Raw genomic sequence first — 72,089 nt, 5'->3', positions numbered from 1 at the left:
TGTAGAGAATTAGATTTTGAAGTTAAAGATGTATTGAATGAGTAGTAATGAGTTTAAGCATGTATATGTAAGTTAAGAATAAGAAAGGGGCTGATATATGAAGTGTTTGAGAGGAAATGAAGTAATTTTCGTGCTGAAAAATGATTTCTGGGTTAGGGGGAATCAGTACCCATTCAAAGGGGTACCGATACCCTCTCAAACGAGCAGAATTTCAGAATGTCATGAGGGTATCGATACTCCCAGTAGGGAATCGATACCCCTAAAAGAAAATTGAAAATATGGGTTTAATAAGTTCATTTAAGTTGATAGTATCCAACTACAAGGTGTAGGTATCTAATAATTGCCTTAAAATGTACATTTATGTAGATTCTGAGCATAAGACAATTCTGGAACATTTGGCAAGTAAGATCGATCAGGGGAAAGATTAGAGATCGAGATTGACTAGTGAGACCATGTTAATGCATATTCAATAGTATATGGTGTGTGATGGGAATAATACTTGCGATGAGTCTATTTCCTAAAGTGTTACATATGAATTCATGATTAAAGGCATGAGTTGAATATGAGTGTATGTATGTTTGATTATCTGAATTGATATGTTTTGTATGTGCCATGTGGTTTATGTAAAAACACAATTAAGTGTTATTAAGAGAATATAAAATAAGTTATGAAATTATAGGAATATATAAGATAAGTCGAGAGATGTAGGAAAATAGAAATAGATGTAGGGAAATAGAAATAGATGTTTATAAAGAGTTATAGGAGAACAAATAAAAGTAATATGATAATGAAATATAAGACTATGTGAATACATGGTTACGAGATAAAATATGTAATAATAGTAAAATATGATGAAAGTGAGTTCATGAGAAGTGATATGAACTAGGTAAACATGTGTAACAGTATATGCATAATGGAAACATGAGTTGGACAAGTACATAGTGGTATGATTTATTATGAGAATTAGTATAATGTAGCTATATGAAAAGATTATAATGAATATATGAAATTAAATTAAGTAAAGAGATTAAATTAGTACCTAAATAAAAATACTATTAAATGATATATGTTTAGAAATACGACATAATTTATAATCTAAGGGAATACAAAGAAATGGAGCATAAGGTAGATAATATGATATCAATTATTAGATATCTATATGATATATGTCATCAGGTAATATGGAAGGACTCTGAAAATTGATATAAGCTATGAGAAAGTGTTCTAGGTGTTTCTATGTGTTATATGAAGCATATATGATCATATGTGAACAAGATATGATATGTATGTTTATATGAATATCTGAGAAATGATCTAAGCTATATGATATGATATATGTGATTATATGCACTTTGGGATATATGTTATATGACATGGATCTATGTAACTACGTGAGAAAATATATAAGCTATGTGACATGTAAATGTGAATCATATGAAAATGTTCTATGAGTAATTGAAATATGTGTTATGTGAAATGATAAGTATAAAAGAAAATGCCCATGTTATGTGTCTTGAGAGCTAGGGGTATAGTTGGCATGCCAAGAGTCGAGGGTCTACGCGGTCCTTTGGGATATATATATATATTCTTTGAAACATGTGTGAAGTCTTGTGAGACACATACTTGATCCCTAGTATATGTATATGATTCTTAAGGAATGATATGTGGTCCTTATGGACATTATTATATGGCACTACAGTGCAATTCTACGCGGTACTCCGGTGCAATTCTACGTGGCACTTCGGTGCAATTATACAAGCTGTGGTGACAGCATTAGTGCACAACCTCTATAGAGTCACATATCTATGGTTCTCACATGTGTACATGGTCTAATAAAGGAAATAATATAAAAGAACCTTGCTTGATAGTATGTGATTGATTTGTAATCTTTATGGTGTGAAGTGTGATATGATGATGTGTATATAGCTTGGTTAAGAGGAATTGATGCAAGAACATATGAAAAAAAGATAAAGAATGAAAATAATATTAATAAAGATAATAATAAATACCTTACATATGATTTACATGTTTTGTTCTATGAAACCTGTTATAAGAATATGTGAATGATGTGTGTGTACAAGTGGATAGTGGGTGCATGATAGAATGTATGATTTTGTATGATATAATAAGTATAGATTGTGAATGCATTAGTAGTGGTTATATGTTTTTATGCCTCACTAAGTCATCGACTTAGCGTGTGAGTGTTTCACACGTAGGTTCCGGAAAGCTAGAAGAAAAGTGAAGAGGAGCAAGACCGGTCAGTTACTTCTTATCGAAGATCAGATCAGAAAAGACGTCTTTAATTAGATGTATTTTGTATATTGAAAATAGTTGGCATGTAATTAATGTTTTGAATTGTATATACTCTGATTGGTTTTGTAAAAACATTTAAGCTCTGAATAGTTCTGAAAATCTTTTGAATAAGTTACATGTATAAAAGTTTTAAATTACTCACTATTTTATACAAGTAAACGTTTTGAAAAGTCAATGTGACACCTCGGACTCGTATTCGGGTCGGGTACGGGTTAGGGGTGTTACATTTAATGGTATCAAAGCTAAGGTTTAGCCGATTCTAGGCTTAAACCGTAGTTAAATGAGTTTTAAAGATGTGTACATGCCAACATAGAGTGAAAATTTCTGATCTGATAGTGTAAGGAGTATGTTATCTTGCTAATAGAATAAGATTAGTTTAATATAGTAGAAATCTAATCGTGATAATTCCAAAATAAAGGGAAAGGTGATATTCCTGATTGTTATAGCTATTCATCTGCCCTGGCCAGGAAGGATGAAGAGCGGACACCTCAGGAAATGCCTAGTAAGATCAAAAGTTGATTTCAGAAAGCTGAAATCATATCTGAATAATGATAGAAAGTTTTCATTGTTTTGAATCGGAAACACGATATGTAATAGTTTTGTTATTACGTAGATAAGATAGAATATGGTGAAAAAGTGTCACCATAAGATTGTTAAAAAGATCAAAGGATGTGGTGAGTATTTGTATAAGAATTCAAGAATAGATGCATCAGTGACAAGTGTATAAGAGATATGGAGATAGAGTTTATAAGTTTAAGACAAAAGGATAGTACTATGTTTAAGCAAGAATATGGATATGATAAGGGTTTGCATTTTAGATGGAAAGAGTTAGCGTTGGCTAACCAGATTATGTGATGGAAAAGGTATATAAATATAAGATTTTGAGATATTGTCAGGATAAGATAACCAAAGATGAGGTGGATCTAGATACAGTTGTATATTTTAATCATAATATTGTGATATAGTGAAGAAGATGAGGATTCGTATGTTTGAATAAAGCTAAGGATTATTAAGAAGAGTTTGAGAATGAGAACATCAGTGATCAGTTTATAAGATAAAGGAATTAGAAGGTTGGGTTGGAATAACAGAAATTGCATGGTGTAGGAGAATAAATGTGGATTTGGATATGGTTTTGATCATATAGATATGATGTCGGCAAGGAAATAAGTATTTGTATGTTGAAAAATGAGCTTTGAGGAAGAAAATACAAGTACAAGAGATGGTAAAGAATGAGATTTTGTATAAGTAAAGCGGATTTTCAAAGTTATGAAGATGCGATGAAGATCAGTAATCAGGGATAGGTATAAACGATATGAAAAGAGTATGAGAGCCTGAAGAAAGATGTGATCTATGTTATAAGGAGATTTTGATTTTGGAAGGAATGAAAGAATAAAGGGATAGGAAAAGACAAAGATGGAGGTTAAACGATCAAGTAAGACAAGAGGTATATTGAGATATAAGTTATAAGTTTGATATTGAATAATACAATTTTCAATTATTAGAAAAACGAGAATGGGTGATTATTATTTGAACAAAGACGTAAGGGTTATATGAAAAGATTGTGTGTATAGTAATACATACAATGATTAAGAAATAAGCAAAAGCTTGATTTATGTGCAAAGCATATAGAGAATGATGGAAAAGATCAATTGATCCATAATAGTGAGGATTAATGATTTGGGGTTGCTGTCTATATAATGATTAATATTATATGGACTTATAAAGATGTGGACGTATATGAAGAATTGAGTATGGGAAAATAGTAAGTTGCTAGCGGTAGCAAGAAATATTAAGGGAAGCAACATGAAAATATTAAAAGACATGATATTATAAAGGCATGCAGTGAAAATTCGAGGACGAATTTTCTTTAAAGGAGGGGAGATTTGTAACATCCCAAGTTAGGGTTAGTGACTAATTAAAAATTTTGAAAGTTTTGTGCTCAATTTAGAAATAAATTAAAAGTCTCGGGAGTTAAGTAAGAATTTTAATATTGGATTAAATAGCAAGGATGGATGAACTAAATGGGCAAAATGGTCTTTTCTTGGGAAAGATTTTTATCTTCCCTTTTTGAGTATTATAAAACGTGGGAAAATATGAGAGAGTTCCAGACTTTTCTTCTTCGTTCTCTCTTTTTCCACCGTGAAGCCATAAGCAAAGGTAAGACTCTTGTTAGTTGATATTTAGCTGAATTTAGGATTTGATTATGATTATTGGATGATAATGAAGCTTTAGGAAAGCTTAAATCATCTTAAAAACAAAGGATGGTGGAATTAGGAGATATTAAAGATTAAGAGTTTTTGAATGAAATTATGGAATAGAGTTCTTTACTCAAATTGGAAGATAAATTTGACTTGTCAATGGTTGAATTAAGAGATATGAAGTGATGGAATTGAATTTAGAACAAGAAGAAAAATATGAGTGCATATATGTTTGATTATCTGAATTGATATGTTTTGTATGTGCCATGTGGTTTATGTAAAAACACGATTAAGTGTTATTAAGAGAATATAAAATAAGTTATGAAATTATAGGAATATAGAAGATAAGTCGAGAGATGTAGGGAAATAGAAATAGATGTTTATAAAGAGTTATAGGAGAACAAATATAAATAATATGATAATGAAATATAAGACTATGTGAATACATGGTTATGAGATAAAATATGTAATAATAGGAAAATAAGATGAAAGTGAGTTCATGAGAAGTGATATGAACTAGGTAAACATGGGTAACAGTATATGTATAATGGAAACATGAGTTGGACAAGTACATAGTGGTATGATTTATTATGAGAATTAGTATAATGGAGCTATATGAAAAGATTATAATGAATATATGTAATAATAGGAAAATAAGATGAAAGTGAGTTCATGAAAGTGATATGAACTAGTAAACATGGGTACAGTATATGTATATGGAAACATGAGTTGGACAAGTACATAGTGGTATGATTTATATGAGAATTAGTATAATGGAGCTATATGAAAAAGATTATAATGAATATAAAATTGAATTAAGTAAGAGATTAAATGAGTACCTAATAAAAATACTATTAAATGATATATGTTAGAAAACGACATATTTATAACTAAGGGAATACAAAAAATGGAGCATAAGGTAGATAATTGATATCCGTTATTATATATCTATGATATAGTCATCAGGTAATATGAAAGGACTCTGAAAATTGATATAAGCTATGAGAAAGTATTCTAAGTGTTGCTATGAGAAAGTGTTCTAGGTGTTTCTATGTGTTATATGAAGCATATATGATCATATGTGAACAAGATATGATATGTATGTTTATATGAATATCTAAGAAATGATCTAAGCTATATATGATATATGTGATTATATGCACTTTGGGTATATGTTATATGACATGGATCTATGTAACTACGTGAGAAAGTATATAAGCTATGTGACATGTAAATGTGAATCATATGAAAATGTTCTATGAGTAATTGAACTATATGTTATGTGAAATGATAAGTATAAAAGAAAATGCCCATGTTATGTGTGTTGAGAGCTAGGGGTGTAGTTGGCATGCCAAGAGTCGAGGGTCTACGCGGTTCTTCGGGATATATATATATCTTTGGAACATGTGTGAAGTCTTGTGAGACACATAATTTGATCCCTAGTATATATATGATTCTTAAGGAATGATATGTGGTCCTTATGGACATTATTATATGGCACTACGGTGCAATTCTACGCGGCACTCCGATGCAATTCTACGTGGCACTTCGGTGCAATTATACGAGCTGTGGTGACAGCATTAGTGCACAACCTCTATAGACTCACATATCTATGGTTTCCACATGTTACATGGGCTAATAAAGGAAATAATATAAGAACCTTGCATTATAGTATGTGATTGATTGTATCTTTATGGTATGAAGTGAGATGTGTGATATGATGATGTGTATATAGCTTGGTTAAGAGGAATTGATGCAGAACATATGACAAAAGATAAGAACGAAAATAAGATTAATAAAGATATAATAAATACCTTACATATGATTTACATATTTGTGCTATGAAACTTGTTATAAAAAATATATGATGATGTGTGTGTACAGTGATAGTGGGTGCATGATAGAATGTATGATTTTGTATGATATATAAGTATAGATTGTGAATGCATTAGTAGTGGTTATATGTTTTTATGCCTCACTAAGTCATCGACTTAGCGTGTGAGTGTTTCACACGTAGGTTCCGGAAAGCTAGAAGAAAAGTGAAGAGGAGCAAGACCGGTCAGTTACTTCTTACCGAAGATCAGATCAGAAAAGTTGTCTTGAATTAGATGTATTTTGTATATTGAAAATAGTTGGCATGTAATTAATGTTTTGAATTGTATATACTCTGATTGGTTTTGAAAAAACATTTAAGCTCTGAATAGTTCTGGAAATCTTTTGAATAAGTTACATGTATAAAAGTTTTAAATTACTCACTATTTTATACAAGTAAACGTTTTGAAAAGTCAATGTGACACCTCAGACTCGTATCCGGGTCGGGTACGGGTTAGGGGTGTTACAACTATGACTTTGGTGCCTATCAAGTATGGCCTAAACTTGTCAAATGAAAATACCACGACAAGTAATTCTTTCTCAGTGGTGGTATAGTTTAATTGTGCCTCATTCAAGGTACGACTAGCATAATATATAACATGAAAGATTTTACCTCTACGTTGCCAAAGCACAGCTCCCACAGCAAAATCACTTGCATCACACATTGTTCGAACGGTGCCGTCCAATCTAGGGGAACTACGATCTGTGCAGAGATAAGTCTTTGTTTCAGCTCTTCGAATGCGCCATGGAATTTTTGATCGAATACAAACGGTTGGTTCTGTTGTAGCAAGGTGTACAAGGGCTTGGATATTGTGGAGAAGTTCTTGATGAATTGTCTATAAAATCCAGCATGTCCAAGGAAACTCCGAATGCCCTTGACAGAAGTTGGTGGCGGTAACTTCTCGATCACCTCGATCTTGGCCTTGTCTACCTCAATGCCCTTTGTAGAAATCTTATGGCCTAGAACAATGCCTTCGGTCACCATGAAGTGCCATTTTTCCCAGTTCAGCACGAGATCAGCCTCTTGACATTGTTTCAGTACCTTTGTCAAATTGTCGAGGCATTTTTGAAAATCATCTCCAGAAACAGAAAAATCATCCATGAAAATTTCCAGTAAATCTTCAACCATGTCAGAAAATATAACTTGCATGCAGCGCTGAAAAGTTGTCGGGGCATTACAGAGTCCAAAAGACATTCTTCGAAAAGCATACGTGCCATAAGGACACGTAAATGTTGTCTTATCTTGGTCCTCCGGTGCGATGGAAATTTGATTATACCCCCGAGTATCCGTCCAAGAAATAATAAAATGCCTTGCCAGCAAGTCGATCCAGCATTTGATCGATGAACGGCAAAGGGAAATGATCCTTCTTGGTGGCCTTGTTGAGCTTGTGGTAGTCCATGCAGATTCGCCACCTGGTGACTGTGTGTGTATGTAACAACTCGTTGTTTTCGATTGTCACCACGGTCGTGCCTCCCTTCTTTGGCACACATTGGATGGGACTCACCCAAGAGCTATCCGAAATGGGGTAAATCACTCTAGCATCAAGCCATTTGAGAATCTCTTTCATCACAACTTGCTTCATGATTGGGTTCAATCTTCGTTGTGGCTTTGTGGATTTGCCATGGCATTCCTCAAGCAGGATTTTATGCATGCAAATAGTTGGACTTATTGCCTTCAGATCTACCATCGTCCATCCTAACGCTTTCTTATGCTGTGACAAAACACTTAGAAAACTAGATTCTTGGTTAGGAGTAAGGGCAGAGGAAATAATCACATTAAAAGTTTCATTACTACCCAGATAAGCATATTTAAGATGTTGTGGCAAATTCTTAAGTTCTAGGGTATGAGCATGCTGTAATGAGGGCTTGGGAGGAACAAATTCATCAAAATTGAAAGGTTCAAAATAGGTACCTAGGCTAGCTTTGAGGAAGCTAGCATGTTGTTCCTCGATAGAAAAATCATTAGGCTCTTCAGCCTTTAAGTTATCGAATAACCTCTCATCGGGACTTAGTTGAATAAAGTTATCATGGCAAAATTGATGTAATTCTCTTGCGATTATTGTGTCTACTTCTAAAATGCTCTGGCATTCTTCATAATCATCCATGTACTTGAGAGATCGGAAAACATTCACAGTAACACATTGGTCGGCCACTCTCATGGTCAGCTTGCCCCTTTCACAGTCGATGAGAATACGACCGGTAGCTAGGAAGGGTCTCCCCAATATGATGGGTGTTTGTGGCATCGACCTCACAGTCCAGAATCAGAAAATCAACAGGAAAAACGAACTTGTCAACCCACACGATGACATCTTCAATTCGCCCTTCAGGACGCACATGTGAACGATCAGCTAATTACAAGATGACGGATGTGGGTCTCGCATTTCCTATCCCAAGCTTTACGAAAATTGACTTAGGCATCAAGTTCACACTTGAGCCAAGGTCACATAGTGCCTTCCCAACAAATTTGTCTCCTATCGAACATGGGATGATAAAACTGCCCGGCTTCGGTAGCAGCTTGCTTAAGGATGAGCAAAATTCCTTTGTCGTGGAAATTGTCTCATACTACTCAGCCTTTCTTTTCTTGGTCACAATCTCCTTGAGGAACTTAGCATATGTAGGCATTTGTTCCATAGCCTTCAGAAAAGGGACATTGATTTGAAGTTGACTCAAAATGTCAACAAACTTTCTGAATTGAATATCCTCGTTATGATTTTTCAATCTTTGCGGAAAAGGAGGTGGGGTCTGGCTTCCTGTACTGACGAGGTGGGAACATAATTTACCTTGGTATTTTTGTTTGCTCCCTCAGTCACTTTACTTGATCAACTCTCATCCTTATCCTCTTCCTCTGATGCTTCTTCTAGAACTTCTTGATCAGCTTGTACAGTCTCAGGGGGTGAATTATCCTTCGATCTTCCCCCTAACTTGTATTCGACATTAATTCGTGTACCACTTCGTAGAGTTAACACATTACAGTGCTATTTGCCATGAGGTTTTGTGACTTCAGTGTCACTCGACAGATGTCATGGTCGTCGTTCTTGTAATGTCGCGATAATTTGACCAACCTGATTCTCCAATGCCCTCAGTGACGAACTGTGGCTCTGAAGCAGAGCCCCTTGGTTTTTTATGGAGGTTGCATGGTCTTGCAGCATTGTCTTCGTTGTTGCTATAAACTATTGCATTGTGACTTCCAAAGAACTGGTGTTAGATGAAAATGACCCTCCCTTGTTAGAATTATGTCATGGCATATTCGATTGAAAACCTTAGGAGTCATTGAAATTTTGCTGCCGAACTGGTTGATGAGCATTGATGGTTTCTTGGTTTCCCCATGAAAAGTTTGGATATTGACGCCATCTAGGATTATATGTGTTAGAATAGGGGTTGTTGTTGCCTCGGTTAAAGTTGCATATATAATTGATGAATTCTTGATTGGTCGGGCAGTTACTCTCATTGTGATTGTCGTGGCATAATAAATATGTTGAATGGGTTACCTTCACTTATCTCACCTCACTTGGCCTTTGCAGATTCTTCAACATGTTAGTGATAGCAGCAAGTTGAGAGGACACGTTATCCTTAGAGTCTAGCTCGAAAGCTCTATGTGATTTGTGCCCAAGTCTAATCCTTATGGATGGGAACTGATAATCGTTGGTGGCAATCCTATCCAGAATGGCAAATGCTTCTGCTGGTGATTTGTCAAGTAACGTCACGTTTGTCGAGGCATCTAGCATCATCCTCGTGGGTGTATTTACTCCATTATAGAACATCACCACTTGTGTCCAATCTTCAAAACCACGATTTGAACATTTGCGAAGCAATACTTTGTATCGATCCCAGCACTCATGCATTGATTCGTCATCAGCTTGAAAAAAAGAAGTTATGTCATTCCTCAGTTGGGTGTTCATGTTTGGAGGATTATACCGTAGAAAAATTGTTTTACACAGAACATTGTACGACTCCATTGAACCCATTGGAACGCCACTTAACCAAGCCCTTGCTTGATCACGCAGAGAATAAGGAAATAGCTTTAGTTTCAAAGCATTTTCGTGCACTCCTTGTTGGCGAAAGGAATCGCACACCTCCAAGAAGTTACGAATATGCTGCCAAGCATCTTCATTTTGCATGCCCCCAAATTGCCCTATGAAGTTCAGCATATTAAACATGACAGGTTTGAGCTTGAAGTGGGCTGCCTGAATTTCTGGTGCAACAATTCTAGGATTTAAGTCTTCTAAGATCGGGTTTAAGTGATCACGAATTGCACGAGGTCTGGTTGCATTCCCAGTATTTAGATTTGCCCCGACATTCTAATCTTCCCCATGACAAATACCTTGATTTCCGAGTTGGTACATATTTTCACGTTGAGCATGCCTTCTACTCCTAAAATGTCTTTCGATCTCAGGTTCAATCGGTTCTATTGGCTTGACAGGATTACTTCTGGTCATATACCGAGAAAAACCTGAAAAAGATAGGAAAAATAAAAAGGTCAAACTATATAAAAGAAATACACACAAGTAAAATAAAAATGCTTTGACAAAACAATTTAACTTCTAGTTGCCAATTCCCAGGCAACGGCGCCAAAAACTTGTCCGATATTTGTGAGTCTATATATGGGTGCAGAAATATATGCAAATATACACAATCGAACAAGTAATACAGTGATAAGTTGAGTATTGTCTCCACAAGGAATTAAGGAAATCAAATAAGTTTGTCAAGGCACTTTACTTTGTCACCTAAGTAAAGTTAGTGATGGTATGTATAAATGAGAATGTTGTGGCAAAATGGAATATTTGATGTGGAAATAGAATGGTGGTAGTGTGATAGCAAATGGATATGTCTTGACAAATTATATTGTGATGCGTACGAACAAATTGAAATGTCAAGGCAAAATAAAATGTAAATACGAGATATAAAATGTAGGACTTTAGCTTTCTCACACGACAAGCTACTTTGGGAATGAGTGATGGGGTCACTAAGAAAAATATAAGTCTACTTCTCCGAATGATTTTATCTCTATGCCTCTCCTGCCCGACAGAGAATACTAAGGTACCCTATGTTATCTCTAGTAAGAGACTCGACAGATTCAAGATGCCATGGCAAAATCGATTGGCGTAAACCCCTACAGAGATCTTATTGGTCCAAATAACAGGATATGTCTCAAAAATATCTTTTTGTGGCAGCATTAACATCTAACCTATCGTTCTTGCACAACTCCTTTTAGTCGAATGAAATCCTAGCCTTATCTATAAGGTAGATTAGGCCTAGTTACTACCTAGAGCCCTTTGTTTATGTAGTTCCTCCCTAGTTTCTCTCGAATACTAAGGATATTTTGCCAAGGTATTCTCTCGAACCCTAATAACCTCCTAAGGAAAGGCTACTCTCGTAGCTCCTACAACCTTAAGGAATTAAGTATCATAAACAAAACAGAATAAAGCATAATAAAGCAATCATTCATTGAAATAAAAACTTAAACATCCAAGTGAACTCCCACCAAATAGGATTAATTCATGGTGGAGTTCGAAATAAACAAGCACAAGTCAAGTTTCATTCATTCCTTACAACCTAATAACAAAATATGAAAGCAAAGAACTAAGGGAATGAGGAAAAGCCTTCGACGTGCACTGCCGGAGCTTCCCTCGGCCACCATGAACTGCCCCCAACAAATTAGCTCCTCTCGGATGACTTAGAACACCATTCCTTCAAGCTTGTCATGGAGAAATGCCACGGCAAACAGGATTGATGGAGAAAAGTAATACCTCATCTCTCTAACTTTTAAGCTCAAAATGGCATGGAAGAAAAGTGCATAACATTGTGGCTTCATCCTCTATTTATAAGGGGAGAAAACCCTAAAGATTTGTGTCAAAATTCCAAAGATACCCCAAATCATACTTAATTTACGTGAGGATCGGGCAGAGCTGGCAGTGGTGCTCCTGGGCAACTGGCAATGGTCCAGCCTGGATGGTTGACTGAGCACCCGAAAGACAACACTAATTCAGGTGGATTTCTCGGTCATGGTCAGAGATCCCGTGAAAATAGGGACAGTTGGCTCCAAAAATATGTTCTTTCATTTTGTTCGCTCTCGAAATGGCAATCCAACTCGGCATTTTCATTCTGCTCAGCAATCTTCTTATGCCACGGTATTTTCCTTTTCCTTGCTCTCAAATCCTGCACATCATTAAGCAAACACATTCCCCATAAGGCAGCACTGATGACAAATTAAAATATCGCGGCAAACCGAATTCCACCACATGTAACTATATGTTCCTAAATGCATCTATGTGGTCCTAAATGAGCTCATAGACAATCAATAACTTAAGTGAAAAGGTCCCAAAATGTGACCTTTTTACGGAGTTATCATTAAACCCATCGGGTTTCGGTGCTTTGTCCTCCTCGCAACTCCACACTGCTTCTTTAACTTCTTCAATAGAAAATGGCGCTTCTATCTCTTCAACATCAGCCAAAGATACTTGCTTGAATGGAATATTTATCTCCATATGCCACTCTTTCTTCTTGCATCTAAAATGGTTGCTAAAAAAATTAAAGGCTTTTGCTCTTAGTTTTAAGGGATCAACCTCATTATCCTCCCCTAAATTAACTCCTAAAATCATTCGTTTTTTATTTTGAATCTTCACTACTCTATGAAAGAAAGCAGAATTATCTTTTCCAAGTTTCAGCCATTTCAATCTTGATTTTTGACGCCATATATCCTCTTTTTCTCTCAATAAATCCCATAACTTCCTTGTGCAGCTTCTGCCTCCTCCTTTCTCGATCATCCAGTCCAATTAAGTCACCTTTTCTGTCTAGCTCATTTATCCTCTGCTCCATTTTTTTAACTTCATTATCAACATTCCAATAACAATCCTTATTCCATTTTTGTAATGCTCATTTCACTCTTCTTAATTTCACACTTAATTCTTCATCACATGAGTGATCAAGCTGTAATGTCTCCTTTATTACCTTAGTGCAACTTTCCTGTTGTAACCAACTGTTAATGAACTTAAAAGGCCTTGGACCCCAATCTATGATCTCCTTACCCAATAGTATATGTATATGGTCTAAAACTATTCTCGATAATCCCCATAATATTGTATCACCATTTCCCTGAAACCATTCATCCTAAAAAACATCATGTCTAGGCGGCTTCTTCTATTTTTCAGCCCGAACCAAGTGAATTTCCTCCCTTCTAATGGCATGTCGAAGAGATTACACTCTTTCTATGAACTTATTGAACACTGCAATCTCAGTTTGTCTATAAGAGCATCCACTTCTCTCACTATGATTTCGTATAACATTAAAGTCACCGGCCATGAACCATTTATTGTTATCTTTTCCCCTTTCTACCACTAACTCATTCCATAATGTGACTTGTTCAGTAACATCACAAGGTGCATAAACATTCAACACTGAACATTTCGAATCCTCTGAAGCATATTTCCCTATTATCAGAATAAATCTATCCTTAATTAAACTATATTCAATCTGAAATCGACTATTATCCCACACAGACAGTAGACCCCCAACTTTACCCACTACTTTCGAAAATCTAAAGTCAAAATCATCATCACACCAGAATCACGCTATATCAGTTTCATTAAAAACCTTTTTTTTCTTGAATTAACACAATCTCAATCTTATGCGTCCTAATAATCCTCCTCAGTTCAGAAATTTTAACATTTGAGCCCATACCTCTTATGTTCCAGGATAAGATCCTCATCTCGAACTACTTCCTCTGATTACAACTAAAATTCAATAGATAGAGATTGAGACTCACATTCCAGTTCTTCCACTGCTATAATTTCCCAAACCAAAACCTCTTATGAGCCTTTAAACTCTATACCCAATTCTTTGCCCATCTGTAATGTTTATTTCGTTTCCTTCTTTTGTCTCTGCCATCTTGATTGTAAGTCAGAATCAGATAGGGATCTACCTTCAAGTTCAGTCAATTCTTCCTCGCTTTGCACCTTCTGATTTTTCTTGCTTTGGCAGTTTCTACTCTTCCTTTGGGTATCTGTGTATTTATCTTGAATTCTTTAAAGAGAACTATATTTTTTGTTTTCCCCACCTTTACTCTTTGGTTCTGCCTAGAATTATGCGTGAAAATATCCTCCCTCAGTTGTGTTGACAAACAAAGTCTCTTATCCATATCCTCTCATTCTATCCCCGATTTGGGCTTTCCATCCACCAGTCTGCCACAGCCCCGTCCTGTTGGACCTCCACTCCATTGGATCTTTTGATAACACAATTGTTTGTGAAGCCCATATTAACCACATCCTCCACCGCCTTTGAGTCTAATCGACCTTCCCATATAGTCAAATCTTTTAAATTATCCTTCATTTTCTCATTAACACTAATAGTCTTAAATATTTTCCTGCTGTCATCATCTGCATCTCTCTCCTCGTGTTTCACAACTTCCTCAATTTGCTTCTGTACCTTTCTCGATCCATCATCATTATTCCTCAGACCCATAATTACTTCCTCCCCTATGTTTCTTTCGTCCTCGTCCTCACCCGACAAGTAGCCGCCTCTAGGTATGTTCCCCATACAACGTAATTGACTGTCATCTTCCTCAAGCCACCTCTCAGAATTCTTCTCCTCCAACGAGTCAACACTTCTTCCTGCCAATAATTCAGAATCTACTGCAACCGCATCTTCTTTTTCTTCTCGCTTTCGAAACGATGAGTCACTTCTGCTTGTGGAAAGTTCCACTACTACAAATTACCCTAACTGTCGATCTATTTTAGTAAATATGACTTTTAATTTTGAAAGGTTTAGTAAGACTTAGGTGAAAGCCAATCCAAAATCTTGTTAAAACAATTGGAAATCGTTAATATTAACAACAAAAAGAAGACAAATATTTTTAACCTATATTTGAAGCCTGATGATAACATTACATCCAATTCTCATACGTTCCCTTCATTAAAATCATCATGGCCGAAGCACCATCTCTTCCCTATAGGAATGAGACATTCAAAGTTTGCTTGCGTTTACAGCCCAAGGTTAATTCTGTCGACATCTGGGAAAACTTGGCTTCTCCTTCGGTGATTCTCACGTATTCATTTCCGCTTTTCGAGTTACAAGTGCTCTTGGCATTCGTGGTCACCCATCTCATTTACGCCATCCTCAAGCCCCTTGGAATAACCATGTTTTCCTCACAAATATTTGTATGTTAATTAATTACCTACACATTTGTTTATATCTTTCTCTTTATATATATATTGGGTTTCCCTTCATGGAAAAAAACGAGAGCCTACCTTGATTTGTGACTAATATCTTTCGTTTAACTTTTGTTGACTAGACTAGCATGATCATAGGGCCTACAGGGCTGGGGGAAATAGAAAGATTCCGAAACATATCTATTCAAAATGAATTAGTATTAGAAGTCATTGATAGTACATCAGGGCTTGGTTTCACCATATTTTTGTTTCTGATGGGAGTGAAAATGGACGTGAGGTTGGCACTCACGACAACAAGGAGAGCTCTAGTGATTGGCATTATATCCCTTTTTATGTCCTCTTGTTGTTAGTATAATTGTTCAAGAGGCCTACATAATGCCTAATCAAAGTGGAGGAATGTTAGGTATGGCTCATAAATATACCGGTAAAGAGGACAGAGACTCAAGGAAACTGTGGATATCTCAACGGGGTTATGTTGAGAAAATACTAGAAAGGTTTGCGATGAGCAACGCAAAACCAGTGAGCATTCCATTGGCGAATCACTTTATGCTTTCATCAGAACAGTGCCCTAAGATAGATAGGGAAGCTAAAGATATGACAAAGGTTCCGTATTCTAATGTTGTTGGCTGCTTGATGTATGCAATGGTATGTACTCGTCCTGATTTAGCTCATGATGTTAGTCAAGTTAGTAAGTATATGTCTAAACCTGGTAAACAACATTGGGAAACAGTCAAGTGGATCTTTAGGTACTTAAAGGGTACTGTGGGACATGAAATTATTTTTGGTAGTTAGCGGGATAATTCTTTGGTTGTAGGATATGTGGATTCAGACTATGAGGTTGATTTGGATAATAGAAGATCTATAACAAGGTATGTCTTTACTCTTGGTGGAGGGCCTATTTGTTGGAAGTCTACTGTTCAATCTGTTGTGGCATTATCTACAACTGAAGTTGAATACTTGGCAGCGGCTGAAGCTACAAAAGAAATTTTATGGCTTACTGGTTTAGTGAATGAGTTAGGTGTTCAGCAAGGTGGAGTTCAGTTGCTTTGTGACAATCAAACTATTATTCACTTGGCTAAGAATCATGTATATCGTACTAGAACTAAGCATATTGATGTAAGGTTTCACAAGATTAGAGAGTTGGTTGCATCTGGAGAGATTTTGTTTCAGAATGTACATATTGATGAGAATGTCGCTGATATGTTCACCAAGCCAGTTACGACAGGCAAGTTCTTGCATTGCTTGGACTTGTTGAGTGTTTCGAGTTGTTAAAGAAGTAAGGTAACCCAACCCACATTGAATGTTTCTTAAGGGGTAGGATATTCGCCAAGGTGGAGATTTGTTAGGTATGACTCATAAATATACGGTACAGGGTTATTTTTGTAAATATGTATCAGGGTTTATTTATAAAAGGAGACGTAACCAAAACCTATGATTTTTATTACTGAATGAAAAATCTAGCGTCGCCCAGGGCATCGAGGACGTAAGCAGATTGCTGAACCTCGTTAAAATTCTTGTGTTCTTTTCGTTTTCTTTACCCGATTATTCAACAAGGAATAACAATGGAACGTGCAGTTGAGACAATCACTGAATCCGTGACATATCTTTCAGTCGTCGCATGGCTGCTCGGTGAGCTCAAGATCCTAAATTCAGAGTTGGGACGACTGGCCTTATCAGCGGCGGTCGTGAGTGACTTGAGAACCATATTACTATATAAATGCTTTTTTTGGCACGATATTGGGCTGTGTCACCATCATCGGTTGTGGGCTTGCAGGAGCAACGATTATTTATTTATTTCTTCTTTTTTATGTGGTTCGTTCATGAATATTATGGGTAGTTAGAACAACACCCGAAGGTAGGCCGATCGAGGAAGTGTACGTCGTGATCATCTTGATGTTGGCTTTTGCATCTAGTATGTTCACCCATGAGCTCGATCATAGTCCTTTACTCGGGGCTTTTCTCATTGGTTTAGTTGTCCCCGACGGACAACCACTAGGATCTGCGCTGGTAGAAAAGTTTGATTGTTTAACCAATGTTATCTTTCTAGTAATCTATGTAACAAGATGTACAATGAGAGTTAATCCAAAAAAGATGTTGGATGATCCATCTACAGTTAAATTTACATGTGTTTTTGTTATTGTCACATTCCTTGCCAAATTCACATCATGTTTCGTAGCTTCATGTTGGAGAAAGATTCCATTGAGGGACTCCTTGGTAATTTCTCTCATTATGAGCAACAAAGGCATTGTGGAGCTCTCATATTTCTCCACTTTCAAAGACAGTGAGGTAATCAGAATCAAAATCGATCTCAGTTGAATCAATGTGTCTCTATACGATGTTTCTATTAACAAAACATTAATCTTCTTTTCATTGCTTCCCTCAAGTTTTTTCGGATGCAACTTTTAGCGTGTTGACACTTGCCGTTCTAGTAAATGCAACTATAATCCCAGTCCTGGTGAAGTACCTTTACTACCCTGTTTCAAGAAGATATGCAAGTTATCAGCAAAAAAACATAATGCACTTAAAACCTGATTCTGAGCTAGGAGTTGTTGCATGTGTTCATAGACCTGAACATGTCTCGGCCTTGGTCGATGTGCTTGATATCACATGCCCTACCAAAGAGAGTCCTAACATTGTTTACGTCCTGCACCTGATTGAACTAGTTGGTCGAGACTCTCCGGTCTTTATTGCTCACCAAAAACACGAAAATCGAGTTACCGGTTCCTACCACCACATTGTTGCTTTCAATTAATATGAGAGAAACAACTGTGAAACAGTCACAGTGAATGCATTCATAGCAATCTCTCCGAGTAAATTGATTCACGAGGATGTATGCACTCTAGCCCTTGACAAGCAAGCATTTTTCATACTTCTTCCATTTCATAGAAAATGATCTATTGACGGATCTATTGAAGATGAAAACAATTCGATAAGGAACATGAATTGCAACGTCCTAGACTGAGCCCCTTGCTCAGCAGGGATCCTCGTCGACTGGAGGAGGAAATTGTTGACTTCGTCGGCCTCAACCTACAATGTTGGAATTATCTTCTTAGGTGGTAAAGACGATCAGGAGGCTCTAACATTAGTCAAACGAATGGCTCGTGACCCTAGAGTTAACCTGACCGTGATCCATCTCATTCCTGATGAAAATTGTCGGAATGTCATAGACTGGGACAGTATGTTGGATGCTGAGACATTGAAAGATATCAAGCAAAATGACGATAGTCATGGTTGCTGCGTAAAGTATATAATACAAGTTTCAAAAGATGGACAACAATCATCGAGGATCATTCAATCGATTGCAGGTGACTATGATTTGATCATTGTAGGTAGACGCTACGGTGTAGATTCGGTCCAAACAATAGGTTTATCAGAATGGAGCGAGTTTCCTGAGCTAGGGGTCATCGGAGACCTTCTTGAATCCATAGATATTAGTAGCAGGGCATCTATTCTAGTTGTGCAACAACATAATTATGTAGATTAGATTATGTCAAATTCAAATACTGAAAATTTTATTTATTATAGGTGATACGAGATAAATTTTTATTGTTTTGTTTAAAAATTTTAGAATAGTGTAACCCAAACGATACCTATTACACATATGCAAAATAAAAAGTTCACCTTTATTCGGAAAAAGAATTTACAAGAAAAGTTGATACAATATAGACACTAAATTTAGTTTGAGTAGCCCAAAAAGTCCAAAATTTTAAAAGTTTAGTAAGATATTTAAGTCTGACAGCGTGTCGTTCTGATGTCAAAATAAAAATAGTCTTAATCTCAAAATAAAGTTAAATAAAGAATAATATAGGGAGAGTAAGGGTCGATCTACATGGATTAGAGACTGATGAATTTCTTGCTCTTGATTCCGATTTAGGCGTGATATAAAGGACAATAAAAGGGGGATTTGATGAGAAATTGAAGTAATTAAAGATAAAAATAATTAAATAAATAAAATAAAGTAAAAATCAAATTAAAGACGAAGATTCAATATGATTAAATCAATCTTGGGCTAAAGCTTCTGCCTCGATTCAAATAGATCATTGAATAGGATTTTACCTCCGGGCTCATGCCGGTTATAGTCTATAGGGTCCAACCCCTATAAATTGTTTTCTCCCAAATAAATCGAGAATCTAAAATCAATTTTTAGATCTCGACTCTTTTGTGAATGAAAATCGCTTACTAATTCAACGTTTTTAAGTTCTTGAAAAATCGACTCGGATTCTATCGTCTCAATTGATAATCTAACCCGATTTCAGTTTCCCTTAGCGGACCGCCGCTAAGTGTGTTCACAGGAAGTCGAATATGCCACAGGTCGATCCTTCCTCCCAACTATTAACCGAAATTGAAATTCAATTCCATAGTGCACTTTTTGAAATGAAATCGCTTTGATTTTAAAAGGATGATCGATTACCGATCTTTGATTTTCGAAAACTGAAAATGTAACCCTTGAGGGTATAATATGCTTTTCGATTCTCACAATTTAGAATCGAGTCATTGCTTTAGCTTTCGACTATGGAAAACTTAGTTAATCATGGTAGAAATTATACTTAGCATTTTGAAAATAAAATAAAAACTAGAAAGAAAGAAAGAAAAAACAATGAAAATGTATATAACTTTATATTTGAAGCCTGATGATAGCATTATATCCGATTCTCATACTTTCTCTTCATTAATACAATAATCTTAGCGATTGTCATGGCTGAAGCACCACCTCTTCCCTATGGGAATGAGATGTTCGAAGTTTGCTTGCCTTTACCTCCTAAGGTCAATTCTGTAGGCACCTGGGAAAACCTGACTTCTCCTTCGGTGATTCTCGCGTATTCATTACCGCTTCTCGAGTTACAGGTGCTCTTGATTTTCGTGGTCACTCATCTTGTTTATGCCATCCTCAAGCCTCTTGGCATCACCATGTTTGCCTCACAAATGTTTGTATGTTAATTAATTACCTACACCTTTGTTTCTCTCTTTCTCTTTGTAAATATCTTGAGTTTCCCTGCATGGCAAGAAAGAGAAAGCCTACCTTGATTTGTGACTAATATCTTTCGTTTACCTTTTTTTGACTAGGCTGGCATGATCATGGGGCCTGCAGTGCTGGGGCAAATAGAAGGTTTCCGGAACATATTTATTCAAAATGAATTAGTATTAGAAGCCCTGGATACTGCAGCAGGGCTTGGTTTCGCCATATTTTTGTTTTTGATGGGAGTGAAAATGGACGCGAGGTTGGCGTTCACGACAACACAGAAAGCCATAGTGATTGGCATTGTCTCTCTTTTATGTCATCTTGTGGTTAGTATAATTGTTCAAGAGGCCTACAGAATGCCTAATCAAAGTGAAGGAAGAATAGAATTGGAACATTTTGTGGGGACAATCACTGAATCCGTGACATATATTTCAGTCATCGCATGGCTTCTCGACGAGCTCAAGATCATAAATTGAGAGCTGGGACGACTGGCCTATCAGCGGCAGCCGTAAGTGACTTGAGCAAATTAGTTCTATATGAATTCTTTTCTTTGGCACGATGTTGGCTGTGTCACCGTCGTTGGTTGTGGAGCGGGCAGGAGCTACCATCTTTTTTAGTTCTTTTTCTTGTGGTTCGTCCATGGATGTTTTGGGTAATTAGAACAACACCCGAAGGCAAACCTATCGAGGAAGTGTACATTATGATCATCGTGATGTTAGCTTTAGCATCTGGTATGTTCTCCAATTGGCTCGAGCATAGTCCTTTACCCGGGGCTTTCCTCGTTGGTGTAGCTGTCCCTGATGGACTGCCACTAGGATCTACCATTGTAGAAAAGTTTACTGTTTAGCCAATGGTATCTTTCTAGTAATCTACGTAACCACATCTACAACGAGAGTTCATCCAGAGAAGATGTTGGCTGATCCGTCTGCAGTCAAATTTAAATGCGTTTTTGTTATTGCCACAATCCTTGCCAAATTCACATCATGTTTCGTAGCTTATTGTTGGAGCAGGATTCCATTGAGAGACTCCATGGCATTGGCTCTCATTATGAGCACCAAAGGCATCGTGGAGCTCTCATATTTATCTAGTTTCAAAGACAGTAAGGTAATCTGAATCAACATCGATCTCAGTTGAATCCATGTGTCTCTATTCGGTATTTTTCTTAACAAAACACTAATCTTCTTTTCATTGCTTCCCCCAGGTTTTGTCAGATGCAACTTTTAGTGTGTTGACACTTTCCATTCTAGTAAATGCAACTATAACCCCAATCCTGGTGAAGTATCTCTACGACCTTGTTTTAAGAAAATACGCATGCTATCAGCAAAGAAACATAATGCACTTTCTGAGCTACGAGTTGTTGCATGTGTTCATAGACCTGAACACATATTGGCCTTGGTCGATATGTTTGATATCACATGCCTTACGAAAGAGAGTCCTAATGTTGTTTAGGCCTTGCACCTGATTGAACTAGTTGGTCGAGATAGAGAATTGTTTGTTTTAGAAGAATCTATACTTTTGTATATAGAAATATAAGGCTCACTTTTTAATTTTTCTTGTGAATTTTTCTAAGTCGCTGTTAGAACTGTTTTATGATAATTATGGTGTCTAGATTTTCTGACCTTTCATCGTTCGAAAATCATTTTTTTTAAAATACATATAGGAATTAGTTGGGATTTATTCCAAACAAAATTAGATTGAAGTCCGGTTACAAAGATTCATTGATCACTTCCTAATTATTTTTATAAGAGTTTTTGTTAAATTTTAAATTTTTGAATAACTTTTCTTTTAGAAAGATTTCACCAAACTAAAATTCGAATTTCATTAATATTATCCAAACATATTTACACTCAAAACAACCAATATCCATACATTCAACACTCAAAAAACCACATTCAAGATATGCATAAAACACTTCAAAGTATAAAATGTGTTACCTTAAGTCTCAAAACACAAACAAACTTTCTAGCTTAGTCTTCTACAGGCTTCTCCTTTCTTTTAGTTTTGGAGGTCTCTCCACCCTTCTTTGCTATACAACATGCAAAATCATAAAGATGACTACCATAATATAAATAAAAGTAGGGAGGAAATAATTATATTGAATTCATGAAAACGGTCTTAATGATTAAAAAGAATGTTGTTGCCTTTAGTGATTTTAAGTTCGAGCAATTACGTATATACAATATGTATGTGTGTTAATAATTAAGAAAAATAGATGAATATAATATTATATCTATGTAAGTTTTACTTGTCGAAAAAAAGTTATTATAAAATTAAAAAGATGAGAGAGATTAACAATGAATTATAATGAATTATCGTCAGAAAAATGATAAAATTTAGATTTATTGTAAAATTTATTATGTGTCATTTTTTAAATAATTGAGATGAAATATTATTTAAATAAAAAATTAAGTATTAAAATAGAAAAATAACATAGTTAGATGGTTAAAAAATTAACAAAAGAATGCATGGAGGATGACTTTGCCAACAAGGCAAAGCGTGGGACCCAAGATGGTATGGTACATAAATATTTAGGACAAACTCAACCTCCTCACTTAAATCTAAAGAAAAGACGCAAGTCGTAGCGCGTGAAGCTGAAACCACAAGAACACTTCCCCACAAGTCCCCAAAGCTTACAAGTGCCATCACAACCTTCTGGGAGGGTCTCCTTTTATGTTTTTTTACCTGCAAATTTCCCCGGAAACCCTAATTTCTTCTAATCATTTCTCTCCCCTCATGAACTCAATCTCTTCAGCCTTCTGGTAGCTCATTTGAATTTAATCGGAACCTTTAGATTTCAATACCCAATTTGTTTTGGAGATGGCTGAGGATAAGAATGGAGATCGAAGTGAAGCCAGTGATTACTCATCGGAAGATGAAGGGACTAAAGATCACAGAAGGGGAGGGTACCATACGGTGCGTATCGGTGACACTTTCAAGAATGGTTGCTATGTGATTCAGAGCAAGCTTGGTTGGGGTCATTTCTCCACCGTTTGGCTCGCTTGGGATACTCAAAGATCGGTATTTTCCCTCTTCTCTTTATTACTTTTCAGCTCTCTTTGTCCCTTCTTTCTTATGGTAAAAGTTTTTATCCTTTTTTATGGAAAGTTGGTTAATCGTTAGTAAGGTGAATTGTTATTTTAGGGGAAAATGGGATACTTTTGAATTTTCTTATGGAATATCTTATTTGGGTGTGTATGAGAACATTGAAAGATGTCATTGTAAAAGATGCTGGAATGGGCATTGCTCTTGGTTAATTGAAGGGTCTTATTTCTGCAGCTAATGTTGTGAAGAGTCCAAGATTTGCCTCCTTGTAATTGAGATTCAGATGCCCTTCATTTTCCCATGAGAGATAATTTTATCTTTTTTTACATATAGTTCTCTAGTTCAGACATTTCCATTATGATTCTTGCTGCTGATTATATATGGTTTTGTTACTTGTTTAGGTTATAAGCTTCTTTGTTCCTTTAATTTCATCGTAATGTAAAACTGGATCAGCCATTGCCTTTTGATTTCCATTGTTCGACTCGTTAACTGGATGAGAATTTATTGTTTGTAGCGTTATGTAGCTTTGAAGATTCAAAAGAGTGCTCAGCATTACACTGAGGCAGCAATGGACGAGATAAAGATCCTCAAACAGATCGCTGAGGGAGATCCGGACAATAAAAAGTGTGTCGTGAAGCTCTTGGATCATTTTAAGCATTCAGTGTCTAATGGGAACCATATGTGTATGGTTTTTGAGTACTTGGGGGATAACCTTTTGACCCTTATTAAATACAGTGATTATCGGGGGGTTCCACTTCACATGGTTAAAGAGATTTGCCGTCATATTTTGATGGGTCTCGATTACTTACACCGTGAACTTTCAATCATTCACACTGATTTGAAGCCAGAGAATGTGTTGCTGTTGTCAATGATTGATCCATCGAAAGATCCTAGGAAATCTGGTGCATTTCTCATCCTTCCTTCTAGGAAGGATAAGGTTGTCGTGGAGACTGTCACTTCAAAAGAAATGAAGAGTTCGAATGGAGATTTGATAAGGAATCAGAAAAAGAAGATTCGTAAGAAGGCTAAGAAGGCAGCTCGAGATGGTGCAGGACAGGAACCTTTGGAGGAAACTGAGACAGATTACGAGACTGGTTGTACAGAAGGCACCGATGCTGACGTGAAATCAAATGAAGCTTGTGGTGAAGGACAACCAAAAAGTTCTGTGGCTAAAGACGATGCAAGGAGTGATGGAATCAACAATGGTAACCGAGGAAAGGAGAGCCATAAAAGGGGGAGCCGTGCAACAAGGAAAAGACTGTTGGCTGAAGCTGATCTTAAATGGAAACTGGTTGATTTTGGCAATGCTTGCTGGACATATAAACTATTTACAAATGATATTCAAACCAGGCAGTATAGATGTCCTGAGGTTATCCTTGGATCCAAGTATTCAACTTCAGCGGACTTATGGTCATTTGCTTGTATTTGTTTTGAACTGGCTACTGGTGATGTTCTTTTTGATCCTCACAGTGGTGAAAACTACGAACGAGATGAGTTATGAAGAAGCCATTTTACTTTCGTTCTTGCATTTATGTTTTAATTCGTTGGATACTTAGTCTTGTGTGCCTCTTAGTCCCAAGTCCCAACTACGGTGGACCTTGTGGTTACTCATGTATGATGGTCATGTACTATACGAGTTAATATCAGCATCTTCTGTGGAACATTTTGCACCATAGCGAATACAAGAACTCGCATTGCTTGATGCATGCTTGTTTTCGTTTTAAGATTGTTCTGATTTGCATTTGTTTACATATGAAGTATCCAATAATCCTTACACCTTTACCTCCTTGAAAAAGGACAGGAGAAATAAATTTTCATTAGCTTTAGATGTACACTAGATAAAGTTTGCTTCTATTTTATGTCTGGAGTAAGCTTTCTGTATGCTACAAGCGATGTGACTCCCAACTTGTTTCCTATTTTTGCAACAGTGAAAACCATAAGAATTTCTTAGAAATCGAGAGACCACCATAAATTGAGATGAGCCCCACCCTTCATTTTTTTTTCAATATTAATTATGTCCAGTTCTGTAGGCCATTGCAGATTTTCTTGTCACCTTTTCCCCTTGACGTACATCTTTCATTTCCAGGATCACTTGGCATTGATGATGGAGCTTTTTGGAGTGATGCCACGCAAGGTATGAACAACACATGCCTCACGAAGGAATGAATTTGTCATCCTCCCTTTGTTTCAAGGGAATGAAGTTAATATTTGAATGCTTTGCACTGTAAACTTTGTAGTTCAAGGTATTGTAGCTGTAAATCTCACTGTTTGAGTGTCCAACAATTTTCGCCAGATTGCATTAAGTGGACACTACTCTCGGGATTTTTTCAACAGACATGGAGACTTGAGGCATATTCGCCGATTACGTTTCTGGCCTCTCTATAAGGTCCTTATGGAAAAGTATGATTTTAGCGAGCATGATGCTACAGACATGGCTGACTTCCTCATTCCAATACTTGATTTTGCCCCTGAAAAGAGACCCACTGCTGCTCAATGCCTCAACCATCCATGGATCAGTGCTGGCCCTCGACTGCTAGAACCTTCAACAACAGTTCATGAACAGTGCATAGATGACAGTACATCTCAAAAGGAAAGGAAAGAGAAGGATGACAGAGAGTCCATGGAGGCTGGAGTGGGGAATATTGCAATCAATGGAAGAGCTTCAAAGCCATCGAAAAAAATGCCTGAAGTTGAAATAACCTTCTGAATTTGTTTTCCATTGATTTCTCATGAAATTCTTTCTTCCTCGTATTACTTTGCCAAACGGCTGCTTTTCCTCGTTCATAAGACATTTATACGATACCGTTTTGAAGTGATCCAGCTTGGGTTGGGGACGGTTTCTTTAGGGGTTGACTCCAGTTTTGTAAGAAGAAATTCGCTCATGCACCCCATTTTCAGGGTACATGTTGCAGGCAAAGGCTCTCATGGTGAATGGATGTAATTCTTTCCCCTTTCCATGTAGATTTAGACTATTCCTTAATAGAAATTGTGCTTAAAACTTGTACTATCAAATTGTTCTTTTGGAGATGCATTTGATTGGAAATGCTACTTGATATTGTTTTTGTTACAACTGTTACTTTTTTTATAACCATTTAAATCCGATCGGATTTAGATCTATAGATAGATTAATCTAGATCGGATACTACAAAAGTAGGGGTGATCCTTCTAATCCAGTTTATTCTATTCACAATCGTCATGATTTGAAATCTCTAATCTTATTTAAGGGATCTAGTGTCTCATTTCACTACACTAATTGATTGTTACTATTATTTTTTGATACTTGATATGTACCACCTTTGATATAGGTTTAATGCATCATTTGGTACTTCGATATGTACCACTATGAATGGATGGAACGTAGATGATAGCATGTCTGGGATCGAATCACTAATTTTAATCAAGAAATTTAGTGATTCACTTCATACCAACTCGTTGTTGGTATATTTAAACATTTTTTTAACATTTTTATTAATCAGCGCTGTGTTGTTTGTTTCAGCTGCCAACTTTAACCAAGACATAGCAGTTACACAGGGAGATAGCAAGGTTCTCGAAAACGACTAGCTTTTAACTCTCACCCAAATAGACGATTCACACCAATGTATACTACAGATGGAAAAGGAGACAAAAGGCCATAATCAGCTCTCTTGACTCTTTTAAGATGAGTTTTGGTGGAAAAGAATGTTGTAAACGTGGCCGAGTTGAAAGTTGGTACCAACGAAGATGAATTTAACAATAAACCATTAATAGGTAGGTATAGGTAGATAATCCATCTAACGAATCTAGTAGTTAAATGAAGTATTTATTGTTATTTTTATAGATTTTGGATTCAAACAACTGTATCAGTATAATGTATTCGTCATCGATGATTAAAAACAATATGAATAAATATTAACTTGTAATCAACATGTATATGAAGAGATGATAGAATTAAGTCTTTTTGAAATTATCATAAGTTTCAAGTTTCAATATTGGTTTGGATGATTGATAAAAGTTTAGAATTAATATTTCTTAATATTATTAGAACTAATAAAATGTAAATGCAGGTAAAAAAAATATAAAAATAAAAATAAAATTTGAGCGGCCCAAGCTCAACCCGATTGAAACATGGATATATATATCAGATGAAAATTCAAATCAAAAACCGATCCGACTAAGAAACAATTTTATCTCCAGGTTTTTTTTCCAAATTTTGTTGCTCGTTTTAGAACAGAAAAGACAAAAGTATATATTATCGGTTTTCTTTTAATTTCCAAAATTGATATTTCTATTTTCGTTTCTTTTTACAGCTCATTTATGTCTCCATTGCAAATTTGAGATGCCGGGACGATTTCTCCGTTGCCCTTGAAAGAGAAAACAGAGAGAGAAAGATCTGGAAAATTGAGAGGTAGATCCCAAAGGAAGAAGAAGTGTATCTGATCAGTAAACCGGAATGGCAATGCACGGGATGAGAGGGCTCGCAATTTTCATCAGCGACGTTCGGAATTGCCAGAACAAAGAGCTAGAACGCTTACGCGTCGATAAAGAGCTCGGCAACATCCGTAATCGATTCAAAAAAGAAAAGGTTAGGGTGTCAAAGCTTCTTTTTTCCCTCTCTATTTAAATTCCGTGTTTGGAAATGATCGGACTTACTTTTTAAGTTTTATGTGCTCCTTCGTTATTTTTTATTTCGTTCGAGAGAAAAACGTGAACTTAGTTAAGCTGTGAAGTCTATCCGTTTGTAAGCGCTATAAGTGTTTTGATTTTCTCAATGCCGGTAGATTATTTACAGCAACCTACTGCAAATAAATTGCGTATATGTTTTCTAGGAAAAGGATGTCTCATTGATTCATAACAGTAGTAGCAGGGTGAGGATTTGCGATCTTCATAAGCACTTCCATTTTTCTGCTGACTAAACCTATGTGTTAATCGTATTTTATGCAGATTTGCAGTAGGATTGGGTCATACATCTTAAGAATTCTAAATCCATATAGTGTATTAGACAGTATTTTGCTTGCCAATCCTGAGAAACTGTTTACAATTTGAACTCATGTTAAGGGCATTACATGATGAAGTAGAGAACTCTTAATAAGCATATTGCAATTATTAGAAGCCTAAGTTATATATGGTTACAAGCAACTAGGTTTCATTTAATAAGTTTCCTCACAGCTTAATGAGGTCTTAGTCTCTTCCTAAAGAGTCAGTTCTCACCAGCTTGGATGTGAAGGTCAGGCAGATGTATATTCATGCAGAACCACGTTTAATGAGCCAAACACTTGTCAAAATTTAAAAATTGCGTGTGCTAGTGAGGATTTATCCTTCTAAGATGTGTTTCCATAAGTTGATGAACCTATCTATCAATCCCATGGCATATTGAAACTGAAAATTTTCTTTTTATTTGGATTTTATAAATCTTGTTACTTCTGATAGAAGAGGTCCTTGCATTTGATTTGCTTTTGCTCGATATTAGAGCGTCTTTCTCTCCTCTCCATCTCCATCTCCATCTCCATCTCCATCAACCTCCTCTTGTGGCTACTTTTTATGAAGTGCATAGCTGGGCCTTTTCCATTTGCATTCCCTAATTTTGTTCTATGTTGAGGGGAAATACATTTGGTTCCCAACCTGATGAACACGTCCTTCCTCCTTTAATGTTGTTGTTAGTTGAAAAGATTAATTTGTGCTTTAGTAAGATTACTGTGAAATTTTACAGTATTACTATTTTGTGTTTTTCCCTTCCCAAGTTTTATACTATCAAACCATAGAAATTTTGCCTTGTTGAGAAATTTTCTTCCCTTAGTCATATCATCTTACTAGTTTGTCATGTTTGATTTGTATAGGTTCATACAAATCAAATTCAAGCCTCAAGAAGAAACATAAATTGAATTTGCTTTTTTTTTTTTTGATAGAAGTTGGAGGTCTCATTAAAAACTCCCTTCGTATTCGTTCACATACTAAAAGTATGTTAACGAACATTGGAAGGAAGAAAAGAGTACCTCAAATTTTATTGATAATATTACCCGATACAAAAGACACCACGGAGTAACCTCACATGGTGATGTACACCTTTACAACAAAGACCTTAACTTCAAATGACCTCATCCAAAGTCACAGTCTAATCACCTTACTCCTAATTACACCACCAGCAGTAGGAATAAAACATCGCAACAGAACATGATACAAATTAAAAGCAACACCTACAACCGTAAAGACTAAAACAAAACCACAATTGAAGAGACAAGATCAATGAGACTCGTCTTCTTCAGGAGCCCAAGAGTTTGGTTTGAATGAAGGCTCTATCTCATGCACCATGACCTTGAAGAAGTTGTCACCAACCTTCAATTCCACCAACGCATCAATTCTCGAATCAGCCTTTGTGAGGACTTGCATTTTTGCCCGATCAAAGGTTGATGGAGAATGACAACTTTCGTCGATAGCTAGTAATAAACCCCACTTCTCAGAAATGTTCTTGAAAGTATCCCAATTCCATGCGTGAAAAGGAACACCCTCGCAAACTAACCATACTCGGCGACACTCCATTACCAAACTTTCTGACCAAGTTTTGACTATGGAGAACCACTCTGCGAGAATCTTTGATTTATCGTTCTCCACACTTCTCAATGAAGCATTGTCTTCGAAAATCATTAAAATCGCATTACCAGCAGCTCTCATTAAGGTGAACCCAGTGAGGCCCTTCGCTTGCATTTGTCTAGCGAGATGACCAATTTTGACAAAGTCCTTGCACCACCCCACTAGACAATTGCTCAACACCTGAAGTTTTTCTTTATCTATAACACCTTCAACTTTATAAAGATTCTTCCTCGATTGAATTTACTTTTTCTTTTTTTTTCTTTCTCAATTGAGTATTTGCTCCTGTTTCCTACATTCTAGAATGTTATGTTCTACATTTTTTTACTGGAATCTGAATATTTATATATTAATTGTTTTTGGGTGAATCTTGGTGGGGTCTCCATCTCCAAGAAAGTAACCTTGTTTCTACATGAAGTTTCTTTTCTTTTTTCCCCTGCTTTCATAGTCAATTTATTATGGAGGAGTTTAGCCCATTTTTTCATGTGAAGTTTAAATGTTAGAGCCTAAATTTTCCAAACACTGATCATTCCCTCTAGAAACTTTTTCATGGAACGATTTAGTGCTTTGTTAATGATGGTTTTTTAGTGCCTTTCCAAGATGAGCAAGCAGTTTGTTATTGAAAGCTTATGTTCTTCTGACAGGGATTGACACCATATGCTAAGAAGAAATATGTTTGGAAAATGCTTTACATTTACATGCTGGGTTATGACGTCGATTTTGGTCATATGGAAGCTGTTTCCTTGATATCTGCACCAAAGTATCCAGAAAAGCAGGTCAGATCCATTTTTGTTATCTCTTTAATTTGATTAGTGTCATATCCACGAGACATTAAATGGTGAGAAACCTGGTGGACCTATGCCCTAGAAGTGACATCCTTATTTAAGAGCTCGAAAGAACAGTAAACGAGAATAGTTGTAAACCAAAGCCGAAAGTTTTTTTTTTTATCATTTCATCGTTTCCCTTTGAGAAAGAAAGGGGGAGAGGGGGCCAACAAAACTTGAATGTATAAACAATATAACTTGTTGCAAGATCTCAGCTACGTTTCAGTAGTTAGAATCTGCACTACCACGAAATCTCTATTCTTTATATTCATATCAGTTATTGTTACATGTAACGAGTTTTCTGCAACAGTAAAGCTGGCAAGTGATTGGTACTTTGTAAGCACTATAGATCATAATCATTTTGTAGAATACTGATCCTTATGAGTATTTGAATGGGGCTCACGATATCAATTTAACTTTGTATTTTTGAAGCCTGGATAATATATGAATATTCATGTAACCTTTTCAAATAATGTAGCTTATTGGGTTTATTGTAATAAGGATATATTATCATGCTCTAAATGGTTGATGTTATAATATGCATGTTAACATTTTCTCTTCTAATTATTTTTCCCTATGGTTTTCTTAACTTTTGCTCTATAATTGGCTTCAGGTGGGATACATTGTGACATCATGTTTGCTCAATGAAAATCATGATTTTCTGAGACTAGCCATCAACACTGTACGCAATGATATAATTGGTCGAAATGAGACTTCTCAGTGCCTGGCATTAACCTTGGTAGGGATAAGAAACTGTTTGAGGTTCTAGACATCATTAATGTAATTAGAATGGGATGGAAGTGTTTGTAATTTACAACATCGAACACCAAGCTTACATAATAGAGATGCATACGGAAAGTATGATTTGTCTAAGACACGTGATTGAGAACTTTCTTTTTCTCTTTTCTCAAGAGGAGTTTGTTTTCACTTACCCAAATATTATTCATCACTTTATGATTTATATCGTAGCTCATTATTTGTGGATCTGAAACAGGTTGTTATATTACTTTGATTTTGTTGTTAATCAAGTGCCACTAAGGAACTCAGTGTTCTATTGCTTTGGCCTTGGATGTTGCTTTATAGTCTGTAAAGTTTTTAGTTATTGATGTTCTGGTTACTCTTTTGTTACCTTTTGTTGGGATGATTTCCATATTGCTTTTGTTCAGGTTTTTGATATTGTTGTTGTTGTGATCTTACATCTACCTTTTTTTCTTGAATTAACTTTGTAGGTTGGGAATATTGGTGGGAGAGAATTTGCTGAGTCTTTGGCACCTGATGTTCAAAAGTTAATTGTAAGATCAACCAGAAACTTGTTACATTATACTTCTTCTTTTAGAAAATTATTTTACACTTGCTGAATCTATGTTTCAGCTGTCTAGCAGCTGCAGACCACTTGTACGGAAAAAAGCTGCATTATGTTTACTGCGATTGTTTAGGAAAAGTCCCGATGTTGTCAATGTTGATGGCTGGTATGCTAGAATGTTAACAAGTTTATCCCAATTGACTGTTTTATGATATTAAGATGTGCTTCTGCTGAATTAGTTTTCTTGCCCTATGTTTTAGGGCGGATCGGATGGCTCAGCTTTTAGATGAGCGTGATCTTGGTGTTTTGACAGCTTCTATGAGCCTTCTTGTTTCTTTGGTCTCAAATAATCATGAAGCTTATTGGACTTGCCTTCCAAAGTGTGTAAAAATATTGGAACGCCTTGCAAGGAACCAAGATGTTCCACAGGAATATACTTATTATGGTATCCCATCTCCCTGGTTGCAGGTTTGCCCTACTTCATTTTTATAACTCCTATGAATTTAATGCTTAGATCAGAAATAAGTCATGCGCCTGGTCTAATTTGTGTATATAAGTTTGTTTCAAGCGAATCTTGTTCTCTTGGATATGTTTGCACTTGATTATATGGTAATTGTGTCCTATTCTTTCCCTTGTTTTTCCTATCTCTATGTTAGAGTTGATGATTTTTTTTATCAGTAATTGTCATTGACTCATATTTGGTAGATTTTAATTTGGTGTTATCGTTCTGTTATAATAGGTTAAGACAATGAGGGCTCTTCAGTATTTTCCTACCATTGAAGATCCAAATTCGAGAAGGACATTATTTGAGGTTTAAACTTTCCTGTATAGTTTTTGTTTTCTGTTAAGGTTATTTTGATATTAATGGAACTTGAATGGCTGATTTCAGGTCCTACAACATATATTAATGGGAACAGATGTTGTGAAAAATGTTAACAAGAATAATGCATCACATGCTGTCCTATTTGAAGCCCTTGCTCTTGTGAGTTTACTTCTGAATTTTGGCTGTAGCATGTGAAATTTATTATAAAAGACATTTTTTTGGCATTAAGTGGTTTTAGAAAGATCGAGTCTGTCAAGCTCAAATAGACACTAGTATGAAAATCTTGCTGAAATTAATCAAAATAAGTATTATAGGTGGGTCTCATGTCTTCTATCCCATTTTATCAAAAAAAAAATGTCTTCTATCCCATGAAAAGAAATATTATGCGCCTTTTTACTTTCATGTGTTCTTTCCTGCCCTGGTGTAAATATGAAATAGAAGTATATGGATGATGACAACCTTACTCTGTACATGCACATGAGGAAAGAAAAGCATAGTGGTTTCAGGAGTAACTTATCTGCTTTCTTGCCTCTTTAACTTATTTCTAGCTAATAGTTTACCCCTCTTTTGATTCCTCTATGCGTGTAAATCATTTAAATTAAATAACTTAATATCCAACTCACTATTCTTCTTTACTAATCATGTTCAAGGACTTCTTTCTTGAGTTGTGTTGTACATTTGCTCTCCTTATTACAGGTCATGCATCTTGATGCTGAAAAGGAGATGTTGTCTCAGTGTGTTGCCCTTCTTGGGAAATTCATTGCTGTTCGTGAACCAAATATTAGATATCTTGGTTTGGTAAGTTATGGAAACATAGTTACTTAGTTCTCCTTGAATGATCTTGCTAGCAGACTATAAAATACGTTTGCATGTGCCAGATCGGGGTGGTTATATTTAACCTGTGATTTACTTATAGATTTTAAATGCTTGGTTGCAGGAAAATATGGCTAGGATGCTAATAGTTACTGATGTGCAAGAGATTATAAAAAGACATCAGGCACAAATTATCACATCATTGAAGGATCCTGATATCAGGTTGAGTTTCTTATTTTGCAATTTTTTGAGTATTTATTGCACTTAAATTGTTATTGCTATGATTCTCTTCTGTGAATTATTTGTATACAGGCTCAAATATATGTAACTTCAGTTGGCGTCATCTAAGACATGCCAAGTGTTCCTTGCTCGAAAATCACCTTATATAGTTTTCTTGTTATGAGTTTCAAATCTGACCAGTTAAAATGACAAGTTACCAACTTTATTCAAGACTTAAACCTTCATCTGTACCTAAAGCCTTAATTTCTAAACATGGAACTATATGTGCTTTGAGTTGTATGTTCATAAGATTCATTTTCTTTGACTAATGCCCGTGCGAATTTTCCAGTATCTGTAGGCGAGCTCTTGATTTGCTTTATGGTATGTGTGATGTAACAAACGCAAAGGACATTGTTGAAGAATTGTTGCAGGTGCTTAAGTCTTGAACATGGAAAAACTATTACTTTGAATGATTCCTCAAATAATTTATTTTCTATATAGCTACTCAAATGCTCAGGTATGAGATGAGAATGTTGCTGACTGTCATCTCTTTACCAGTATCTGAGCTCAGCTGATTTCACAATGCTTGAGGAATTGTCACTCAAAGCTGCCATTCTTGCTGAGAAGTTTGCTCCTGATCTGTCATGGTAAGCATGTTGGATGGAAGCAGGGTATTAACTCATATCCTTAATAATGAAGATTTTCTACCTCAGTGTTTTCTTCTCTTTTGCGTACAGTAGCTTCATCAAATGATTGGTTGTTATTCCGTATAAACTAGTTTGCCTAAACATTTCAGGTATGTAGATGTGATTCTTCAGTTGATTGAAAAGGCAGGAGACTTCATTAGTGATGACATATGGTTCCGTGTTGTGCAGTTTGTTACTAACAACGATGACCTACAGGTGATCAGAAAGTCCAACGCATTTAATTGTGCTACATTATAACAGAAAAAAGATATTCTTCTTTTGGTGGTTTTCAGCTGAAATGTTCATGTTTATGACCAGACTTATGCAGCTGCAAAAGCGAAAGAGTATCTTGACAAGCCCGCTGTACATGAAAAAATGGTCAAGGTTCGTATAATTTATAGTTCTTTGTTTCAGGATGAGCTTGCAGGCATGGAGACAGTATATGGTACATTTTATGGACAGAGATTTGTAAGTTTATTTTTGTATTTGTTTGTACCGAACAGGTCTGTGCTTATATTCTTGGAGAATACAGCCACCTTCTGGCTAGACGACCTGGGTGTACTCCAAAAGAAATCTTTAGCATCATACATGAGAAGCTTCCTACAGTAAGGTAAGAGCCTTTTATCACTAATTCTCCATGTTTCATAAATACTTATTCTTTATTATTTTAGTGTCTTACTATATTGTATATCACATTTCAGAACTACTACCATTCCTATTCTTCTATCAGCTTATGCTAAGATCTTAATACACACTCAGCCACCTGATCAAGTACTGCGAAATCAAATTTGGGCAGTATTCACCAAGTGAGATTTAGTTTAGCATAATTTTCTCTCTGGTTGCTCAACATTTCATCTATAATTTGTTTGAAATTTTAAAATTTTTGGTTTTATTGTCATCAAACTAGTGTGATTTGCTCAACACACTTTTGTAACTGTTAATTTAGATATGAGAGCTGCATTGACGCAGAGATACAACAACGAGCTGTTGAATATTTTGCATTGAGTCGGAAAGGTGCTGCTCTAATGGATATTTTGGCTGAAATGCCTAAATTTCCTGAGCGTCAGGTCTGTGTAATTTGCAATATTTGTATAGAAGCTGCCTGCTCTAGTTTTGAGTTGCTGGAGGTATATGCATATTCTTGATTCGGATGATGACTAAACTATGCTATTGTCCTCAAATCACAGTCTTCGTTGATCAAAAAGGCTGAAGATGCTGAGGGTGGCACTGCAGAGCAAAGTGCCATCAAGTTGCGTGCTCAACAGCAACCATCAAATGCTTTAGTTGTAACTAACCAACACCCTGCTAATAGGGCACCACCACCAGTTTCTGTTGGCCAGCTTAGCCTGGTTAAAGCACCCAGCATGGATGATACTGAGGTTTGTTCTTTTGTAATCCCAGTGGCTCTCGTTGTGTAGGTTTCTGATATACTAGTTGCTATTGCCACACTCATTGAAAATGTATATCTTTTTTCTCTTTATGGTTTTTTACAAATTCATTATATACATTAAACATATGATTGCATATGCTGTTTGCAAATAACTGAAATTTACATTTTACCATAAACTTATTTTGACATTATGTAATGATTACATTGAATTAGAATTTTTATGGATTGGATAAACCTTGTTAATCAAATATTTCAGTTAATGGAAGTCTTTTAATGGAAATATAACATTACTTATCAAATTGGATAAATTTTGTTGATATAAATATTTGAAATGGCAAAGTGGAAATACAATAATAAAAAAATTGTGTCAGTTTAAAAGGATTTCAATCTGTTCTTTACATTATAGGTTATAGATATACAGATTTGTGTAGCTATTATTGTTAAGTCTAATTTTCAGTAATATACACTTCATTATCTTGGCAGGATCATTCAATAGAGCGAGCTCCTTCTCAGGAAAATGTAAATATAAGCAAAGTAGATCCACAAGCGCCTTCGGCAGACCTCCTTAGTGATCTTCTGGGTCCACTGGCTATTGAGGGCCCTCCTGGTGCTGCTGTTCAATATGAGCATAATGCAACCCCTGGATTGGATAGTGGTCCAGATGCTTCAGCCATAGTACCTGTAGCAGAGGAGACAAATACAATTCAGGTGCCACTTTCCAAACAAAAGCTACAAGTTTGGTCATTGTAAAATTGCATGTGATTCTAAGTGGTTCTGTATTGTTATTAGTTTCACTAGTTGATGTCACTACTTGCATCTGCAGCCGATAGTAAATATTGCCGAAAGATTCCGTGCTTTGTGCTTCAAAGATAGCGGTATTCTATACGAAGACCCTTACATTCAGGTACTAACCTCTTACTTTTCACATTCTATATTGTTGTTATCCTTTATTTTCTATTATTTCCTGAGGTTAAACTCTAGGATACTAATTTGGTTTTTCAAGTTGGTTTTATGACTCCATTAGAAGCTTTGAAAAGGCTGATGCTGATGTTCTCGCTAAAAATTCTTTCAGATTGGCATCAAAGCAGAGTGGCGAGCTCATCATGGGCGTCTTGCTCTTTTCTTAGGAAACAAGAATACATCTCCTCTCATTTCAGTTCAGGCTTTGATATTGCCTCCTGCTCATTTGAAGATGGAGCTTTCATCAGTGCCTGACACCATACCTCCTCGAGCACAGGTGAAAAGACTCATTTTGCTTGTAACTAGTTACATGTTGATGCTTATTGATGAATTTTTGTCATCTGGTCCTTCAATTTCTTTTGTTTCATCATGTTTATTCTGCTTCCTTTTCATGGTTTCTGTAGGTGCAATTCCCACTTGAGGTTGTAAATCTTCAGCCAAGCAGGGATGTAGCTGTTCTTGACTTTTCCTACAAGTTCGGAACCAATAAGGTACTTGTAGATAACTGATAGATTATTAACTGCTAAATCACCAGGAGCTGGTTTGTTTACTATGCCATTGCCTTTTACAGGTTAACATCAAACTTCATCTTCCTGCTTTGCTGAATAAGTTTCTTCAGCCCATATCGGTTTCTACTGAGGAGTTTTTCCCCCAATGGAGATCACTTGCAGGACCACCATTGAAGCTTCAGGAAGTTGTATGTAGACCTTTTTTATCCCATACCTATTGTATAATAATGTAACATCTGTTGTATATAATGATTCTTGTTCTGTGCATTCTATTTGATATCGTCATTTATACTCCAGTTTATTCTCTTTGCTGCACTCGCTGTCTGATCTGTAGTCATTTTGCTCCAAATTTGGGCAGGTTAGAGGTTTAAGACCAATGGCTCTTACGGAAATGGAAAATCTACTCCACAGTTTTGGACTAATGATTTCTCAAGGGCTTGTAAGTCCTTTCACTTGAGTAATGTCTTCTGCCCATTTATATATGGCATTGTTCACTGTTCGATTTTCTGTTCCAGGATCCAAATCCTAATAATCTAGTTGCCAGCACAATCTTCTGCTCGGAGAAAACACATGGCATGCTCTGCTTGGTAGGAAATATGTTCTGTTCAAGCTATGTGCGTCTGTTTTATTGTACTAGATTTGTTTCGAAATTACCCGCTTGTTAATCTTAGCCAGTTGTTATAATTGAATTATATATAAAGAAACTGAGCCTTGGTCTTACAACTTGCAGCTATGCAAATTATTCATGAGCTTGTAGTGCATTAGAATCTGTGGAACGTTGGTGCCTGCTTACAAGCTGTTTCTTCTGTAATATTCAGGTCAGAATTGAAACAGATCCAGCGGACAGAACTCAGTTGCGTATGACACTTGCTTCAGGCGATCCTACATTAACATTCGAGTACGTAGCTACATATTATCCAAAGAAGTTAAGATTGGATTGGCAGAATTTTATTACATTTTTTACCTACAGGTTGAAAGAATTCATCAAAGAACAACTGGTTAGCATTACTACAGTTACTCCAGCACCTCCTGCAGCTCCTCCGACCCCCCAAATACTGTCAAGCGATCCCGCTGCACTACTAGCTGGTTTGCTATCTTGAAAACAAAGAGGACCAAACTCGAAGATTTGTTCAATATGCACTTTAACAAAACTTGATTTTAACAGCCGGCACACGCACACCCACCCACTGCCCTTAGGCTTATACAGTTAAATCCCAGTGCGCTGTGCGGGGCTGGTGGAAGCAAAGATCGGGTTAGCAAAGAAGGGCAGATCTAAATTTTTTGATTCTTCACAAGGATATTGCAACTTGGTGAGTTTTTTCCTCCCTCTTTTAGTGTCTTATGGGAGAGGTTTTTTTTTTTTTTTTTTTTTTTTTTTTTTTTTTTAAAATTCTGTTATCCGATTTCTTGCCGGCTTTCACAAATCCAAATATATAAATATCTCTTGAATAAGATGCGGTGGTCAAATTTGGTAAAATATTTTATCATCATAACCTATCATGTGATGGATTCATGGTATTTGGTTGCTATCAACATCTCCTTTTATGCATTGGTTTTGCTTTTTCGTGATTATTACATCTCGGGTTCTTAAAAATGTGTTAATATTGGTCTGTTTTTCCCGCTTAATACCACGGGTGAAATGGGACAACAAAAATAAATAACGTATAGGGGTGTGCAAATCCGGGTATCCGGAACATCCGGGTCGGTGATTTCTAGGCCCGTGTTCCGACCCGGATGTTGCGGGTACCTGGTACCCGATTTTTTTATTTTCAAATTATTAATTTAAAAAAATATACATAAATTTAAATGTTCGAAACTTAGAATTACGTATTCTAACATCCGAATATAAAATTTAAAAGTTCGAAATACAAAATCTAATAATTCATAATATAAATAATACATTATATTATATATATATATATATATATATATATATATATATATATAATAATAAAAAAACTAACAGGGTACTCGGGTAACCAGGTACTCGAAAAAACACAATTTTGTGACTTGAGCCTGACTCGGGAAATGTCGGGCCGGGTACCCGACCAGGTCGAGTAAATTTTTTTTAGAAAATTACCTAGCTTTTTAATGTTCGGGTCGGTGGGTTGGATATTTTTACACACCCCTAATCACTTCTTAATACGACAATAGGAGACCCTTCTTCAGTTTGACACTCAATTGTAAACCCACACGAATATATGATGGGTATATATTCGAGATTAATAGTTATCCCTTTTAATAATGTCATCTCTAAATTTTAATCTAGATTTTCTATGCACTAATAATTTGGTTTAGTTTTAATTTATCAAACACTGCTTAAATCATTCTCTGTGTATGTATTTTAGAAAACGCAAATTATGGCTTATAGAACGAAAAAGTTCATTTGTCAAACGTGGAACTAAGGCATCATTTTACACTAAATGATAAAGCCAATTAAAAAATGTGGGTCTGAGGGAAGTTTTGAGAAGATGGAAGTGGGCCATTTGGTGGCTGATTTAGTTGAACTCTCGGGCCACATTTGGTCTGATTTTATGTCTAAAGGTAACATATACATGTCACCAATTCACATTATAAAAGTTATTACTGATGAACTTCTGTCGGCATAAATTGTGTATGATTTCTTCCTAATTGATTGCCCTTGTCTGCTCTATTTATTTACCAGATTTCCAGGTGTTTAGTCCACTAAATCCATACCAAGAAAAAGCCAGGCAAAATGAAATTATTTTTATACCCTAATACGTGATTTATTAAGCAATTAAATATGATAAACAATTATTACACCTACGATTCTGTTAATGTAATTTACTTTTTATAAGGTCAAGATTGAGACCTGAAACAAAAATATTGTTTAAGAGATAAAATGTATTATCCCGTTAAACTAACTGATATTTTAATAAAAATATTTAATTTATTTTTTGTTTTGCTACTGAAATTTGAGTATTTTATATATGATTCGAAAATAGTATATAAAATAAATGTATTTTGCTGAATTGGTTTGTGAAAGTTGAATTCAACTTACTCGATAATGATTCAACGTATTTGATGGTAACTTGGTATATTCGACTGTGATATAATCACATCTCAATATTTTGGCATTCGATATAAATAATGTCCAGAGGTATTTATTTTTGAATTTTTCATTGTGTTCAACATGGTTTTCAGAACCGAACCAGTGAATCGGCCGTGCTACCGGTTCAACCGGTCGAACCGGTTAGACCGGTCGGAAGAATCGGACGACGTCATAATTAATTAATTATTTAAAAAATTAAATAAAAATATAAAAAAACATTTAATAAAAACAGTTTTTTATATCACAAGTTATATTCAAAGCAACTTATAACATATATAAGTTAAAAACCATAAAATCAAGTGAAACAAAATGATTCAAATCAACTACAACATAATATTTAAGGTAAAACATATTAAATAATAAATATAATTATATAACTATAATCAAAAAATAAATTTGGGGCTAAAGAAATCATAACAAACGATGTCGTTTGGTTTAATTTTTAAAAAAAAAAATCTCACATGTCTAAGAAAAGAAACATAGAAGAGCATCACAAAAATCTAAAGAGAAAATATGAAAACAAAACAATCTCACATGGCTAAGAAATATAGAAGAGCATCCCAAGTGACTTCTATAAATAATAGAGGTAATTTGGCATTCAAAATCTTGGAGTCTTTTGGTGAGCGCAGAGCGAACTATTCTTTTGCTTCAATCGAGCTCAAATTTCAGGCTTCAATCGAGCTTCTAAATTTTTTTTGAGATCGAGCCTTTTTGAGTTCAAGTTTTAATATTATATTTCAAGTTTTAATATTATATTTCAAGTTCTAGTTGAACTTGATAATTTTTAGCTTGTGAGTTTTTGAGTCGAGTTGAGCTCACTTTTAAAGTTTTTGAGTTCGACTCGGCTCGTTTAACAAACGATGTCGTTTGATTTAATTTTTTTTAGAAAAAAAACATAACAGGTTTTCAACTGGTTCATGATCCGGTCCGGTTTGAACGGTTCACAGCCAGTTTAACGGTTCTTTCCGATTAACTAGTAGCGGTTTAACCAATGTAGAATGAACCGGACCAGACAGCGATTCCCGGTTAGACCAGCCGGTCCAATCCGATTTTCAAAACATTGGTGTTCAAGTCTTATTAAGAAAGGAAAGTGTGGCAAACCATTGTTCAGCGGCGGATGTACGTGAAATCTAGGGTGGGCACTGATGACTTTGGAATTTGTATCTTTTTATGTTAGTCGTTTATTTTATTTAAGGTATTTATCTTAAAATAATTTTTTGCTTATTTATACAAATTTTTTTATTATTAATAAATATGTGCCCATTTAAAAAATATCTTTAAATTCACAGCTGATAATGTTAGAAAGAGGCGACAAGAAGTTAAGGCTCACACCGCTCTATGCTCAAACACGCCAGCCTTCGATAATCCCCCATTCCATTATTGTGTTCCATGTTAGTAAGTACATGGATATAAAACTTACCATTGCTTAAACAATGAAACAAGAATTTTTCTCATTTTTTAGTTGTAAATTACAAATTTGATAACTGAATTTTCATACGATTCCTATTTTACGTAACGTATTTTTAAAATTTTCAATTTGCTCATTGAATTTTATTCATTGAATTTTTTTGTCACTTTGTGGTTAAATAATTAACGGTGTTATGACATGGTAACTTATAATAAAATGACGTAATTTGAATCTATAAAATATTTAAATTTTGACCAAAATGACATCGTTTTAGTCTCAATAAAAAATTATATTTCTTTTTTTCCCCTTTATTTTTCCCCTTTTCTTTCTTTATTCTTCTTCTTCACCCTCTCATTTCCATTTTCTCTACTGTGGAAGTTGTGGAAGCATGCAAGGGAAATCAAAAACTATTTTTTGGTGTTTTCATCCTCTTTATTTTTTTTCCTCTTTCCCTCTTTATTCTTCTTCTTTATTTTTTGGTATTTTCATTTTTGGATTTCAGAGAGAGAACAAAAACGATTTATTGTGATTGTTTGGTTCTTGGAACAAGTTTATAAGATCTCCATTGGAATTGCTTGTGGATTTTGATGGTTGTCTGATTAATTTGCAGATTGGGTTAGGGTTTGATATATGATTTTGGGTGTAAAATTGGGGCTAGGGTTTTGTCGTAGGATTTGGGAGTTAAGGTTTTTTTTTTCTTGATTAATTTTTATTTTATTAAACAGAAATATTATGTGGCTGAATTTTAGTATTAAAATAAGTCACGTCAATTACAAAAAAAAATCCAATGTATAAAGTTCAGTGAGAAATTAAAAATTTTGAAAATACGATGAGTAAAATATGAATCGTATGAAAGTCCAGCCATCAAATTTGTAATTTACTCTTTTTGTAATAATTGGTCAAATTGCTTATGATATTGGTGTGATGGATGATAAGAGAGAGGGGCAGAATTGTTATAAGATCTGAAAGTGAATGATAATCAGCCAGAAACCCAATAGGTTTATGCCATCAAAGTATATAAAAATTTTTGTTCTAATTAGAGAACTGAAAATGGCAAGTCTTAGACAGGTTGTGCATCAGTCCTTTTACTAATAATTACCAGTGTTGATTCTTGCCTTCCAGACGGAGTCCTCGCTTTACACACTTCTTCAATGACCACTTGTACTTTTTTAACGTTTAGGTATTCACAGTTTTCTGAAAAAGTGAAAGTGTTCAATCTTTGGCTTTTTCACCATTGGACAAACTTTCATCAATAGTCAAATCACAAAATGCCACAAAAACAACTTCATATTCTAGTGGGAGTTATTTTAGGTCAAAACACGGTTTAGGTTCTCTAAATTCTGAAACTAAGCATACAAGTCCTTCCGAAAAATTAGTAATTTAGTTCTATCGATTCCGAAAGTGAATAATTAGGTATTTTTAAATAGTTTGAGGTAATTACAAAGTATTATATATTTATAATTTTCTTAGTCTCTTGATAACGCACACACACTAACACTACAAATATAATTGCTCAAACCCAGAACATCTCGATGAAACAAAATTCCCGCTTACCGTCGAGGTTGCTCAATGGGTTCTTCAATTACTCACTTTTGAATATGATACATACTAAATTAGACCATTTTTGAGATACTTTAAAGGACTTTTGCCCTATTTCTTTATCAATGCCTATTGATATTTGATTTGAGTTCAAGTATTGTAAATGAGAAGGGAAATCTTGCAAAAGCTTGTCCCTGAAAGGGAATTAAACCGAATTCGATTCTGAAACTTAATTGAGAATCTTGGTAGTATTAAGAATTCATGTATCACAATTGCAGCAGTTAATGTTATGAGATTTCATGGTAACCAAATCAATAGGAGGGAGTGAGAGTAATTGAAGTCCAAATAGGGACCAAAATCTGACTATAAAACCACCCCACTGCTCTCTCCCTGTTATCTATTTTCCCCGTATTCTGCCTCACATTATTCTCCATTAATTTTCTCAAGTTTTCATCTCAATTCACACATGAAACAAAACCCAGATTTCCCTTCACACTGTTAAGCAGAAACTGTGAGAAAGATTCGTTTTTTAAGCCCCTTTTTTCCTCTTTCTTTTGTGAAGTAGATGGCTCAAATGTCACCCAAGCTGTTAATCCCAGAGTCATTTCAAGTGTCTCGAGACGACATGATGGGGCAATTCAGTTTAATATGGGAACTCATCAAAACGCCATTGATAGTCCCATTACTCAACTTATGCGTCTACGTTTGTCTGGCAATGTCGCTCATGCTCTTCATGGAGCGCGTTTACATGGGCATCGTCATCATCCTCGTCAAGCTCTTCTGGAAAAAACCGCAGAAAAGGTACAAATACGAGCCCATCCAAGACGACGAGGAGCTCGGCAGCTCGAATTTCCCAGTCGTGTTGGTCCAAATCCCAATGTTCAATGAAAAAGAGGTTTACAAAATCTCGATCGGAGCGGCCTGTGGACTCTCATGGCCGGCGGATCGGCTCGTCATACAAGTGCTCGATGATTCGACTGACCCTGCAATCAAGGTACATACACTAGCACTACTCCCCATCGCCATTGTTTTTAGCAGGCAAAATGCATTGAACAAAGCTCGATTCTTGAACACAGATGCTGGTGGAGCAGGAGTGCCAAAGCTGGGCGAGCAAAGGGATAAACGTGACGTACCAAATCAGGGAGAACAGGACGGGGTACAAAGCGGGAGCATTGAAGGAAGGGTTGAAGAGGAGCTACGTAAAACACTGTGAATATGTGGCCATTATCGATGCTGATTTCAGGCCGGACCCTGATTTTCTCCGACGGAGCATCCCCTTTTTGGCCCATAACCCCGACATTGCTCTCGTTCAAGCTCGTTGGAGATTTGGTACACACCCTGAACTCTTCGCCTTCGTTTAATCACCTCCATTTTGTTATTACATTTGCTGAGTGGTGGGTCGAGCTCGAGGGAAAGAAAAAGGCACCGATCAGGGGTTGGGACCCACTGCACTCTTGCTCAGCATTTCATCAGAGTTCATAGAATCTACTTGCATTCATGTTGGATTTAGATTGAACTTAGAGTAGGATTTGATCAAATTCTTAACTCGAAATAAGTTTGAATCAAAATTGTGGAACAAATTTCTCCATCTCCATAAATATGGAGATGAAATTTATAATTAAACCGTACTAATCACTTCAAAATATTAACAGTCAACTACTTAAATTTTGATGTTGTGAACAAGATAAATCAAGTTTAGTGGATGACTTCTCATTTATTTCCATATCTTTACACATGTGATGTTCAAACTCGGGACTTCAAGTATAATAACAATTCCTTGACCATTAAATTCGCTTGGTTGTTCATGTTTGTTGTTAGTAATTTGCACGTTATTTCCGGGGTGGTTCTGTGATTTAATATAACGTTGATGTTTGCAGTGAACGCGGATGAATGCTTGTTAACGAGAATGCAAGAGATGTCATTGGATTACCATTTCACAGTGGAACAAGAAGTCGGATCAGCCACTCATGCCTTCTTCGGCTTCAACGGTAAACGACTCCTTCACACTATATTCGATAAAATCTCGAGTTCAATCTCGGACAACTTTTTTTTTTTTTTTCCGATACATTATCTGAATGCATTATTAATGCAGGAACTGCTGGTATATGGAGAATTGCCGCCATTAACGAGGCAGGTGGATGGAAGGATCGAACCACCGTCGAAGACATGGATCTCGCAGTTCGAGCTAGTCTTCGAGGATGGAAATTCGTCTACCTCGGAAATCTTCAGGTATAATTCAGTCTTCGTTTCGTATGCGAATTTACGAATAAAGATATGACTCTCCAAGAACCTTATAACATGTCCAACGTATGGTTCCATATGTTCGTGAAACTATGTTTAGGTAAAAAGTGAACTTCCAAGTACTTTCAAGGCCTTCCGTTTCCAGCAACATAGATGGTCTTGTGGTCCTGCAAATCTGTTCAGGAAAATGGTGTGGGAGATCATTCAAAACAAGGTTAAATTTTGCTCTAATTTTACCCCTTTTTTCACTTTTACATGCGTTAAATTGATCTAGTTGTAACGTTATCTATTGCAGAAAGTGAAATTCTGGAAGAAAGTATATGTCATTTACAGTTTCTTCTTCGTCCGGAAGATCATTGCTCATATGGTCACCTTTTCCTTCTATTGCGTTGTCCTTCCCCTTACGATTCTGGTTACCGAAGTTAAAGTTCCGATATGGGGTGCCGTCTATATTCCGTCGGTAATCACAATCCTAAACTCCGTAGGAACTCCGAGGTATGGCAGTCGTCTACAATGCTCGATTTTATACTCGTATCTAACATATAATCAAACATGACTGGACATGTGTAGGTCTATCCACCTACTGTTTTACTGGATTCTGTTCGAGAACGTGATGTCGCTGCATCGTACGAAAGCGACGTTGATTGGTCTGTTGGAGGCAGGCAGAGCCAATGAGTGGGTCGTCACCGAGAAACTCGGTGATGCAGTAAAGAAAGCTGCAGAGGCTTCTAAGAACAAGACTAATGCTAAAGCGTATAGAAGATTTAGATTCAAATTTACAGATAGGTAATGAACTAAGTTCGATACGAACACGATCCGTCGAGCATATTCGAATCCGATATTCACATATTATTTTGCTTATGAACAGATTGAACACATTGGAGTTGGGGTTTGCAGCATTCCTTTTCCTATGCGGGTGCTATGATTTCGTCCATGGGAAGAACAACTACTTCGTGTACCTATTCCTCCAAACGATTACCTTCTTCATTACAGGAATCGGTTATGTCGGCACCATCATTTGATGAAAACTCTGCTCCAATCAATCATTTTGTCAGCCTTTGTTGTTGTTGTAGCTTTACTTTTTTTCTTGTTTTATTTTCTCGGCTGCCAAACAAGCAAAATAGAGCTCTGTCAGCAACCTTTATGATCACTTACTGTAAGCTCATTCAAACTGCAAAAAAGGAAAACATATCATTCAATATAATACAATACAAAGAAAAGCTATCAAACAATATAATATCATGCACAATACAAAGAAAAACATTCTAATTTTCTGAGCGAACTCGCCATCTGTTATCTATATTATACATATCACATGCTGCGGGGCTTTTCTTCAATAATTGGCCTACTCAGACAAAGGATGGGTGGCCTGAATCCAGAGTGAATTTTGTTACAAATCATATTTGTAATATAAGGCAAGGATTACAAGTATCAAGAATTCCTAATAAATATTAGGGTAAAGTACACAAATGGTCCCCCGACTATAAGATACTGGTTTATTAAGTCCATCGACTATTAAAAGTTACAAAATAATCCTTCAACTATAGAGTATTGCTTTTTTTAGTCCACCGACGATTAAAAGTTACAAAATGGTCACTTGACTATTCATTATGTTCCAAAACCATTTTTTGTTGTTAAAAAATAGCGGTATTCTAAGTTGGACGTTAACATGATAACTGAGATATGATCGTTATTTGAGATTCTGTGTGATCAAAGTTTATTATATCATAGTCAACAGTTTATTGCTCAGCTCATAATACTGTCATTTTTAACGGAAAATGACGAGTTTGGAACACAAGGAATAGTCAAGTGAAAATTTTATAACTTTTAATAGTCGAGACGCTCAACAAAGGAACACTCTATAGTCGTAAGAATATTTTGTAACTTTTAATATTCGAGGAACTTAATAAAATGATATACTATAGTCGAAGGACCATTTGTATACTTTACCGTAAATATTATATCGTATGAGTGATTGTATGAAACAACATGAACATATACGAACGGAACAAAAAAACAATATTTTTTTGGATACTTATAAATGAGTGAGTTGGCCATGGCAAGTCTTGTGTTTCGGCTTGGATCAATTTGTTAACATTGACATGTGAGCCCATAATTTGGGTATGCCACATGGGGTCACTCTTCATTGTAATATTAGGCACCATCATTCTCTACCGGATAATGAGTCTTATCTCCCAATTCTCCATTTAAGGCCAAATCGAGGAATATGTTATAAATACTCTATATGATTTTTCATTTTTATAGGTAAATTATACGTTTGGTAACTGAACTTTACTTTCTCTCCTATTTCACTCATTATACTTTTAATTTACTCACTGAATTTTATAGATTGAACTTTTTAATCACTCTACCGTTAAAATAATTAATGGTGTTATTACATGACAACCTACATCAAAATGACGTCATTTTGAATTCCTGAAAAAAAATTAAATTTAGACTAAAACAACGTTGTTTTGATTAAAATACGACAATGTCACAACGTCGTTAATTATTTAACGGCGGAGTGATAAAAAAATTCAATCTATAAAGTTAGTGAGTAAATTGAAAAATTTGAAAGTACGGTGAGTGAAATAGGAGAGATAATAAATTTTAGTTACCAAATGTATAATTTACCCTTTTTTATTTTATTTTCTTCGTTCAATTAATTTGAAGAACTTTAATATGTTTTTTCATACATTCGAACGATAAAAAGATGTTTAAAGACATAAGTAAACTGTGATGAAGGTTAACGATGTGATCTGATCATCAGATTTGAAGATCGGAGTATGGATATTTCATTTTTAACAATAAATCTTAATGGGTTAATGACATGATTGATCACTTTCGCTATGTTTTATCAAATTTTTTTCACTGAATTTAAAAAATATAATATTTGGTCACTTTCGTTTTTTATTTCATTAAGACGTAGTCACTTTCGTTTTTATTTATTTAAGATGTGATCAATGAGAGGTTAACTGCCGTTACATTTTTAACGAATTACTGACGTGTAGCAATGAATGTATAAAACTAAAAAGAGTAAACTACACAAATGATCACTAATGTTTGAATAAATTTCTGTTTTCCCCACTAAAATTTCAAAATTAACAAATTAGTCACTAAATCATCAAATAATTCCTTATGATTCTTCTGTTATATATCTCTGTCATCTATTAACCTCGTTGGTCAATAGCACGTCGAAAATGGAAACCTAGTTTCGTGCCAGCAATAACGTCGCCTTTGAAGAAACAACTAAAATTTATTTTACTTTCTTATTTTTTTTAATGGCTAATAATTAGAAATAAGAAGGCTATTTAACTGAGCATATATGACTAAAGAATAAGCAGGAATAAGATGAACAACAATGGATGCTGAGGAGAAAACATATTTAAAAAGTGGATAAAATTGAAATTTTATCTATCGCAAAGTACTAGTATTTACAAAGTGAAGGAAAGTTCAGGAGAAAAGAATGAAGCAGTTAGTGAGATTCTCTTGGATGCCACATAGAGAGTGATCTGGCATAGGAAAAGTGAAGAAGAAAGCTTTAATGGGCGGTGTGGAGTAAGGGATGAAGAAACCGACCAATTTGTTATTTTAAAAGTTTCAGTAGAAAAAAAAAACGTATTTAAATATTATTGACCATTTGTGTAATTTACCTTTTTTATTTTATTTTATATATTTGATGTTAAAAACCTAACGACAACTGACCTTTAGTGACTACATCTTAGTTAAATAAAAATTAAAGTGAGCACATATTATAGTTTTTAAAACCAGTGAGTAAAAATAAACAAAAAATATAAATATGAAAGTGATCAATCACTTAATTTTTTTATAAGTTTTAAATTTATTTATCCAAGATACTGAACAAGCAGACAACCAAGCCTGAACCCTAAACCCAATCTTAATTTTATGATTTTTGAGAAGTTTTTCTTTTAATAAAATAAAATCAAATGACAATGTAGGGTTGAAGAAACCACCCCGACAATTTTGGTGTAAAAACCAAATCAAGAAGAAGCCGAAACACGGTGAAACATGTTGGCCAAAGTATTTTAGAGCCATATTTTTAATGCATATATAATTGTATGTTTTTTGATATTACCCTTAAACTCTAATTTATTTTCAATTTGACCCTCACATGTCATGTATTAATTGACTAGAAAGAGCATGCTATTTTTTAACATGAATTTAAATCGCATTAATATATATATATATATATATATATATATATATATATATATTAGAGTTTTAATTAATGAAGCAATTAAGTGTCTTTGAAAATTTTGAAAGCAGCCCATCCACAGAGAAATCTTGTTATACACCAAAGTATGTGATTATCTTTTTTATACACCAAGCTTGTGAGGTCACTTGCTTAATCAAATTCAAATTGCAGTAATTAAACAATTGGTTAGACATTGTAATTATCAAAGTTAATTGAGAAAATATGTTAATCAACCACTTCAACATATATTCCTCCCTTAACATTTAGTTCATTAATTAACCATGTGTTAGAGAAAAAAAGCAATGGATCTTTGGTAGAATATGCCAACAACTAATATTGATTAGAACCCTTAATTGTTGCACAATCAAGTTTAGGTATAGTTCCGAACCCGACTCTTTGTGGAAGAAAGTTGATGCTAAGTATGGATATGATTCCCGATGCATGTCTACTGCCTTGCCCCTTTGATCCCAAAAAATCTTCTTGGGTCTGGCAGAACATTGCTTTACCTTTAACTAAGATTGATGATTCGTTCACGAAAAATATCAAGTGTACTGTCGGCAATGGGATCTCTATTGACTTTTGGTCTAACTGGTGGTCTGAAGTTCCCTCACTTAAAGTATCATTTCCAATAATATTTTCAGTAGCCATTAAGAAGTTTGGGAAGATTTGTGAATTTGGCTCTTTGTCAAATGGGGTATGGGAATGGAATATCGAACTAAGGAGAACCCTTTTCGAATGGGAAATTAATATATGGGATGACTTTTTGAACGTACTTAATTCAGCAGTTGTTGTAAGCAATATTGTGGATCGTCTATGGTGGATGGATTGCCTAAATGGTGTTTTTTCCCCTCGTGACTTCGAACTCTAAAGGCGAGAAGGATCCTGTTTGGAAACTAGTTTGGGTGAATCTCCCCCCCCCACCCAATAGGGATGGGTATGGGTCGGGTTTGGTTCAGGTTTCGGCCAATCTGACTCGACTCGAAAATTTTACATCCTTTATCTGACCCGACCCGATCCTAAAAATATATACCCTCCACCCGACACGAACCCGACCCGATTTTTTGAGATAAAATCCGAACCCGATCCGACCCGACCCGAAATAATAATAAAAATATTATTTTATTCAATAAAAGTAGTGATTTAATTGAAAAAAATAATGTAAAGAGGGGTATTATTGTAATTATTCCTAAATATTTAAGGTAAAATTATATTTTTTTGGGATCGGATTAGATATTTTTCACCCTAAACCCAAATTCGACCCGACCCGAACACCACCTTAAAAAAATCCAACCGACCCGACCCAAACCCATAATTTTTATAATAAAAAAACCTGACCCGACGGATCAAAACCCATCGGGTTCGGGTTTCATGCCCATCTCTACCCCAAAGTTCGAGGCGTTTGTTTGGAAACTTGTTCATCACAAGATTTCATCTTTAGTCGAACTTGCCAAGTGCGGTGTTTTAAGTTTGGGGGAGGTTGTTTAGGGAGATTTTTTAATGGGACCTTAACAATTGTCTAGTTTGCATGCTCGTCTTATAATTAAAATCATACAAAACTTTTACTTTAAAAAAAAAGGTAAGCCATTGTTTCCTTGCTCCAACATTGAATGTGAAAGAGATGAAGTGGGAACCCCAAAGTCCTTTTGGACAAGAAAGTTGTTGAAAGCATGCAATCTTGTGCTTTGTAAAATAAATTAATCTTAAATTTAAGATGGGTAAAGTATGTCAAAATAAAGCATACAAATTCTGAGGCTTAAATTTAGAATTATACCAAACAAAACCTAACCCATTTTTGTAAGTATTATGGATTGACCAATTTTCAAATATTACCAAAGAGAAGAGAAAATTGGAACAATGAATGATTATTGTAATGGTAGTTGGAGACTTTGCCAGAACTTTCTTCTACAAACACATGATTCATGAAATTTAATAATTGTCATTGACATGACACATCAATGGTTTGACATGAAATTGTTGATCTTATTTCATGGAAAATAATAATCAAAGAAGAGACTAAAACTAAATTGACCAACAGATCCCAATGTGAATTGTGAAACCTTTTAATTTTTATTAAATTATCTTTTAATATCCATTTTATTACAAGTGAATTGACCAATAGATCCCAATGGCAATTGTCCCTATTCGATCCTTTAGGTCTATCCCTGATTATCAATATCTTGCCATGAATATGTTGGATAAATATATTCATTAGAGTTGTAAAAGAAAATCTGATCTGATTGATTTGATCCATTGATCCTATTCGAAAATTTAGATATTCAATCCGTCTTTTTATAGTTCAGATCGGATATCTAAAAAAAAATCAAATAATCGGATTGAATACGGATCGACTAAAATATAGTTTTAAATTATTCGAAAATCCGATAAAAAATGGGCTTTTAAAATTTAAATAGACGTAGCCCAGTAAATAACCAATTAAAATACTAACCCAACCGATCAGCCTTTTAAAATACCTTTACCAACCGCTGTGGAGATTATCCCCGCTGTAAAATACGTATTAGTATACTAAAAAAAGATAACTTATTATAAAAAAAAGATAACATAATATAAAAAAAAAGATAAAAAAAATTTCTATCTTACTACATGTTGAATCAGAGTATATACATATATTCATATAAAGCGACCAAAGTGTTAAAATGTGAAAGAGGGACAAGTAGGGTAGGGTAGCCACTAGGGATAGGGAATGAGTTGCGTGAATCCAATCCGATCTAAAAATATAAACTTTTCACTCGAAACTTAATTTGATTCGATCTGAATTTATTTATTTTTTTTAAAAAAATCTGACTTAAATATATCAAATTAGATAAAAAATGAAACTCATCAAATTTGAATATTGCCCATCCCTAGAAGCCATGGCGGGGAGGGGAGGAATTACCGACGTAAGTAAGCGGCTCAACTACTAAATCCCCACCTACCGCTCATCTCCCCTCACCAAACCCTATTTCTCATTTAATTTATAGTTGAATATATTATAATCTTTAGAGTAAATTACGTTGTGTTATTAAACTTTAGGTTATGTATAGTTCGTATAATTAAACTTTTAATTATTTTATTTATAACATTGAATCTTAGGTCAAGTGATATAATTGAACCTAAAATTAAAATTTAATGTTATAACTAAAGCAAATGAAAGTTTAATAGTCTGAACGTAGATCATCTAAAGTTCAATGACATATGGATTTTATCCCATTTTTTTTATAATTATTAATATTTAATTTATTGATCAATTAATTCAAATCAAGCATTGTATAAGTTTATTACATGTATAATTAAGTTCGTGTAACAAACTAGCAATGATGGACAATAAAGAAACAATAGAAACACAAAATGCTAGTAACCATACGTAATTTGATGAATCATCTATTTATGTAGAATTTTATTCAAAAATTAAATCCACTGATAAATTTCACAAGAAAATGACTTAAACTTTTGGAAATTTATTCGAACATAGAAAACCGTGGCTTTACCATGAAATATCAATCTTTTGTACGTAGGAAAGCGAGAATTTAGTTTATTGTTAGGGTAAATTATAAAACTCATCATTTATTTAACTTTTTTCTCATTCTTATTTGGATCACTAAAATTTTAATCATTTCAATTTACTCATTAAACTTTCAATTTACTCTCATTTAAGGCTGAGTTTTATGAGTTTTAAATTGATTTAAGTAAAATCTAAACTAATTGAGTGGTACAAGAAAATGAGGTGAGTTGATCAATATCTTGAGTGGCCAACGAAGACATCAAAGAACGGTAATTGCAGCACTACGTGATACAATGATGAAACTGTAAAACTTGAAGATAAAATCAACAAAATAAAGAAAAGAGGGGGAATGAACTGAATTACATGCGAATCCATGTCAATAAAAAAATTGTCTACACAAGCACACGTGATTGCCATGTACCATTCGATTTACGACTTAACACCTAAGTGATCAAAATATGGGCAAATAAAAAATTTTAGTGAGAAAATTAAAAATTTAAACTTTAGTGACTAATATAAGAGTGAAAAGAAAATTAAATGATGAAATTTATAATTGAATCTTATTATCTTTGATTGCCTTATACCCAAACAATTTTAATATATTGTTAATGATTTTTAATTGATATAATTTATATATAATTTTAGTTATAGCAGTAGAAGAAGTTATCTAAGATAAAATTTGAAAGTTAATACTAATAAAATTTAAAGTTATATTCTAATCATTATATAAGAAGCTCTATTGTTATTGTTGTTGTTATTAATAACCTGTCATTATAACTACCCAACTTAATTTAGACTTATTAACTCTTAGGTTGGTGAGGGGTAAGTATTATATAAACGAGTTATTTTTTTTTTAATACTAGGACAAAAGATATTTTAATATTACATGATGATATAACATGAAAAAATTTGAAATTAAAATTATTTATTTAGTTATACTCAAAATATATATTTTTTATGAATGATAATTAATTTAGATATAAAAAATGGTTATTTTAGGTTTGAAGTGACCTAACTAATTGAAGGGAAAGGGGACCATGTACTTCATTAATTAGTTTATTTAAGCATATGTTGTCATGCAATGCAAACCTAATTCACAAAGGAAAGGATAAGTAATTAATGTATATAAATTTATACGTAGTCTTCTTACATAAAATTTCAAGAGTTCCGGGATGGATCGAGAAGATGTTGGGACGGTCGTTCTCTTGAAAATTTTAATTTTTCATATAGTTTAAGTTTTTTTCTTTGCATTTTCTATTGATAATCTAAGTTTTCATCTTCTGAAATTTTTTAATTTAACATCCTTAAATTTCTAATATAACTTTCTTAAAATTCGTACTTCCTATTGTAAAATTACGTGTAAACCCTTATTTGAATATTAATTCGATTAACATCGTAATCGTTATCACATATAGTAAAATGTGTATTCAAACATACTTAACGACATGATATTTTTCAATTTATAATCATAAAAGAACGTGAATAATTTGGATATAGTATAAGAAGAAAAAGTAAATATTATATTTTTCTATTGCATTTTAAAAGTAACCATGGCAACTAGTTCCTTTTTGCGTCCAACTACCCACTCATTCAAACTTTATTCAATTTTTTTTATTAATCTTTGTATTATACATAAATTATAGATTTATTATATTTAATTTGATTTTTTAATAGTCTAAAATAATTATAAGTTAGTATTTACTTAAAATTTTCCTTAACTATTGATAATGCACACACCCTACATACACAAACAAAATATGATAAAAAAAGCATAAATAAGCACAATTAAAATTCTTTTATCACCAAATATTTATTACATAATCTATCTAACCCGAAGAAAGTCTAAAGAACGAGATCTTAATTTAAGATTAAAAAATGGAAATAAGTGCAATTAAAATTGTGATAAAAAAATTTAAAATTTTAAGTTAAGCACAACTTAAAATGTTACATTCTTCCTTAACATTTTCGGTTGAACCTAAGATGTTATTTTCTTCGTAACATTTTCAGTTGGCAATCGAAAATATTACATTTTTTGTAACATTTTAAGTTTAACTGAAAATATTAAGAAAAATATAACATTTTAAGTTATGTCCAATATATAATATTATATTTTTTTATCATTTTTTCGACTGTGATTACTTTTTAATATTTTTTGACCTTACATTGTGTGGGAAAACTAAGATAAAAAATTGATCACGTCTTATAATTTATGGGTAAAAGTTGCCATGCCTCTATCACCTACCCTCTAAAATGGTGGCCCTATTCATGGAGGCTCGCAATCGAAGTCACTGCCTACGCAAGGCATGATGATTTTCTTTCATGAATTAAAGAATGATTTTAATGATAAGAAAAGTGATTTAGGTTTAAACAACATTATTTATAAAGTGGGTAAACTTAATTAGATTTAATATCAAACACAAATCTTAATTCATAATCCTATTTAGTAAAGAAAATTTCCCACACTTCCCGAGAATCATTAAAACACTTAAAAGCACCATTGTTTTTTTTTGAATTATAAGAAGACTATTATAATGAAATACTAAGTGTGAAGGAAAGCAGGACCATAGAGATTACGGTGAAGAAGTGATTTAATCTCATGGGACGGTTCGGTATAGGTCTGAGCTTGTTCATTTGAAATAACGGTAGATTTCGCAAGAAAGTCTACTACAACATTAGTTTCACGAAGAATAAGAATGAATTCGATCGTCTATTGTTTTGATATGAGTTTTACAATAGAACAAACAAGAGCAATTGGGAAAGCACCATTGTTTATTAAAATGGAGGTAGAATCGAATACACTTTTGGAATTATAAATAATACTAAATAAATGAATTTAAAAATATTTTTTTATCTCAAACATAAAATTACTATTTCATCGTGTAAACAGTCTTATTCGAATACCGTGATCAAATCGAATCCTTAAATAAAATAAAACTTGCTAAAAAACAAGTTTTGGAAGGACATAATTAATTATATCATTAAAAAATATTTAGCCAACAACAATTTTATTTTTTGCTTGTTGGTGAATTAACCAAAAACAAATAAATATGAAATTAGTTTCGACAATTTTCTTTTTGTGCAAATTATTTGTTTTTTTTATAATTTTGATTTTCATGGGTTTTGCTAATCTCCCCTTGACGGGCACCAAGGCGTCATATCCATTGGGTAACTGCCTAATACCCTCAAGAAAGAGGTGAACTCTTGGACCTCAGCCAACGCGTTTTGGGCTCTGACATCGGCCATCGACGCTTCGAAATCAACGTAAAATATGTACTCGAAATGCTTCGCCGTTCCCACATTGGCGTCGTCCACCAACCGGATCGGCCTGTTCCGGTGCGGCCGCGACTCGATCTTCGTCAAGCTGATGTTCCTAAACGCGAACGCCGATAGCACTTTGAAAAGCACGCTCGTTCCTTTCTCGTGCGCGAAAACGATGCTTGTTTTGAACGGCCGGTCCGTGCGCGGGATGATTGGCTCCCGAGCTAGCGTCACGAAGCGCGTTACGTTGCTCGAATCATCTTGGATTCCATCGACCAGGATGTTGAGTCCGTAGAGTTCGGCGGCGCGTGCGCTTGCTATTGCGGCGGTGTCTCGAAGGTTATTCGCGGCTACATACTCGGCGGCTCCGGCGGTATCATCGACGGCTTCGCGTGTGACGTTGAGGCCGAGTTTGGTGATCGTGTTTTCACACTGAGAGAGAGCTTGCGCATGAGAAATGACGCGCGTCAAGTACTCTTTCCTAACACCCGGGAGAGCTAAGAGGCAGTGGTGGACCGGAAGTTGAACTTCACCTACGATGTGGAGGCGGTGCCTGAGGAGGAGATCGTAGTTCCGATGAATCGAACCACCGAGTGAGTTTTCCACCGGTAAGACGGCTCGATCGGCAATCCAAAGCTCAACCGCTTGAAACGCAACTTCAAACTGATCACACGGGATGGCTTCGCAGTTCGGATAAGCTTTTCCTGCTGCAGCTTCCGAGTAAGCACCGGGGACTCCTTGGTAAGCCACACGCAGCTCAGAGCCGTGCATCGGAGAAGGAGACAAATCGGTTATGGTTAACGGCTTCTGTAGAGGCAGTTTCGAAGGTGGTTGAGGCTTGTTGCTCTTGTCGAGAGGGACCAGGTTGAGATCCAAGGAGGTTTTATAGCCGTTTACAGCGGAAGCGGCGGAGGAAGATTCGGATTTGTCGTCGGAATCTTGGTGCTGGGAAAAGACTTTACTAGAGAGAATAGCACAAGAGCTTTGCCAATCAGCCCGGCTCGAACCGACGCCATTGGGGAATTGGACGGAGTCAGAGTGGTAGGCGCAACGTACGGCCAACCGAATCAGCTTATGAAACCGAGGCGTGGAAGATCGAATTAGAGAAGAAGAATTATTAAGATTTCGGCAGTGAGAAATGGTCTGCATTTTGTTCTTATGAAAAACAAATAGGAAAGAATAGAAAGCTTGGTGTTCTCTCGGAGAAAGGGAACCTCAAGCTGAGAAGAATGGAAGACGAAGATGGATTTTATATACACAACGGCCTGCCAAAGTTGGTTCGGTCAATCTCACACCTACCCATATACTCTATTTTTTTTATGATTTCCTTGTTATTATAGTTATGAAATGACCATTCAACTCAGTTGGTAGAGCACAAGGTTCTTAATCTTGAGGTCGTGGAATCGAGTCCCACGGAGGGCATTTCATAATTCGGAGATCTCTTACGGAAGCTGCTCTCAACCTAGTGTTGGGGTAGCCTACTATCTTACCTCTCCTTACCCCATGCATATAGGAAAAAGGGACAGCCTTGTTATTATAGTTATATTTGTGTTTATATTTAAGGGTAGTGTACGCATTTATTACTTAAATTATTAGTTTTGATTTGTTTTAGTAGTTAAATTTTTAATTTTTTAAAAATTATAACTAACGTTTAGTTTTTGTTTCATTTTAATACCCGTTGTTACAAACTCAATGGACAAGCTCGTTGGTTGCTGAGTCTGCAGTCATCGACCGTCGTATTTGTATTATGATGAAACTTTAATTTTTTAACCCGCACTTTTTGAACCCCCTAAATACGATTTCGACTTTCGTTTCATCGGAGAACTCTTCAATCTCTCCAAATTAACGATGAACTCTTTGATTTCTTCATCATCCAATTGTCTTTGTCAACCGTCCAATGGTTCTGAAACTAGACTATGTTGATCAACTCGTCATTCTCTCATGGTTCACCATTTGGTGTGGTCGTCCGCCCACCGAAGCTATGCCCTGTCAGCTCGTTCGTTAAGTTTTTAATGGCGAGTTACTAAAATGAAACAAAAACTAAAGGTTAGGTACGGTTTTGGAAAATTTTAAAATTTATGCACTAAAACGGATCAAATATGATAATTTAGGCACTAAATACATAATTTATCCTATATTTAATGATATCTATCTGATTAAATATTTTAAATTCATTTTTTAAAATTATATTTGATTAAATAAAAAGATAATATATAATTAAGATAACACAATCTCCACATAAAATAATTAAAATAATGTATAATTAAGATAATGTATAATAAAATGTATGTCTTATATTCAAATAAATAACGATAAACTGTTAGAAAAATATTAAAATATCTCAAAAAAAAATTACTTAGTCAAGTAAGTTCTAATCCATTTTAAAGTCAAAAATTTACAAAATCATCTTTTATCAATTTTCTTCTACAGAGGTTAAATCCAGGGATGAGTAACGAAATTGAGAAAACTGAAAAATCGATTTGAACTAGACTATTCGATTTAGTTCGATTTTTTTAATTTACTATTTGGTTTAAAAACATAAATATGCAATTTGATTCGGTTTTGGTTTTTCCATATGGAAACCAATTGAACCGAATTAAAGAAAATAAGTATCCAAAACACATTCGTATTGAATTTATTATAATAAAATTTTTAAATAAATAAAATATTAAAACTAATAATAATTTTGATAGGCTTAAATATACAAAAGGTGCCCAATCTATGTATGTTTTTCCATTTTAGTGCCTAATGTTTATTTCGTTCCAGTTTAGTGCCTAACGTTTCATTCCGTGACTCAAAATAGGTCCAACCGTGATAGACCATTAAGGTTGGCCGTTAACTCATTAAAAATGTCACATGACATATTTTTTAATATTAAAAAATGATTTATGAAAAGAATAAATTATTTCGTTCCAGTTTGGTGTCTAACATTTATTTCATTTCAGTTTGATGCCTAACGTTTCTTTCCATCTCTTCTCATTCTCCACCCAAGAACCCTAAATTGAATTCAAGAACCCATTGTTCTTCCTCTTCTTCTTTTGTTCCACTCCACACTTAAGGACCCACCTATTTGGGGCGGCTCTTACCTTGTTTTTCCGGTTCGTAATTGGTGTTTTTGTTTCTGGGTATTATCCCTTCTTTCCATTTATTCTTCATTTGTTTGTTAATTTCATTGGTCGGGTTCTAACGGTTGATAATAAGTGGAATGAATTAGTTATGTGAGAACTGGGATGAGTTTGAAATTGTAACACCCTTAACCCGTAACTGACCCGAATATGAGTCTGAGGTGTTACATTGACTTTTCAAACTTTGACACTTATGGAACACGGGGAAATTTTAAACTTTCATTAAAACAAAATACGTTAATTTACATAAAAGAGACCACAAAATACAAAATCGATCAGAGCATTCGTAATTAACAACTTATTACATGCCAACACTCTATACACAACCAAAATATCTATTTTGTCAATTACTTCTGATCTGATCTATTAGTAGTGATGCTATCCTTGACACTTCTATTCCTGCTCTTCATGTTTCTTGGTACCTACGTGTAAATCACTTACACGCTAAGTCATAGACTTAGTGAGACATAATAAAATATGGAAGAAAACTCAAACTATTTAAACATGCATGAACAGGTAATCTTGTAATGCCATACCAAACAATATAACATTAAATATAATGTAAGATATACATATACATATCACACATCGTTTCCATCACAATTCTTACTATCATATATATCTTGTAATTATATCCTCTTATACCTAACCTTTTTAATCAACATCTGATTCATTTAACCGAGCAATACATATATCATCCGATAAATCATACAATTAATATCACAAAACATATACAACACATGTTATTTATTTATTAGCCCATGTACACATGTGAGAACTGTAGATATGTGAGTCCATTGAGGTTGTGCACTATGTTGTCACCACAGCTCGTATGAGGTCCCACTAGGGGCATATGAATTTGTCCCGAAGAACCACTATGAAATGTCCCGAAGGACCACTATATCCCGAAGGACCGCGTAAACCCTTGACTCTTGGCATGTCAACTATATCTCTAGATCTCATAACACATAACACGAGCATTATCTTTATATCGTTTCACATAGTCATATCTCATATGCTCATAGCTTTTATCATATCATTTCCCATCTTCATATAATCATATGATTCACTTTCACTTATCACATATGCTTTCTCTTTCATATATCTCATGTCATATATATCACATGGCTCTTTATCTCATTCTCATATGATCACATAATCCTGTAGTTCCCTTCTCATATCACTTTGCATGGTTTTACATAAACATATATCATATCTTATTCATATATATATATATATATATATCCGCAAATACATGTAAGCACATGTTTTCTTATCTTTTAACTTACGTTACATATGCCTGTAATCTTATGACTTATTGTTAAGTAAATCAAATAACATTGTATTATTACATACTTTATTCCATAACCATATATTCACATAGATCACATCGCACATATACACTCATACAATTAAGCATACATATATTTCATATTAATCACACAAGCATTTGAGTACATTCTTATGCAAACATATATAACTTAGACACATTTAATCTAAACTATAATATATGCATGTTCATACTATTATACTATGACATTTACCTCGGAAATAGACTCATCGCAAGTCAATTTCCATATAATCATATGCAATAAGATGCACTCACCTTGGCCTCACTAAGTTCCAATCCCCTTTTATGATTTCCTTTCTTTCGATCAAAATCTTAACTTGATAGTCATCCTGGGACTTGTTCGTGCTCGATATCTACATAATCATGTACTGATACTTATCAGTATCCAATTGATATACTTTAATCTATCATTTCTTAGAATGAAAGAAAGATTTATTCAATTTCCCATTGAAGTGCATCGATACATTATACAGTGTATCGATGCATCCTTTAACATGTGCATCGAAGCACTACCCCATGCATCGATACACAATTTATATTCGATGTTTCCATTTTAAGGGGTGTATCGATGCACTCCCTATGCATCGATGCACTCACTACATTCGATGTTCATTTAATAGAGAGTGCATCGGTACACAATGAATGTGCATCGGTACACAATGAATGTGCATCGATGCACACAACCCATAAATTCCAGTTAGAGCACGAAATTCACTTTCTATTTAGCTAAACTCTTCATATTTCATCCCCTTTTATATTCTTAACTCACATACACATATTCAAACTCATTTCTATTCATTCATCACCTCTTTAACATCAAAATCTTATTCTCCATATGTAATTCAAGAATTACACTAAATTTTCAACATGTTCCAAATTCAATTCTATTGTTTCTAACTTCTTAATTAGACTATTGACAAGTCAAATTTGGTCTGGAAATCCCATAAATGTCTTTCTACCAAGATTTCATTTATTCACTTCCTTCCTTTAATCCTTTCTATACCTTTCCTCTTATTGTTTTATGACAAATTAAGATTCCATTAAGCTTAAGAGTCACTTGATAATCAAAACCAAACTTAAAATTCAACAAGAAATCAATTAACCAAAAACTCACCTTTGCTCTTGGCTTCCATGTGAAGAAGAGAAAAAAGAGAAGAAGAGAACTCTGGAGAAATCTCTCTCTTTCCACGTGGTTCCTTTATCTTATAAAGGAAAATAAAAAAAAATCTTACTTGTCAATTGACCATTTCACCCTTTAATTCATTCAATAATTACCAAACAACCTTCAACTATATTTTCAATAAGTCATTGAACTATTTAACTATTATACTTTTATCACCAAATTTCAAAAATTCCCATTTTAGTCACTGACCTGAATTTCAGGATGTTACAGAAATAGTTGTAAATGGCAAGATTGAAGATTAATAACTAATTTTTTTTGGTTTCATTTCCTTATTTCTCTGCAACAATATTAAAAAGTTGAAGAATAGTTTAACTGGCAAAAACCCAAACATCGAAGAAGAAGAAATTCATGAGAAATCGTGCATGGTTTTGAGTGTTGGGTCATCATTGTGTTGAGTTAAGATCAAAGGAGTGGAACAAAGGAAAAAGAGGAAGAACAATGGGTTCTTGAATTGAATTTAGGGTTCTTGGGTGGAAAAAGAGGAGAGGGAAAGAAATGTTAGGCACCAAACTGGAACGAAATAAACGTTAGGTACCAAATTGGAACAAAAATATTTCTTATTTTTAGAAATTATTTTTTAATATAAAAATATGTCATGTGACATTTTTAATGGGTTAATGGCCAAACTTAACGGTCCGTCACGGCTGAATCCATTTTGAGTCACGGAATGAAACGTTAGACACTAAACAAGAACGAAATAAACGTTAGGCACTAAACTGGAAAAACGGGCATAGGTTGGGCACCTTTTGTATATTTAAGCAAATTAAAATTTATATATTTTCCCTCTAAGTTTTAAATTAGTTTTTTAGAGGTTGAGTTTGAAAAAAAGTCAAAAACCGCCAAACCAAGCCGAAAACCGTGGTTTTTATGTCATTCGGTTTCGGTTCCCATTTTTAAAAACCTATAAATTACAATTAAATTCACATTTATGTATGTAACCCCCTAGACCCGGCCTATGCGTTTCGACTAAGTCTAGTGGATCATATTATGATTCTTAAAGACATTTTCTGAAATCGTTATTCAATCAATGTAAAATCACATTATAAATGTCATGAAATAAATTATACCATCAAAACCCAACTTGTAAATATAATACCAATAAGTAATAAATTAATTTAAAACATGTCTTCAAAATCAAAATCACAATAAACCGAACAGTAATAGTAAAAGTGTCATCATCCTAAAATACGATACTTTAAAATAAGGTCCATGTCACCAAAATAAAGTCAACTAGCAAGATAAAACATTACAATCAGATATACTTCAAGAGATATGTTGATCCTCCAACTGCTCGAACCGATGTATCTAACCAACAATATCTGAAAGGGGGAAAACATTTTCGAAAGGTGAGCTAGGCTCAGTGTGTCCCAATATTACCTTAAAATCACAATAGGTACATTAAACAAATCATAGTTTAGTAAATCTCATAAATTCATAAAAGAGTTTAACTTTTGAAAATCATAGTTTAAACTCTTTTCTTGTACACCACCAGTAATTTCCAAAACTATTTTCCATATAGCTTACTCTATGCACACAGCAAAAAGAAAGCCAATCTAAGGATAAACTTTAGAGCTTGTATCCTTAAGCCCGTAAGTCCAAATCCATATAGCTTACCCTAAGCACACAGCAAGGGATTCCAACCTAATGTATCTTGGGGCCCCAAGAGTCACATTAGGCCCATTCTGTTTATTAGCTTGATCAGAGCTATACTATTGTAATTCAATCCAGAAGTTCAATTGCACCGTGACACAAATTCCATAAATCATCACATTAAATTGGTGTATCAATAAAACAGTAACCAAAGAACTCAGTGTACCGCATATTAAAACCAATAAAATAGTTCAGTAATAATTAGGGAACATACCTCGATAATAGGTTCAAATAGTAGATCTACTGATTGCTGGTTTCACCACGCTCTGCTACAGTTTTCGAACCTATTTTATAATAACACTATATTACTTATGGGTAACATAAATAAATCTCTAAAATCATAAAATTTATGGGTCTTACGGGTGAATACTGGCACACGTGGTTTAATTGATCTAGAAGAGCTGGGTCGAGCTGTCGAACGATCCGGAGAGTCTCTTGTACCTTCAAACAATAATAATTTATCAGCCCCAATTCTTACTTAATTGTTCAAAGCTAAATTCTTAAGTATATAAGCATTTTCAGGGTTTGACTATCAATTTGGAGGATTTCGGGTTTGAATTTGGCCAAACAGATTGCGGAATCGGAATCAGGACGTCGAAAAACATAAAGTATGTCTTTTCAAAAATTTAAATTCTTGGTCAAAGTCAAAGTCAACCACTTTGACCGTCAATTTGGAGGCCTTCGGGTTCGAATTTGGTGAAACGAACTTCAAAAACGGATTCGGGACGTCGAAAACTATCAGACTAGGTATACTCGGAAAATATTTACGGTCATTTAAGGGTCAGTCAAAGCCATTTAAGGTTCTGGTCAAAGAAAGTCAACGGTCAACGGTCGAGTTCGGGTCGGGTCAACGGTTGGGTCGGGTCGGGTCGGGTCAGACCGGTTAAACTAGTTCAAAATCGGTCAAACCGATTTTCCAGCTGGTCACTCTCCCTGCGGCGGCGCGTGAGACGTCCTCCGGGGGCTCTAAAAATCATGGAAAATTTTCTACAAATTATTTTGAGCGATTTCGAGATACTTACAACGATCGGTTCCAATTTTTGAACGGCGGAGAACTTGATTTTAAATTGGCCAAAACTTTGACTGCTCCACCTCCTCACGTGCCACTGTCGACGGAGACCAAGGTTGACACCGGCGGACTCGAAACGGCACAAGGAACACGATGGTGCAGGAAGTGTCGTAAACGGAGCAACGATCGAGCTAAATAAAACGTCGAGACTTTGACTGGAAATTCCCGACGTTTGGCAGCGTTTCACTTCAATTAATTTGAAGGGTTTGTTCCTCGCTCGATGATGAACACAACGGTGGTTTCAAAACGACGATCGAAATTCGGACGGCGTCGAAATCGAGGTTGGAAACTGGTGTAGGGGAAAGGGAATTTCTGAATTGGTTTTCTGTGTTTTCACGCAGAAACCAATTCATTTCCTTTAAAAGAAAAACCTGCCGACACTCAAAGGTATAACTCAGGGCTTGGTCATTGAATTTTCTTCAACTTTTAAAATGGACTTCAAATTTTCAAAACTTTCAATTTAGTCCTAATAATTTACCAATTTTCATAATTAACCTCCAATTTCAATTTAATATTATTCTAAATTTTTCCGGGTTGTTACAATTCTCCCCCTCTACCAGAAATTTCATCCTCGAAATTTACCTTATGAAAATAGATGAGGAAATTGAGCCTCCATTGACTCCAATGTCTCCCAAGTAGCTTCTGAGGGTCCTCGATTACTCCACTGAACCTTAACCATTGGAATACGCCTATTCCGAAGAACTCGTTCATCTCTCTCTAAGATCTGAATGGGCTCCTCCTCCTCATATGACAAATCAGGTCTCAGCTCTACATCCTCAACCTGAATGATGTGATCTGGATCTGGATGATATCGCCTCAACATTGATACATGGAAGACAACATGAATACGACTGAGCTTAGAAGGCAACTCAAGCTGATATGCTACAAGTCCTACCCTCTTTAAGATACTAAATGGTCCAATAAATCTTGGACTCAATTTACCCTTACGCCCGAATCTCAATACTTTCTTCAGGGTAAAACTTTTAAAAAGACCTGATCACCAACCTCAAATTGTATATCTTTCCTTCTCTGGTCTGCATAAGACTTCTGCCTATCAAATGCCTCTTTGAGACGGTCACGGATCAATCTGACTGTGTCCTCCGTCTCACGCACTAACTCAGGTCCCAACGTCTTCCTATCACGCAACTCAGTCCAACAGATCGGAGTGCGACATTTACGCCCATAGAGTGCTTCGTAAGGTGCCATACGAATGCTGGTCTGATAACTGTTATTGTAAGCAAATTCAGCCAAAGGCAAAAAGTTCTCCCAGCTACCATAAAAATCGATTACGCAACCCCGCAACATATCCTCCAGTATCTGAATCACTCTCTCAGATTGATCATCAGTTTGTGGATGAAAGGATGTACTATAATCCAATCTTGTTCCCAAAGCCGTATGTAGCGCCTTCCAAAATCTCGAAGTAAATCTCGGATCTCGATCAGAAATAATAGACACTGGAACACCATGTAATCGGACAATCTCTGAAATATACAATCTCGCCAGCTTGTCCAAAGTATAATTTACCCGCATAGGAATGAAGTGAGCTGACTTTGTAAGTCTGTCAACAATCACCCAAACTGAATCTTTTTTCGAAGGAGTCATAGGTAAACCAGTAACAAAATCCATAGTAATATGCTCCCATTTCCATTCCGGAATCTTGATAGGTTGTAACAAACCTGATGGATGTTGATGTTATGCCTTAACTTGCTGACAAGTCAAACACCTAGCCACAAAACTCAAGATGTCATTCTTCATGCCGACCCAATGATACCTCTCTCTCAAATTCTGATACATCTTATCTCCACCGGGGTGCATAGCATATGGACTACTATGAGCCTCAATAAGGATAGTCTGCCTCAACTCAGCATCATCCGGCACACAATACCAACCTTTAAAGCATAAAACTTCATCATGATCAATTGCGTAATCTGAATTTGTCCCATGCTCTCTACTTGTTCAAAGATGGGAAACAATGAGCTATCAAGGGGCTGCTTAGCCTTGATCTCATCAACCAAGGTCGGCTTAACTTGCAATTCTGCTAACAGAGTGACATCGTCATATAAATTCATCCTGGCCATTAAAGATCTCAACTCTGTTACCGCCTTTCGACTCAAAGCATCCGCTACAATGTTAGCTTTACCAGGGTGATAATCAATCACGCAATCATAATCCTTTAAAAGCTCTAACCAGCATCGCTGTCTCAAATTAAGCTCCTTCTGGGTCAGAAGATACTTTAAGCTCTTATGATCCGTGAAAATATAACACTTCTCTCCATAAAGATAGTGTCTCCAAATCTTCAAAGCAAAAATTACTGCTGCCAACTCCAAATCGTGAGTAGGATAATTACACTCATGCGGTCGCAGCTGACGGGATGCATAAGCCACCACCTTACTTTCCTGCATTAGAACACAACCGAGTCCTGAGTGTGACGCATCACTATACACTGTAAAATCCTTCCCGAACTCTGGTTGAATCAATACTGGTGCTTGAGTCAATACCGCCTTTAATTTCTCAAAGCTCTCATGTTTGTGCCTCACCCCTGTCAAACAACACATTCTTCCTTAACAAATTTGTCAAAGGAGAAGCAATGATCGAAAAGCCCTCAACAAAACGTCGATAATAACCAGCCAAGCCCAAGAAACTGCGAATCTCAGAGATATTCTTGGGTCATTTCCAATTCACAATAGCTTCAATCTTTCTTGGATCGACCTGAATACCTCGCCCTGAAATAATATACCCCAGAAACGACACTTCTTGAAGCCAAAACTCATTGGTATAAAGACGATGCTCTCTCAAAGTTCGCAGAACGATCTTCAAATGCTCGTCATGCTCTGCCTCAGTACGAGAATAGATCAGAATATCATCAATGAAGACCACCACAAATTGATCCAAATATGGTCGGAACACCCGATTCATCAAATCCATGAAAGCTGAAGGAGAGTTCGTCAAACCAAAAGGCATCACTAAGAATTCATAATGACCATATCTAGTTCGAATGGCCGTCTTTGCAACATCAGATCCTTTAACTTTCAATTGATAATACCCTGAACAAAGATCAATCTTAGAGAATACAATAGCTCCTCGCAATTGATCAAATAAGTCATCAATCCTGGGTAGTGGATATTTATTCTTGACCGTCATCTTGTTCAATTTTCGATAGTCAATACATAATCTTAGCGACCCATACTTTTTTTTCACGAACAGAACTGGAGCTCCCCAGGGTGAGGTACTATGTCGGATAAATCCTCGATCGAATAATTCTTGCAATTGGACCTTCAACTCCTTAAGTTCTTTTGGAGCCATGCGATAAGGTGTCATAGAAATAGGTGCAGATCCTGGATAAGTCTCAATCTCGAACTCCACCTCTCTATCAGGAGGTAACCCAGGCAATTCCTCCGGAAAAACATCAGGAAACTCGCTAACTGTACGAATCTCCTCGATCGTGGATAATGCACCTTTGGTGTTCAAAATACAAGCAATAAAAGTCTCATATCCCTTCCAGATCATACGATCAATTTCCATCGCTGAAACTATATTGGAGAGATAGCCGCGACGTTCACCAATTAACACAACAGTCCGACCATCAGAAGTTTTAAGAGTAGCTCTCTTGTACTCGCAATCCATATTTACCTTGTGTTTATTCAACCAATCCATCCCAAGAATTAGATCAAACTCCTCTAAAGGAAGCTCCATAAGATCAACGAGAAAAATTTCTCCCTTAACCTCCAGAGAACAACGCCGAAATACTTTATTCACTAATATCGCTTGTCCTACTGGACTCGTAACCATAACATTATTATTTTCAGTGTTCTCAATCGGAATCTGAAGGTTTCGAGATACCGAGCTCGATACATAGGAGTGAGTAGAGCCATTGTCCAGTAATGCAAAGTATGGAATGGAATATATAGTAAATGTACCTGCAATAATCTCAGGCTCATCTCTATCATCCCGACGTCTAGTGGTATAAGCCAAAGCTGGTTGTCTAGCCTTAGAAATTGTTGGCCCTCTATTTTGCTGAGGTCGGGCTCTACTGTCTGTTCTGGATGCTGATCCTCGAGTATTTCTTTGACTACAATCTCTAATTGGGGTCTGTACTGTAGTCTGAGAACGCACAGGAGTCTGGGTAGCGGTCTGCTCAAACAAAGCTAGCTGAGGACAATCCCTCCGAAAATGACCACTAGATCCACACTGATAGCAAAGACCCATCTTCTTACGACACTCTCCTGTGTGTTGTTTACCACAAAACTCACAGAGAAACCCATGATAATACGACGAGGAACCGCCTCGACTGCCAACTAACGGTGAGGATGATGCAGGCCTAAAACGTGTATTACTTCTCTGAGGGACTGAAGTACGAGTCCTTTTTCTGGACTGTGCTGATGACTCCATCGGGCCTGAAAATTTCTTAGATCGTTCATGTTCAACATGCTCTCTACCAGAAGCTAAAACCTCCACCTCTTCAGTATCTTTGGCTCTGCCCACCAGCACATCAAATATCTTATCCTGATGGGTTACAACTTGCCTACGTAGCTCGTATCTGAGTCCAAGGGCAAATTTACGACATCGATCTCTCTCAGTAGGTACCATACTGAATCCATACTTCAGCAATTTCAAAAACTCGATCTCATACTCAGAAACAGTCATGTCTCCCTAAACCAGGTCTTGAAACTGCTGACGTCTCTGAGCTAAGTAGTGCTCTCCTAGAAAACGACTCCGAAAGCGATCCTTAAAGAAATTCCAGGTCAAACGATCGGTAGGAACACTACTGGTCACTGACTCCCACCAAGTGTAGGCATTGCCATCTAACATCGCCACAGCACCCTGATATCTCTTAGTTGAGTCTAAACCCAACTGATCCATGCGTCTCTCTGTATCCTGGAGACAATCCTCAGCTTTAGTAGGAGCTCCACCAATCTATCCCCCAAAAGTTCTAACTTCATTGGCAATCAAAGTCTTCGAAATAAGAACCTCTGATACAACACCAGTAGCTCTGACTGCTCCCTGTATCAACTGCAGAAATTGTCTACCAAAATTCTCATCCAAAGCAACTCCGGTAGACTCTGACTCAATATCAGTCGCTCCTATGATCGGTGTAGTCATGCCAATACCAGCGGCATGAGGCAGATTCGTTGGGGTCGTAGGAGCAGGATCACCTATCGGAGGTGGGGGATCTACTCGTATCTCATCGATCGGGTCTGCAAATCTAGCCACTCGACCTCGTCCACGACTAGTTCGACGACCACGTCTAGCACTCATTTTTTTTGGTGGATCTCGAGTTTACTACAGGAGATAAAACTTAGGGTTAGACAAGCACTTGGAGTCTCGAACACAGTTAAAATCTTAATAACTTGTGACATGGCCTTAGTAACTTATTTTGTAAAAAATTTCTAAAACCTTATTTTCAATGTGGACTCATACACAATCCGCGGTTTAAAAAAAAAGCTCTGATACCAATGTATGTAACCCCCTAGACCCGGCCTATGCGTTTCGACTAAGTCTAGTGGATCACATTATGATTCTTAAAGACATTTTCTGAAACCGTTATTCAATCAATGTAAAATCACATTATATGTCATGAAATAAATTATCCATCAAATCCAACTTGTAAATATAATACCAATAAGTAATAAATTAATTTAAAACAGGTCTTCAAAATCAAAATCACAATAAACCGAACAGTAATAGTAAAAGTGTTTTCACCCTAAAATATGATACTTTAAAATAAGGTCCATGTCACCAAAATAAAGTCAACTAGCAAGATAAAACATTACAATCAGATATACTTCAAGAGATATGTTGATCCTCCAAGTGCTCGAACCGATGTATCTAACCAACAATATCTGAAAGGTGGAAAAACATTTTCGAAAGGTGAGCTAGGCTCAGTGTCCCAATTACCTAATAATCACAATAGGTAAATTAAACAATCATAGTCCAGTAATCTCATAAATTCATAAAAGAGTTTAACTTTTGAAAATCATAGTTTAAACTCTTTTCTTGTACACCATCAGTAATTTCCAAACTATTTTCCATATAGCTTACTCTAAGCACACATCAAAAAGAAAGCCAACCTAAGGATAAGTTTTAGAGCTTGTATCCTTAAGCCCGTAAGTCCAAGTCCATATAGCTTACCCTAAGCACACAGCAAGGGAAGCCAACCTAATGTATCTTGGGCCCCCAAGAGTCCCATTAGGCCCATTCTGTTTATTAGCTTGATCAGAGCTATACTATTGTAATTCAATCCAAAAGTTCAATTGCACCGTGACACAATTCCATAAATCATCACATTAAATTGGTGCATCAATAAAACAGTAACCAAGAACTCAGTACCTCATATTAAACCAATAAAACAGTTCAGTAATAATTAGGAACACACCTCGATAATAGGTTCAAATAGTAGATCTACTGATTGCTGGTTTCACCACGCTCTGCTACAGTTTTCGAACCTATTTTATAATAACACTATATTACTTATGGGTACCATAAATAAATCTCTAAAATCATAAAATTTACGGGTCTTACGGGTGAATACTGGCAAACGTGGTTTAATTGATCTAGAAGAGCTGGGTCGAGCTGTCGAACGATCCAGAGAGTCTCTTGTACCTTCAAACAATAATAATTTATCAGCCCCAAATCTTACTTAATTGTTCAAAGCTAAATTCTTAAGTATATAAGCATTTTCAGGTTTTGACTATCAATTTGGAGGATTTCGGGTTTGAATTTGGCCAAACGGATTGCGGAATCGAAATCAGGACGTCGAAAAACATAAAGTATGTCTCTTCGAAAATTTAAATTCTTGGTCAAAGTCAAAGTCAAAGTCAACCACTTTGACCATCTATTTGG

The 72,089-nt window shown here is 35.4% G+C and overlaps 4 protein-coding genes and 2 pseudogenes across 4 annotated transcripts; 5 read left to right on the top strand and 1 right to left on the bottom strand.

The window, feature by feature from the left end:
- Window positions 1–17,109: 17,109 nt before the first annotated feature.
- Window positions 17,110–19,031, top strand: LOC120165791 (cation/H(+) antiporter 4-like). Its single transcript, XM_039175234.1, has 3 exons — window positions 17,110–17,176; window positions 17,932–18,267; window positions 18,526–19,031. Exons 1-3 carry the CDS (start codon window positions 17,110–17,112, stop codon window positions 19,029–19,031), a joined length of 909 nt encoding a protein of 302 aa, XP_039031165.1.
- A 1,211-nt stretch (window positions 19,032–20,242) lies between these two features.
- On the top strand, window positions 20,243–21,956 carry LOC120165790 (cation/H(+) antiporter 8-like). The gene is made up of 5 exons (XM_039175233.1): window positions 20,243–20,476; window positions 20,612–20,766; window positions 20,943–21,341; window positions 21,518–21,611; window positions 21,732–21,956. Exons 1-5 carry the CDS (start codon window positions 20,243–20,245, stop codon window positions 21,954–21,956), a joined length of 1,107 nt encoding a protein of 368 aa, XP_039031164.1.
- A 1,158-nt stretch (window positions 21,957–23,114) lies between these two features.
- LOC120165839 lies at window positions 23,115–26,534 on the top strand (annotated as a pseudogene).
- A 1,293-nt stretch (window positions 26,535–27,827) lies between these two features.
- Window positions 27,828–38,998, top strand: LOC120165841 (AP-2 complex subunit alpha-1-like). The gene is made up of 27 exons (XM_039175279.1): window positions 27,828–28,110; window positions 30,755–30,886; window positions 31,548–31,673; window positions 32,164–32,226; window positions 32,306–32,403; window positions 32,498–32,705; window positions 32,977–33,048; window positions 33,127–33,219; window positions 33,757–33,858; window positions 33,998–34,095; window positions 34,442–34,523; window positions 34,651–34,739; window positions 34,889–34,994; window positions 35,097–35,162; window positions 35,282–35,388; window positions 35,480–35,584; window positions 35,725–35,845; window positions 35,966–36,157; window positions 36,652–36,876; window positions 36,992–37,072; window positions 37,241–37,405; window positions 37,533–37,619; window positions 37,700–37,825; window positions 37,996–38,076; window positions 38,153–38,224; window positions 38,456–38,535; window positions 38,608–38,998. Exons 1-27 carry the CDS (start codon window positions 27,979–27,981, stop codon window positions 38,735–38,737), a joined length of 3,039 nt encoding a protein of 1,012 aa, XP_039031210.1. The 5' UTR covers window positions 27,828–27,978; the 3' UTR covers window positions 38,738–38,998.
- A 5,158-nt stretch (window positions 38,999–44,156) lies between these two features.
- LOC120165765 lies at window positions 44,157–46,967 on the top strand (annotated as a pseudogene).
- A 9,727-nt stretch (window positions 46,968–56,694) lies between these two features.
- On the bottom strand, window positions 56,695–58,053 carry LOC120165769 (arogenate dehydratase 1-like). The gene has a single exon (XM_039175211.1). The coding sequence runs from the start codon at window positions 58,018–58,020 to the stop codon at window positions 56,737–56,739; it is 1,284 nt and encodes a 427-aa protein (XP_039031142.1). The 5' UTR covers window positions 58,021–58,053; the 3' UTR covers window positions 56,695–56,736.
- Window positions 58,054–72,089: the final 14,036 nt, after the last annotated feature.

This window comes from Hibiscus syriacus, unplaced genomic scaffold (assembly GCF_006381635.1).
Source record: "Hibiscus syriacus cultivar Baekdansim isolate YM2019G1 unplaced genomic scaffold, ASM638163v2 tig00111614_pilon, whole genome shotgun sequence".
NCBI classification, from domain to species: Eukaryota; Viridiplantae; Streptophyta; class Magnoliopsida; order Malvales; family Malvaceae; genus Hibiscus; species Hibiscus syriacus.
This window is presented reverse-complemented; position numbering and strand designations above follow the sequence as displayed.

What these genes read in the sequence shown, in the direction of transcription:
- LOC120165841 (XM_039175279.1), top strand. Translation starts at nt 27,979, where the DNA reads ATGGCAATGCACGGGATGAGAGGGCTCGCAATTTTCATCAGCGACGTT. An exon ending in TCCCATCTCCCTGGTTGCAG is followed by an intron (nt 32,706 to 32,976) that starts GTTTGCCCTACT and finishes CTGTTATAATAG; the next exon opens with GTTAAGACAATGAGGGCTCT. An exon ending in TACATGAAAAAATGGTCAAG is followed by an intron (nt 35,163 to 35,281) that starts GTTCGTATAATT and finishes TGTACCGAACAG; the next exon opens with GTCTGTGCTTATATTCTTGG.
- LOC120165790 (XM_039175233.1), top strand. Translation starts at nt 20,243, where the DNA reads ATGGCTGAAGCACCACCTCTTCCCTATGGGAATGAGATGTTCGAAGTT. An exon ending in GGAGTGAAAATGGACGCGAG is followed by an intron (nt 20,767 to 20,942) that starts GTTGGCGTTCAC and finishes CATATATTTCAG; the next exon opens with TCATCGCATGGCTTCTCGAC. An exon ending in CTAGTTTCAAAGACAGTAAG is followed by an intron (nt 21,612 to 21,731) that starts GTAATCTGAATC and finishes TGCAACTTTTAG; the next exon opens with TGTGTTGACACTTTCCATTC.
- LOC120165769 (XM_039175211.1), bottom strand. Translation starts at nt 58,020, where the DNA reads ATGCAGACCATTTCTCACTGCCGAAATCTTAATAATTCTTCTTCTCTA.
- LOC120165791 (XM_039175234.1), top strand. Translation starts at nt 17,110, where the DNA reads ATGGAACGTGCAGTTGAGACAATCACTGAATCCGTGACATATCTTTCA. An exon ending in AGTCGTCGCATGGCTGCTCG is followed by an intron (nt 17,177 to 17,931) that starts GTGAGCTCAAGA and finishes GCTTCCCTCAAG; the next exon opens with TTTTTTCGGATGCAACTTTT. An exon ending in ACACGAAAATCGAGTTACCG is followed by an intron (nt 18,268 to 18,525) that starts GTTCCTACCACC and finishes CTTGCTCAGCAG; the next exon opens with GGATCCTCGTCGACTGGAGG.